We start from the raw sequence: 70,834 nt of genomic DNA on the forward strand, positions 1-70,834 counted from the left end.
TTTCTTTATTTTCAAAACCTTTTTCCAATTGAATTTCAACACAATTCCAAATGAGGTGTTAAAGCGGCTAAACCTAGCGAAATTTTGCAAACTTTTTCCACCCAATAAAACCTTATTGCATCTACAACAGCATGAATGCATTCAAACAATTATCCTAGGCCAAGTTAATTTTAGAAATTAATTTCCTATTGAGCTAAGTTGCAACACCTGAGTTAATTTCTAGGAAAATTTTAAATTATTGCAAATATTGAATGTTTGGTTGTTACAGTAGGTGAGCTCTTGACAACTACAGCGTAGGAATGCGGGGCAGATCCAGCAGTTGGAGGAGTTTTTGGGACCCTGAGTACACTGCTGAGACCGGATTTGGGGAGCGGGGGAGAGGGAGGGGGTATTGACGGGGTATCAGTTTGGATCTAGGAAGCGCACATCATAGGGTCAGGGGGTGGAGCTGTGTGATCCTGGTTAGGGCTAGGCACCAAGCGGGGGGAGGGGGAGCGTCTCAAAAGGGATGGGTTGTCACTTGGGTGGGAGGGGTCAGGTGGGACGTCGACGGTGAAGGGGGCAGCGGGGGCAACTTCAGCTCTCTCTCTCTCTCTCATGGTCCTCTCATAGGTAATTTTATGTGATCGAATATTGGTTTGGAGTCTCAAATTGAGTAGTTAGCATTTATATTGGAGCATCACAAGTCTACATTGTCAATTGGGGCACTACTTTGTTCAGTGTGGTGTCAGTAGTACAGAAAAATATCATGGACAAAAAGGGAGGGGCTCAGCAAGTACTTCCATTTACATATACGTTGCACATATACAAGCATAATCAATACACCTACAGTTCAAGGGTGCCATGGAACAAAGCTTGAATACATATTATCTAGTGGTATATCTTCAGCAATATGTAGATGACCTCAACAATGAAGATACTCAGCATTTCTTCTTCTTCGAGATGGCCATCGACAAGCATGTGCTAATACCATGGGATCCTGGTGGTTTCTATCAGAATGTCGATGGATTCACACCAGGTTCAAACATTCTTTTCGGCTTGAGGGTAAGTCGAATCTCAAGGAGAGAGGAATGTCACGGCTTGGGCCTACGGCTTGGGCTCCCGAAATGGACATATGGGCTGGACACCAAGGGCTGGCGCGGCCCACTCAGTTGGGAGCAGTATATGAAGCCATCACTCCAGCGAGGAGGGACATTGAAGAAAATATCAGACCAGAACATCTTCCTCCTCCTCCGGTCTTCTTCTTCCTCCCCGAGCTTGTCGGTGATATGGGAACCGGGGGTTCCCGAGTCCCGAGGCTAGGACAGCGCAGTGCCACATGGCGCCCTCCCTCGGGGACCATCTCCCCGAGGGCCTGAGAAGAGCCAAGTCTGGGAGGGGGTGCTCGGGGTCAAGAACTGTTGGTCCCCAAGTACCCAGAGTTCCCTGAGGACCCGAGAAAAGCCAAGTCCGGGATGGGGTGCTTGGGGCCAAGAACAGTTGGTCCCCGAGTACCCAGAGTTCCCCGAGGACTCGAGAAGGGCCAGGCCCAGGAGGGGGTGCTCGGGGCCAAGAACAGTTGGTCCCCGAGTACCCAGAGTTCCCCGAGGACCCGAGAAGAGCCAGATCCGAGAGGGGGGTGCTCGGAGCCAAGAACAATTGGTCCCTGAGCACCCAGAGTTCCCCGAGGACCCGAGAAGGGCCAGGCCTGGGAGGGGGTGCTCGGGACCAAGAACAGTTGGTCCCCGAGTACCCAGAGTTCCCCGAGGACCCGAGAAGCCCCTTGCCGGTGGACCCCGCAAGGACTCCATGATGAGGTGTCGATCGGTGGGAGGCCCGATGCTGCATTTAAGGGGGAGCGTGGCCGGTCACATCCAACCACTCTCCCCATGCCTGTCGTACTGAGTACGTCAGTCCCTACAACCGCCTGGCAGGAAGGCGTGGGAACAATTAATGCGGTAGGTCCCATCGCATGTCCCTTCGCAGGGCCTATAAAGGAAGACGGCTTAAAGATATCTTTGATGGGCTCGAGGCTTATCGCCCATCGCCCCGTTGCATCAGACCATGTCAGGCCTACTCTGACCGGACGAGCATGAGAGGGTACTCAGTGGCTGGCCGGTGGGCCCCCCTGCACCTGTTAAAGATGGGGCGTAAAGACCGACGGGACCGTTCGATGGACGCATTTTCAACCCTCTGTAACATCAACTGTAGACCCATAATGGTTGTTTACCATTTATTGTTTACAAGAACTTGTGCCCTCGTTCTGGGCACTTCCTGGAGGGCCTCCCCCGGTAGATAAAAGGGGGGAGCACTTCGTAGAAGGGGGACGAAGACTTAGAAGACAGGCTGAAGCCAACAAGCCAATAAGAGATTTCGAACAGCAGAAGCTCAAGATAGAAAGATAGGGCCCAAAATCTTGTAACACAGAGATCCAAAGAAAGTCATTTTAAGAGCATTAATAACACACTAGACACACAGGAGTATGGTATTACGCCTTCGTGCAACCTGAACCTGTCTAAATCCTTGAAGTATTTACTCCTACTAGCCGATGATCATTCGTCCCGCCTAAGTCTCATACACACGTATTAACCCTACGTACGAGGTAGATCCAGAATTAACCCCGGTCGAATCTCAAATAGGGTCCCTCAGAATCTCCGCTTACGGTGTTCATCCACCGACAGAGCTCCTTTTCTCTGATCCCATTCCCCTGTGCTGACTTGTATCTCTTCCCAATCTCATTCGTCTCTACCCTGTCTAGAAGTGTTGCCTCTTACCTCTGAACCTGAATCCACACTACATATCGAATTGGTCGCCTAATACTATCACAAAGTTGTGGATTTGGTGTGTCTGTAGGTGGATTTGTGTGATTGATGGGAGAGGGGTGACAATAAAGCTCTGCCTTCCCTCATAAAAGAAGTTAATCACTTGGAGAATTCATTTGTCACACAAACCCAAAAACTGTGGGCAATGATTGTCTCAGACAACAATGTTATTTTACCGTTCGATCATGATCAGCCAGTCCGTGCACAACGGGACTATAAACCGAAACACAATCAGCCTTCCATCACTCCTGAACTAGCACTATTAAATTTGCTCATGATCGTGTTGCTTTGACCCGAGCATATATACCGTGCTGCCGACGATACAGAGGATGCGCCAGACAGCGCGCACAAATCCGCCGTCAACTCACAGTCCCCTTCCCTCGCGGAGTTGCTGCTCGCCGAAAAAGCACTCGTATTAATAAAAATAGAGGCGCGCGCAGCTGCGCCTGCATGCACGCGCACGGGCGCACAGCTCACGCCTCGTGCTGCCCCGCACCTTGCTCGCAGATGCAGGCCCACCCACCTTGCTGACGTACGGGGTCCAGGCTTCCCATGGCCCGTGTGTCGGTGAGGCACGGCGGGGTGGTGGGGGGGGGGCAGGAGCGTGTCCACACGGCGCGCCTCGCCACCTTCCGTTGGCCGCAGCCAACGCGTGGCCGCACGCGCCAAGACGTGGATAGGTCAGCAGCCGTTTGATCTGGCGGGGATGAGCCCCCAGACCCCGCGATGGAACCGGAGGCCCTGTGACTATCAGTGTGTCAAAATCACCGAGCTAGATCCCCAGAAGCGAAAAACACAGTGCTTTTGTATATGGCCTACTCCTTATTGTTGAATTCAGTTATCATCCACTATGCTTCCTTTTGCGATTAAAAGGATGATGCAGAAACACACCACCACCACCACGCATCACAATTACGTATCCACAAGTGCACATTCTGTCATCTTTCTGCCACGTGAATAAAATTCTAACCTCATCTCTCTGCCACTACGATGGAAGTACTTCTTTCTTATGCTACTTGTATTTACGTGAACAACCACCGCCTACCCCACCCTCAGCAGCAGTGAAAGGCCTTTTTTTCCTGTGATGATATATGTTTATTCTATTTTTCTTCTTTTCAATCTAACTATTAGATTTCGTAAAAATCTTTCTAAACAGGATCATATAAAATTTGTTTTCTATCATCCATCTTTTGTGCAAAAAGGTTGCCCATGTTCAATAGGATCGAATCATCGAACACTTCCCAAGTTCAGGCAAGCGAAGCAAGCAAAGGCCAATAAAGGATCAGGGGACAGGGTAACGTGCACGCAATAAGAAATCCATCCAACCGGACGTGCGTAGCAGAGTGGCACAAGAATGCAAGATCAGACGACGAGCTCGCTGCCCTCCAGCAGTGAGAGGTCTTCGAGCTCAGCGCCGCAAACGGAAGCCAGACAAGGCACCCATACCACTCTTGTTTTTCGAGTTCTATTTTCCTGCTTGATTCTTTTTTTTTTTGCATTTTAGTTGCTTGATGATTCCGTTCTCGATCGATCACTTCATTTCACCAAGCATGTTCTTCTCACTTTGTTCTTGACTCTTTCATTTTACTTGGTGTTATAAAGGTGTTTCTCTTCTTTAGTTTTAATTTCCTCTTCTTTATGCAAAAGAAGCTTATTTGTCTTGTAAATTTATAGGTGAAGTATTTCTTTTACGTCGATCAGCATGCGTGCATACGAGGCTAGCTAGCTGACTGGTTTGAACCGGGCCGCGGTGCAGGGATGGAGAGCGATGAGGAGATCAGGAGGGTGCCGGAGTTCGGCCTGGATCAGGCCGGCCCGTCGACGTCAGGCACGTCGTTGGAGCGCGCCCAGTCGTCGTCCGCGGCACAGGCCGCCAGCGCGCGCCGCCGCTGCCGCAGCCCGGCCGACAAGGAGCACCGCCGCCTCAAAAGGTGTGTGTGGCCTTTCTACTCCTCTTCGTAGCTCGGGCATACTTACGAGTTACGAGCTGATGCTGCTGCCGCCTGTTGGTACGTCTACGTGGTACGTGCACATGAGCGCAGAGTAGATATAGCAGAGCCCAGAGCTTCGTGTCGGTGTGGTACTCAGAGTTTCCATAGCAGAGTAATATTCTCCTGTCATAAATATATGTTGTTTCAGATAGATAGACATATATAACTAAACTTTCTATACTTTGACCATAAGTATATTTTAAATATTTTGATTAGAAAAAGGGAAATCATATATTTATGCTTGTGTTGAAAGTACTTTCATAATATTATGTTTTTGGGGTGTTTATAAATTAATTAGAAAAAACAGTGGTCAGATATACACTTTATTTTGGAGGCTGTGTCATTGTGTTGATTACCGAAACGATATGTATTTGATCAGTAACGATATGTATTTGCGATCAGTAGAGAATGCGATACAAGTAATCAAGGTCTTAAATCTTGTAAAATTAATGAGGTTGAAAAATATTTCACATAATAGCTAGCATGATAGTTTCTGTTCTTCCAACAATTCAGCGGTTTGCAACAAGATGGTTGATAGTGGTGGGTATAATTTAGATTTAGCGATGGTATGGGAAGGAATCGTGAGAAGAAGTATCAGATTAGCGGATGTGCTTGTAGTCTAGCGGCCAAATTCTATAGGTGGAGGGAGCCGACGGGAGTTCGACTCTCGTTCCGCACTCTAAAAGATCTCCAAAATACACCGCGTAGTGAAGAGGCACCTGTAAAAAAAAGTATCAGAGTTATAGTCCACACCACAACGGGCTTGCTCGTTGCCATAAGCCCATCAACTATCCAGAATGGACAATTGGACAATGCACATGATCAGATGAGCAAATCTGTATATGTTGATGCTGACTCTCATCGACAATTCTAGGTTGCTACGAAACCGGGTGTCGGCTCAGCAGGCACGGGAGAGGAAGAAGGCGTACATGAGTGAGCTGGAGGTGAGGGTGAAGGACCTGGAGAAGAGGAACTCGGAGCTGGAGCAGAGGCTCTCCACGCTGCAGAACGAGAACCAAATGCTTAGACAGGTACACATCATATATATGTAGTCGCATTTCTCTTGTCTCCGTGCATGCCTGCAAAGTAATTCTCATGAATTAATAGAGACGCAAGCGTGCTTAAGTTCATAATAATATGATTAAATTTTACAAACTCATAACTATTTATACCTTTATAACGTAAAACCACAACTTCTAAAATCTATTTCATGAAACTATAACTACTTATGTCAACGCAAAACTATAATATTTTAGCCTGATTCTATCCGTCAGCTATAACTTTTTTGGCAAAAAAGTTATATTTTTACGTTAGAAAGGGTATAAATAGTTGCAGTTTTGTGAAATAGGTCTTAGAAGTTATAGTTATACATTACAAATGTATAAATAATTATGGGTTTATAAAATTTACTCTAATAATATGTAAAAAATCGATAGGCACAAATCAAGAAGAAGATCAATAATTTCAGAATTCGGATCATAATATCACAATAGTATACAATGCAAATCGACAAAGTACAGAATACTTTTTTTTTAGGAATGAAGTACTAGTAGGTAACCACTAAAAGAGGTACTTGTTTAATTGTATATCACTCCAAATCTCACCATCCAAAAGCTAACTTGCATAGATAGTTGTAGCTACAACTTGCATGGAGAATAACTTTCAGCATAGATACAATCCACTCCCCCCTCTATAATCCATCTCTTGAAGTCTTGTTATTTATTGACTGAAATGTGTGTGGCCAAAAACTTTTAAAAACTTTATTTTGGGCATTGGTGTACATGAAACTATTTGGAATTGTCGCATTAAAATGGTAATGGTAGATCTCTCATCTAGGTACGTCCAAATCATTATATCTTTAATAACTTTTGCCAGCATATAATTTGGAAAATATCCGGTGGATATCACATCTTGTAACATGTAAAGCAGGTGATGCTATACAAACATGTAAAATTTCAAGATCAAACATAAATTCATTCGGAAGGTACGGAGTTGACAAACGAAAACGTCGAAAATCAGGATGTATCCTGTCAAAATTGATGATCAACGCCGTACCAAAGATTGCTTCATCATTAATTCAAAATTAATGCTGAATACAAAAGAAAATGACGAGTTATGTTATGAAGATGCAACAACAATTCCAATGGTATTATAATTAACGTGAGATTGCTTGGTTGTTTTAATTTGATTTCCGCTCTGCAGGTACTGAAGAACACTGTAAACCGAAGAGGGCCAGTAGTGGCAGTGCCGGTGGAGACAGCAAATAGCTGACCTCCGGAAACTTCTATAGTTGGAAGAAAGCAGGGCAATACCTCTTGACGATTAAGGTTGAATTGGCTCCTTGCCTACTCTCCTGATTGATTGAGTTTGTTAATTTAGATGAAGTTCTTAGATCTAGAGAACGTTACGTGCTGCATATGTGCATGTCTTCAATCCGCTTTGGAACTTTTGTAGTTGTATGTACTAGTGTCGCTCTCTACGTACACCGTTGGCCGCCCTGCCAAAATGTAATGCGTAATCCCGGCCGTATATATGTAGATTGTACTTAATACGTATACGGCATGAATGCCATGGTCACCAAGTGCAATTAGGTTTCAGAAGTGGTATGTTTTCCTTTTATTTCTGTGTTATCTGCTCAACCGTGCAAATCATGTGAATTCCAACCTAAAACATTTTAGTTCGATTCAAGCATGAACAAAGTGAAAAAAATTCTATGCACCGGTGATGCAGATGCCTCCTCCTGCATCACCATATGTATGGCTACCACATATCTCCAATATAGATCTCAAAGCGGTGGAAGAGATACACTCGACGCTAATAATATAAGTCAACTAATGAGCATGAATGATAATTTTTATTTGTACCATATTTGTGACAGGTGGCTGCCATTCAAGTGGTACTGCAGGAACAGCGTCTGCAGAACAGCTCTTCAATCCTTCCTCCTAAGATCCAGGCTAACTTTTTCAAGCAATGGAATGACTGGTCTGCATAGATTTTTTTTTCGGGCTCCTGATTCCTAAAACAATCTCAACTTCATTCTTGTGCCATCATCATTGACCAGATCTTAGCTTAGGTTTACAGGAACAAGTAGATGCTGCTGCTCCTGATTCTTCAGCAGATACCGTTTCATCATCTGTCTGTTATGGCCACAGCTATGCTCTCGTAGCTACGACACAACAGTATCATCATTTGTCTTACCGTGTCGTTTGTTTCACTGAGACTACCTCGCAAACATCGCAGGATCCTTGTCGCTCCCGGCAAGATGCCTGGAACGGAATTATTTAGGATTGGGCCGGATCTGAGACGATGAAGACGAAGAGTGTGCAAGCCTGCACTGCAAGTCTGCAACCAAGAAAAACTTATTCAGATCGAGATAGTTTGTTTAGCTAGAAGAGAATCAAGGGATACTCTGAATTGTTCACATATTAGGATCAAGATGGACGAAGGGAGCCCAGAGATAGTGCCTGTAAACTCCCCAGCTTCAGACCCGGACCCGGAGCCTGAATCTTCAGAAAGGTGACTACCGGCATGTTCTTGTCCTCGCTCTTTTATCAATTCCACACCGTTTATTTAAAGGACACGGCTAAATTTCGGGCATGCATGTTACAGTAGTTTAGTATGCACGTTCGTATTTAGCAAAAATTAGTCTAAACACATACATTCATTTTTCATTTTTGAATAATTAACATCTAGTGTTTAGAGCTTAATTTTTTTATCTCACGGTCATTGTGTGACAAAAACCAAATACAATCTCGATGAAAATCCATCTATTCTTCCCTTTACACCCCTACCATACAAGAAAATTTATCAAAATATATAAGCAAAATCATATGATCCAAAAAGCAAAAATAAAACCGTGTGAAGGTAAATTATACCCATGTGTTCCCTACAAAGAAGAGGATAAGTATGAACACACGAAAAATAGAATTTCATCAAATACAAATGCTTATATTTTCTAAACCGTGTATCTAATCTCTGATCCGTTTGCATGTTTGTAGTCCTTATATTTTTATCAATAAAATGAGATCCATCTTAGTTATATTTTGATGTAATTTTTTAGACAGACACAAATTACCTATATTAAAATTGAAAAACTGCTAGACTAATCTAATTAAAATACTTAAGTGGTTTTCTAAAATTATCTATATTAGAACATTAAAAAAATATTCATTTATGCAACTCAGTTATTTACCCCGTTTCAATACATATCGGTTCATACTATCTTCACAACATCCACATCAGTACTTCACCTTATCAACTATCAGTTAGATAAGCAAGTTTTTTAAAAGTAATGTGCAAGTTTTCAAAAAATTGTAAGCAAATTATAATGCATTCAGAAGTATTTTTTTATATGAAGTTGATGTTAGAAAAAAATTCACTTTATCAACCATCAATCATATAAGCAAGTTTTTGTAAAATCATGAGCAAGTTTTTGTAAAATCGTAAGTAAATTATAATGCAATCAAAAGCACTTTTTTATATGAAGTTGATGTTAAAAAAATATCATCGAAATATACTCAACTGGGGTCTAGTTTGGAAGCTTTTATCGTACGAAACACGATGATGCAATCGGATTTTAATTTAGCTATGATTTTTTAAAGTTCTAAACTGGAGTTATATGTGAACGATATAGTAATTTTATCATCTTTCCCTTCTTTATGCATGCAACAGCACACCAACTAATAACATCCGGTGCTAAACAAACACGGATCAAAACGTGCATACCGCACAACTAGAACATACACACTCGGAATTTAGTCTTTAGGTTATTTAAATGCCGCTGCAAGTGAACAACAAATAGGTTTTAGTTTCATCCTGCTGATGAATCAGGTTTTGGTTTCTTTCGCAAGATTGGAACATGGGAATTTCACAATATTCCTGCAAAAGTATACATGAAACAAACGACCTGATTTGCAGCGGTGATGGTGATGGTGATGGCGCCCCTGAACCTCTCAGCAGGAAGCTGCCCATCCCGTCCGCCGAGCTCAACCTGTACCGCGCCGCCGTTATGATCCGCGCCGTCCTCGTCGCCGCCTTCTTCCGGTACCGCGTCACCCACCCGGTGTCCGACGCCCCGGGGCTATGGCAGGCCGCCGTCGCGTGCGAGCTCTGGCTCGCGTTCGCATGGCTGGTCGCGCAGCTCCCGAAGCTCTCCCCGACCAACCGTGCGACGCACCTCGACCGTCTGGCATCAAGGTACGAGAAGGACGGCGAGCCATCGCGGCTGGCTGGCGTGGACGTCCTCGTGACAGCGGCGGACGCGGGGAGGGAGCCGCCCCTGGCGACGGCGAACACGGTGCTGTCGGTGCTCGCGGCGGACTACCCCGCGGGGAAGCTGGCCTGCTACGTCTCCGACGACGGCGCGGACATGCTGGTTTTCGAGGCGCTGTTCGAGGCCGCGCGGTTCGCGCGGCGGTGGGTGCCCTTCTGCCGGCGGCACGGCGTGGAGCGGAGGGCCCCCGAGCTTTACTTCGCGCGCGGCGTGGACTACCTCAGGGACAGGGCCGCGCCGTCCTTCGTCAAGGAACGCCGCGCCATGAAGGTGACCCGTGATCGATTAGTCGGACGACCACCAGCGGTGGTCGATCAATGCATAGGCTGATCGTGGTTGATAGCATTGCAGAGGGAGTACGAGGAGTTCAAGGTGAGGATGAACTACCTCGCCGCGAAGGCGCGGAAGGTGCCGGAGGACGGATGGGCCATGTCGGACGGCACGCCGTGGCCGGGAAACAACCCAAGAGACCATCCTGCCATGATACAGGTCAATACTACGTTTGTTAGAAATTTCGCGGCAAAGTAGATGAAAACGATACGATTTTTACGTTGAGACAGTGAGTGACAAATCCTAAAATGACAATGAGAGAGGTGGCACAAATCCTAAATTTCCATTGGTTTATAACTTTGATCGAGTTGACCATGATCTCCAGGTTCTTCTGGGGCATCCCGGCGATCAGGACGCCGAGGGGCACGAGCTGCCCCGGCTCTTCTACGTGTCGCGGGAGAAGCGGCCGGGGTTCCAGCATCACAAGAAAGCCGGTGCACTGAACGCCCTGGTTCGTCCGCTTGATCCATCATTCTGCCTACAGCATGTTGATCTGCAATCTGTTCTTGACGTGCAATGTTTTTCTGCGTTGCTTTTTGGCCAGCTCCGGGTGTCTGCTCTGCTGACGAACGGCGCGTACGTGCTCAACCTGTGCTACGACCACTGCGTCACCAACAGCTGCGCTCTGAGGGAGTCGATGTGCTTCCTCATGGATCCTGAGGCCGGGAACAGGACGTGCTTCGTCCAGTTCCCTCTGCGCGTCGACGACGACAGCGACGACCGGCAGGCAAGCCGCCACTCCGTCTTCTTCGACGTAAGAGATCAAGCTCACTCACTCGAGGTCATGCGATGCTCTGGTTCAGCTGCTCTGAGTGAGTTGACTAACGAACGATCTTGCAATACAATGCTCTGGTTCAGATCGACATGAAGTGCTTGGACGGCATCCAGGGCCCGGTGTACGTCGGCTCCGGCTGCTGCTTCAACAGGAAGGCGCTGTACGGGTTCGATCCCGCGTTGGCTGAAGACGATGAGGACGAGACGACGACCCGTTGGAGCTCGTGGTGCTTCAGAAAGGTGAAGGAGCGCGCGCTGAGGAGGACCATGTCCACCGTGCCCCTGCTTGACTCGGAGGAATCCGACGAGCAGACCGGAGCAGACAATGCAAGAACAAGGCGGAGGCTGCGCTCCTACCGCGCCGCGCTGGAGCGGCACTTCGGCCATTCGCCGGCGTTCATCGCCTCGGCGTTCGCGGGGCAAGGGCGCTGCGGTGGCGGCGGCTCGGACCCCACGGACGTGGCTGCTGGATCCCTCCTCAGGGAGGCCATCCACGTCGTCAGCTGCTCGTACGAGGAGCGGACTAGGTGGGGCAAAGACGTTGGTTGGATATACGGCTCCGGCGGCGGCGACCTGGTCACGGGGTTTAGGATGCACGCGCGCGGGTGGGAATCGGCGTACTGCGCGCCGGCCCGGGCTGCGTTACGGAGCTTCTCACGTGCCAGCCCCACGGACCTCCTCGCCGGGGCGTCGCGTCGGGCGGTGGCGGCCATGGGGGTCCTGCTGAGCCGCCATTGCCCCGTCTGGGGCGGCGGGCGCTTGCGGATCCTGCTGCGGCTGGGCTACGTGAGCTGCGTCGCCTACCCGCTAGCATCCCTCCCGCTCACCGTCTACTGCGCGCTCCCCGCGGCCTGCCTCCTCACCGGCAAGTTCGTCTTCCCGGACGACGTGAGCTACTACGACGGGGTCCTTCTCATCCTGCTCCTGTCCTCGGTGGTGGCCACGGTCGTGCTGGAGCTGCGGTGGAGCGGCGTGCCTCTGAGGGCGTGGTGGCGGGACCAGAAGCTCTGGGTGGTGACCGGCACGTCGGCGTGCCTCGCCGCCGTGTTCCAGGGGGTGCTCCGGGCGTGCACCGGGATCGACGTCGGTTTCTCCACGGAGACGGTGATCAGTTCGTCCCTGGATGACGACGGCGGCGGTGATTCCTCGGACGCGCGGAAGTCCGTGCGGTGGTCGAACCTGATGGTGCCGCCGGCGAGCCTGCTGCTGGGCAACCTCGCCGGCGTGGTCGTGGCGGTGTCGTACGGGGTGGACCACGGGTACCAGTCGTGGGGCCCGATCATCGGGAAGCTGGCGCTCGCCGGGTGGGTGGTGGCTCACCTGCAGGGGTTCCTCAGGGGCCTCCTGGCGCGGCGGGACCGGGCGCCCACCATCGCCGTGCTCTGGTCGGTGCTCTTCGTCTCCGTGCTCTCGCTGCTCTGGGTCAACGTCGACTCCTTCTCGGCGCTGCCGGCGCGGCCCACGTCACAGCAGACGGTCTTGTGAGAAAAATTAAGATGCATCCCAAGCCGGGCCGTGCTGTTTCAGCGTTGTTCAGGGCTTCAGGCCCATGAACTTATGAACTCATATCCATGAGGCCCAATTTACCTTGTCTGTTGTCTGTCTACGGTGTACCCAAGATTAAACTTCCTCACCTGAACATGAAAACCGAATATTTATTTCTCTGAGCTTACAAAATCCAAACAACTGCCTCCCCAAAGTTTTTTTTTCGATGAATACCTGAGGTGTTTTTCAGGGTGCTTTTGTTGGAAAAGGTCCATTATAGTGTTTTTCAACTATGGTTTTGTACCGAAAATGAAAAACCATGTATTTCCCCTTGGGTATTATATTTTACGAAAACTGGAGCAGATAAACCCCTTAGATATATTTTTGTCACCAGTAATACATGATGTGGCGAATACTAAACATAAATACATACCAGATCCGTATGTTACTCGGAATAATCCCTTGTGTCACTAATAAGATGGAGAAAGTAAGAGCAGAGAGAAGGGATACAAATCCAAAACATGACCGTCAAAATTAGTGTTTTTGTCATCCGTAAAGCGTGATGTGGCGAATACTAAACATAAATACATACCAGATCCGTATGTTGCTCGGAATACGTAAAGAATAATCCCTTGTGTCACTAATAAGACAGAGAAAGTAAGAGAAGAGAGAAGGGAAAGAGATCCAAAAGATGACCGTCAAAATTGTGTTTTACCGATTAGTACCTTAGTTGTCAGCCACTTCATTTGCCACTGTAGTAAAACCATCTTCGCAATTACCACACTGGGTGTTATTTGTTTCGAGTTCATAAGTTTATGGACGTAGATACCCGATCACAGAGTTTGATATGTTAACTGACCAATGCACAAAAGTGCAAAGGGAACACTAGACATTTTATTTCGAAGAAGCTAAAATTATATGGTCTTGTTTTATAACTTCACAAGTGAAGGGGTTATAGATACCGGATTTTAGAGTTTCCGGGTTTGAATGGGAATAGATTGGTTTTACCAATTAGTACAGACAAAAAACCTGGACTTCGTCTTGTTTTAGAGTTGGCCGCGTTGGTTACTTCGGTTCTTGCTCCTCGGTGTAACTTGTCTGGACTTTGGAGGTAGTGCGTTAACCATTTTGCCCAAAACAAGAGTACTGATGAGGGCACCGACGTCGGTGTCTTGATTTTGCTCTCTCTTTCACGGTACCAACAAATAATACTAAACTCTTTCTCTAAATTTTACTTGAATAACAACAATAGTACTTAGTAGATTGAACTGAAACCAATCTATCTCAGCAAGAGCAAATATAACGGCGTGATGGTACTAGAACTTGTGCAACCTTTGAGATCAATCTTACACAAACAACAAAAGTAACTTGTAGAAGATGGATCAGCAGCTCGGTTTACAAGATTGAAGTAGATGCAAACAAAAAATAGGATTTATCCACCCGTGGTACAGAAAAGAACACGATCAGAGAATGAGAAACCAACAAGATTCTGCTGTGCGCCTATGAATTGATAATCTAATCACACACCAACGCAATTCACTAAAGATTGGCAACCTTCAGTAAAACATCAACGATGGGAGCGCCATCATTCAGCTTGTAGGAGGAACGTCCTCGATGAAGCACGCAAAACAAATCTGATCATCATACAAGGGATGATGCCCCAAATATAGGCACACAGGCCTCGACTTCAACTTGTACTCGAACACCAAAACCTAACTCGACCAAAAACAACTCACGCGGACAAGTTTGACTCATCCATGCATTAAGCGTACTCAACTAGAATTCGGACTCAACCATAACTCATACCATGAATAAAATAATATGGCTACCTTGCTAATACTCCTATTATGACTTCTCTAATTAAACTAGCCAGCTGATCTATTGACTCTAAACTTAAACTTGCAAAATAATTAAGTCGGCAGCTCAAATCGCATAGCACCAACCTGAATAAACTTTGTTGGCCTCTTTGCTTGGTTTTCCTCATTGTTCTTGCACTGAAAATTAATTCCTCGAAAAATATTTTTGCTCAGCGTAACATCAGAAGTAGCTAGGGTTTCACCTTCCCTCACCTTGGCATCCTCCATAGCAAAAGAAAATGCACCGAGTTGTATAAGAAATTTATTTAATGTATTGTATTACTTTTCACCGAATAAAGTAGAAATAATATGATGAGTTATAGGTTCATCATCCTTCCTCACTTGAAATAAAACCGTCCTCAGCTTTGAGGTAATATCAAGTGCTTTCTTCTTCTTTGCAGCAAGAAAGACCTCTGCCTTGATGAATGTTTCATGCATTGGTTTGAGCACATGGTGTACACCCCTGTGAACAAAAGAATAAGTATTGGAATAGCCCTCATGAGTAACATTGAGGTCATATTTTCATGGCCTCCCTAATAACAAGTGACAAACATTCATCGGCACCACATCATAGTCCACCTTATCATAATAATCACCAATGGACAATGCAACCCGCACCTTATGAGTAATTTTCAGCATACCATTTTGATTCATCCATTGCATATAATGCGGCGTAGGTAGCCTCCGCGTAGATAAGGATAATGCATGCACCAAATCTGAACTAACATCGTTGGTAAAACTTTCACCATTAATAATTAATTTGCACACCTTGTCTTGTACTTTGCACTCCGATTGGAACACATTACGGCGTTGTCCCCTCACTCCAACAAGTGTACCATCGCGCTGAATTTTATGGGCTAACAAAGATAAACCCGTCTTAGAAACATCAACATCATTATTATCATTATCTGTCGTATACAAATTAGGGTAGTTATCACAAGTATGACCATCATAAACAGACCTTTTTTTAGATTCTTCAGAAAGACTATCAGAAACATAGCATTCTTTTGTCATCAACACCTTATTTTTATTAGGACAATCCCTCATAAAATATCCTCTTCCTCCACAAGTATAACACAACTTTCCAGAATGAGAAGAAGATGCAGTAGAAGATTCAACTCTGGATTATGCTTTACTCATTGAACCAATGATAGATTTAGAAACCGCCACAGAGTGCTCGGTTTGAAGGAAACCGACTTAGTAGCAGCACCCCTATCATCGTCTTGCTAAAAAGAACGAGACCGACTAGCAACACAACGAGCTTTTAATTGTTGCTCCACCCTCTGAGTGACATGCACCAAACTTTGCATATCAGAATAATGTGCAGTTTCAACATGTTCCTCCACATCCCAATTCAAACCATTAATAAATTGAGATATAGTGGCATTCTCATCCTCTTGCACACCTGTACGGATCATCAAAAGTTTCATCTCCTTGTAATAAGCATCAACACTAAGATCACCTTGCTCAAGGCGTTACAAATGAGTATACAAGGTCCTAGTAAAATGTTCAGGTATAAAGTGACGATGCATAATATCCTTCATATAGTTCTAAGTGTGTGGACGACCTCCGGTACGACACAAAGAATTCCACTAAGTCAAAGCATACCCGGTGAACTCAATAGATGCAACACGTACCTTCTTCTCCTTTGAATAATTATGGCTATAAAAAATTTGATCACAGAGTATCTCCCACTCCAAATAGTCATTCGGCTCACCCAATCCCAAAAAAGAAGGCATAGAAAATTTTAACTTACCAAGCCCTTTATCTGGCGGAAAATGAAAAACACGACTAACCATATTGCTATCACAGTTAACATGACGAATATCAGCTGCAAGTCTCTCCATATGAGCATCATGTCGATGAAGAGGATGTCGTGGTCAACACTGATAATCAGCACCATCATATTGTAGCCCTGGACTCTCATCACCTCCATTATATGCATGGTGGTCAGGAGAATGACGACGCCGTTCAACATGTGCATCATGTCTTGGAGGGTGTAGATGACCAGCAAGCTCTGCAATAGTCTTCTTCAGATCAGCAAAACCATGATCTATGCGATTCTCTAAATACTGACAAGTAGCAGTCAATCCATCCCTGACTTTTGCGGACGAGTTAGGGTTATAGATAGAACATGACACTTGAGGTAAACCATCAACAACACCATGAGTTGAAGCTTCAACATCAATAGCTTTAGAATTCTCGGAATTCACCATCTTACAAATTCTGAATAAATAGAGGACAAGAAAAATTCAGAAGTACCGTGAGCAACCCAGACTCTGATACCACTTGATGAGGGCATCGACCCTGACGCCTTGATTTGGCCATCTCTTTCACAGTACCAACACACCAACACTAAACTCCTTCTCTGAATTTTACTCGAACAGCAGCAATAACACTTAGTAGATTGAACTGGAACCAATCTATCTCGGCAAGATCAAATATAATGGCATGATGGTACCAGAACTTGTGCAAGCTTTGAGGTCAATCTCACACAAACAACAGAAGTAACTTGTAGAAGATGGATCAGCAGCTCGGTTTACAAGGTTGAAGTAGATACAAACCAAAATTAGGATTTCTCCACCCGTGGTCCAGGAAAGAACACGAACAGAGAATGAGGAACCAACAAGATTCCACTGTGCACCCAGGAATTGACAACCTGATCACATACCAACACAATTCACTCAAGATTGGCAACCTTCAGTAAAACATCAGCGATAGGAGTGCCATCGTTCAACTTGTAGGAGGAATGTTCTCGATGAAACACGCAAAACAAATCTGATCCTCATACAAGGGACGACGCCCCAGATATAGGCACACAAGCCTGGACTTCGACTTGGACTGGAACACCATTTATTTGATGCATTGTATTCCTTTTTACCGAATAAAGTAGAAATAATATAAGGAGTAAAGAGCTCATCAACAACATTGGGTGTCGCTGGGTTCCACGTACATACCTGTCCTAGTACTATTTGGGTACTTTCTCGAAATAGAACTTAATAATTGAACATGCTCTAGGAAAACGTTTATCTTCATATAATGCATAATAATTCAGCACAATGGATTCATTTTTATTTAAACTATTTTACGAATTTACCGTGTTGTATTATTGTTCTCTATTTTGAAGAAAAGAAATCTAGCATTTGGGCTCTACGTTGGGAAACGGAAACAAGACAACACCATATAGGGCATAAACAGCACGGTGTTTCAGTGTGAAGACCTAGTTGAGGTAGAAGAGATGTTAATGGTTAGGAGTACCTCATTTGGCATTGAGGTTGATTACGGTTATCTGGTAGGTGGAACTCCTCATTACATGATACGTGTGAGAGAAACGATGGTCGTACGACAAAAATTGTCTAAACAAATTGATTAGACAAAAAAAAATCTGAGTTTTTTAATTATAAATTGTGAGGTTTTCTACTATTGTTTCTTTTACACGAGCTTCAAAGACAAATGTAATATAACACAAAACAACAACTAAAAACTGAACAAATAACCAGCTTAATGTTGATCTAGCTGTTAAGGCTTTTCTAAAGGACCTGTAGATTAATCGGAGCGGATTTGTTCCCTAGATAAGGGGGAAGCATGAAAAGATCATGAAAATGATGAGATAATATCCTGCTAGGCAGTAAACTAGGGTTGCAACTGGGGCAGTTCGGTGCGGCCTAAGTTGTGACCTGTGTGCCCTACTTGAGAAGATAGAGGTCATGGGTCGACCCAAACCTTTTTTCTCTACAAACCGCTTGTAATACTTTGGCATATTATTGTGTCCGGTTTCGGCATGTGCAGCCCAAGTGTTCCGGTATGGTGGTAGTTATACGCTTTTATGCTTCAAATATAGCAAATTTGGATCAATCCTTTTACACGAAGCGAGAACGAAAGTATAAGAGATGTGCTATATATATGCGGACCTGCCCATAGGGGGGATGGACTGTAAGGGAATTTTAGAGACAGAGTGTGACAGATGATATCAGAGCTAACTCTCGCTGCACGAGTGTATGCGTGTCGGCCCGTGAATGGGACATAGCATGACAATGGTACCAAGGGAAGATCATGTGTATTTATCTACCATGTACGCAGTAATATGTCAAGGGCATCAGCTCTGAAGGGGACAGAGTGTAATACCCTGACCATTAGTGTTTCTAAATTTGATCTGTGCTGCTCAAGTGTTCCGATGTGGTGGTGTTAGTACCACCTTGATAGTTTAGATAGGTTGGAAACAGCTTATAAACCTCCACACTCCAAACATAGTGCATCTATGTTAACCTTTACATGAAGCAATAACAAAAATATATATAGGACCGAAAATGACGACTAAAGGGGAGGTGAATTGATGTCTTACAAATTTCTTACGAAATAGATGGGCTACTCCTTATTCACCCAATACTCCTCAAAAACGCACAAATAGAAGTATAAACTTTAGATAGACAAAGCGAGAAAGAAAGTTACAAAGCAACATGACTCCACAGATGAAATATGAACTATAGGTTCTATTCAAGACTATTCCATATATCTTTGAATATAAAAATTTGAAACTTGAACGAAGAACAAAGCAAAAAGATAGTCACCAAAAGAAGCAACTCTACAAGTTGATGGTTTAGAGATAAGGGGATTCAAGACCATCTCAAATATATGAGTATATAAACATTTATGCCTCTAGCAATAAGAAGAACACCTTCCCAAGGTTAAAAAATCACAGCTCAAAGGCAAAAACGAAAATCAACGAGAAAAACACAACCGAAAAAATGGAAAACTTACAAACTTGCAAGAGAGCCAATAGAGAGAGACTAGAAGGAGGAGAATTCAAGCATATGCAAAAACATAAACTTCATTACTCAAAGAGGTCAGCCCTATTTTAGGCGGATTACAAGGATTTTTCTCATAAAAATTCTCACCTATTATATAGGCTAAGCACTCATCTTCATCTCCTCTATAACCTTAGCACTAGTCTCTTAAATGGGTGGCACAAAGAGCTCAAGTGGCTGGTTCTATCTCTTGCATAGCCATACCCCTCTATTTATAGGCATAGAAAACTTAATCCTTAAGTTTCCTAACTTGTTACTAAAATACCATCTCTTGTAGTATACTCCTACCTACCACCAAGAGTATTTTAGTCTATTTCTTGCTCCATCCATCGAATGGTCGCGTTGTCTTCATGACTTAGCTTTGCCTCGACACAAGCTTTACGATGGTGACACATACTCCTCCAGTCCTCCCACGGTTTTGAGGTCATACCGTGAAACTCTCTGCACACTTCTCAAAACGTGACTCGCCACTTACTTACACATTAAGCAAATACTCTAATGTCAACATGTGTACTTCATCTTACGATCCTAACTGCCGGCAAGTCTCTCCCGCTTCCGATCCCTCGGACCGACTTATCACTTGCACCGGCATCCTTTTCACTTACTTTGTTAACACGCCGTCTTCATCCTCAGTTTCATACTTTTCTTAACCTCCACGTGTACAGTTAGGATCATCTTTGACTCCGTCTGGCCTCCTTAATCGTCTGGCACTAAGCACTCACTTAGCCCTGATCATCCGCCGTCGACCGACAAGTTGCATTTGTCATCTGCACATAATGAGACAAGCAAACATGTATCTCCCAACACCATGTGAACTCCTCACATGTTAGTCCAAATCAAAGTCCCTGCATAAAGACCAAGTCACACAAAAAATGTGAACACCAGATGATCCGACGATCACACCAGTACAAGCACTGAATCATCCGATGCGTACACTCTCTAGCTCTGGAGTCTCTAAAAAAATGCTCCGGCGTTGCTCCGATGTTCAGTCATGCCCATCACCGAACCTTCCGGTGAGGACAACGCCAGTCAGGCCATTTTGCAGCATCTCTGTTAAATGATCCGGTGTTCAAAACCTCTAATACCGAACCTTCCGGTGAGTAGATCAGCTCTAGCACTAAAAACTTGCACTTCTGTTAAATGCTCTTCCAGATAGCACCAGACTATCTAGTAAGAACAATTTTCCTCTCACCAAATTATTCGGTGAGCACACTTTTTCTAGATTCTGAAACAGACAACTTCAACTTCAAATTTAGTCAATTTTTAAATATAAACAAGCTTATACAATCTTAAAATCATCTAACTAAATTAACACTTTATCAATCACTCATCACATACTAACCAAAATATATTTTAACTTAGTTTCTCAATAGAAAAGATATGTTATATATATATATATATATATATGAATCCGCTCTAAAAGTGAACTGACATGTAAGCGAAATTTAGAGAAAAGATGTTACACCGCTTAACCTATGGGGCACTGTAGGTTGTCCATTCCGTTGTGTGTCGTTGCTTTTCACTGAAACTACGAACACCTACGGTCTTTGGAGGTTCTATAATGGCGGTCATGCCTACCTACCGGCTGGTGGAGAGAGCGAGACATGTCGCTACTCCCTGGTTCAGGAACGAAGGCGGAGGATAAGCCCTCGCAAACGGTGAATTTTGCTTGGAAATATTGCGAGCGCGGAGACCATTGCCCCCGTAGACGGTGGCTCGGGCTTGGCGTCATTTCTAGCTCGGCGGTGACCAGTGAACTCGTCTCGGACTCCACGAAATACTTCACCTCGTGCCCAGCAACCATTCCCATCTCTATCGTCACCGCAGAAACCAAGTAAAAAGACCAAATTGACAATGAATTTAACATGCAGTGCGATCCTGATCCTGACCCTAGGGCTCGGCTCCCGCCATAGATGGGGCCCAAGCTCAGCCGCTTAGCATGGAAAAAGGCAACGAAGCAAGATAGGTCGACAATACAACTTCGAGCGGCGGTGAGCTGGAGCTTGCAGGAGGTAGGAAGATGGGAATCAGAAGTAGCGATAGGGTCGGTTTGACCCTAGGGGCGATGGGTCCATCCCCCAGTTAGGCCCTTTCGAAGTTGGGGTCAACCCGGTCCATTCCATTGCTGAAGTTTAGGGGCAGGTCACGAATTTCGTCGTACCACCCCGCTTGCCGCCCTACACTAAACTAGGTGAGTTCCCTCAACTTCTCAACGTTGGCAGCAGTAGGTAAGGAAGTGGGATCTATTTGAAATATGAGATTTTGTTTGGATCCATAAGAGGCGTTTATTCTATAGATTTGTACATTTCAAAAATAAAATGCACTATGCTTTTCATGTACCTAAGCTAAAAACGGAGGGACATTAAGGATGTATTTGATTAGAGGGATATTTCTGCTTGAGAGATGACCCTAATTTTTTAAGGTATTTGGTTAGAGAGATATCTTTGGATGAGAGATGATCATTCAATTTTTTAGTGTTTGGTTAAAAGGTAAGCTAAATATGATGGTTATCTAGAGGGGATAGTCTTCTCACATGTTGGATAAGCTCAACGGTCAAAAGCTGCTGGACGGAGCCATCCATATTCTGGATAAGTTTTATCCCTACTAATATGATATATTCTGATTGGTTAGAGTAAATGTACTTTTATATTAATATGCTTTAAATGATATTATCTACTTAATCGTTTATCTGATTTGCGATCCGATTGTACCGTTGTATTAATTGTAATTGCAATTAAATCAACAAAATAAGATCTCACATGATTATATTTTAATTAAAACTAAATATATGATAAGCGAGTCCAATAAACTTTTGATTAACCCCATCCAAGTTTTATCTGTCCAATCAAATAAGAAATTAGATGTACTATCTATACTACCAAATAAAAAATTTGATCATCTCATTCAACAAAATATAGATAATCATATCTCATTCACCTCATCCTCCCACTAAAATTGATATTATTCTACCCAAAAATGAAATTAAACCAATGGGACAAAAAAAAACTACACTTTTTTCGATGGCCAGTTGGCGACGCGTGCAAGTGCTCAGAGAAACTTCATCCTGATTCCAAATAAAAAATCTTAGCGTGATAGCACTTGGTAAAACCCCATTCTCCTTGGTTGCCAAGGAAAAAAAAAAGTTCCGCTGAGATCTGCTTGGATTGCAGGAATTTTATAGGAATTTTAGAGGATTTTAATCTTTAGGAATTTTTCCGATAAAGATCTTTAGAACAAATGAATAGACTTGTCAAAATTTTATAAAAATCCTATAAAATGGTTTCTTTCATAGAAATTTTGGAAGAATTGTAACATGAGGTCTAACCTTATAGAATTTTTTTTATCTATCTCTTTCATCTAATTTATGTATTTTTCCCGCGCTCTATTCAAATGATTATTTCTATAGTTTTCTTGTATTTTTCATTTCGTAGGATTCAAATACTAGAGTATTCCAATTATATATTTTTCCTGTTCCTTTGTTCTAAAATTGGGTAGTAGTGCAGCACAGTACCACCCCGTTGGCACGTGCCGCTCCATGCCGTACTTGCCGCATATCCGCCTTTGACGAGTAGAGGGCCGCAGGTAAGCATAGACGTTGCGCTCCAGGTGTCAGAAAAGCAGAGGCGGGCTCCACATCAACGCCCCGCGCGGGAAGCCCGAGCGCCGCGTCCACCGGAACCCCGTACACCGCCCCTGCGTCGCAGTCGCGCACCTTCGATCCCCATCCAACGGCCGAAAAAGCACACAACGCCATACACCGCGTGCATTCGCCGGCTTCAACTGCTTCTGAACAGTCGAATCCCAGCCACCCATCTGCCCACAGCCCGTGATCCAACAGTTTGCGTCTATGAAGGGCTCCTAGACCGGGCGCAGCGATCCCTCCAGCTACTCTCCCGCACACGCTTCCCACGAGACGAGGCTAGTCGACGTAACTGCTCTCTAATACTGTATTATCACTGACACGTGAACCACACGTCCGAGTCCACATGTCAGTGACCACATCCTCTAAACCCACGCGTCAGTGACGACGTTCTCTAACGTTCACGTCAGATAACCATTTCCGAGAACAGCACCACTCTCTTTTCACACACACACACGAACCCACATACAAATACGCACACCGACCTCTCCGCCTTCCGCTTGATCTCCTCCCCTCCCCTCCTCCTCCCAAAAGCGGAGTGGGGTTTTGTGGTGGTGGTGGTGGTGGTGGTAGCAGAAGACGTCACCAAATGGCGGCGTACGACCCGGCCGGCGGCGGGGGGTGGAGCAACGTCCCCAACTGCTCCCGCAAGGCGGCGCCGCCCGCCTCTGCTCAGCGCCGCGGCGGAGGCGACGACCGCGTGCCGGCGGTGGGCGAGGTCGCCGAGGGGGTGAAGGGGCTCGAGATCGGGGACGGGGAGAGGAGGCTGGACAAGTACGACATCCCGGTGGAGGTGAGCGGGGAGGGCGCGCCCGCGCCCGCGGACGGGTTCGAGGCGGCCGGGCTGGCGGGGGCCGTGCTCCGGAACGTGGCGCGGTGCGGGTACGAGAGCCCCACGCCCGTGCAGCGGTACGCGTTGCCGATCGTGGTGGCCGGGAGGGACCTCATGGCGTGCGCGCAGACCGGGTCCGGGAAGACGGCCGCGTTCTGCCTCCCCGTGGTGAGCGGTCTGGTGGCGGCGGCGGAGGCGGGAAGAAACGGAGACAGCCGACGGGACAGGGGGTCGTTTGATCGCACTGCGAGGCCGCGCGCGCTCGTCCTCGCGCCCACCAGAGAGCTTGCAGCGCAGGTAAAGGTTCCAGCTCTTGGCTTGCTCTCTTACAATGTCCGATGCCGTTTGTGTGGGGATCCGGTGCCGCGTGTTCCCTCGCTGTGTCGCTGCGCACACGAGCACGTTCGTGTGCAAGCGCCATGCCACCGCGCGACTCGTAGATCTTCATCGTGCGTGTGTTCCTGCCTGCCCGCGCACTCGAGCTGGAGTGTCGTAGATGTCGCAGTGGTGGGTTTTACACTTTTACCTTCGTTGTCGTGTTCCTGTTCTCGGTGTTGCGCTTATACGGGTGCCCCTTATGATGCGCGAGCTAGTTCCTTGTTCATGTCTGTCTGTGCTTCGTGCGCGTACTGTTTGGGCTCTCGAGCATGCTTGCCCATGTTACGTGCTGGTGTGCGACGACACGCCCAACGCGCTCGGTAGTGTGCGAGTTGGTGCCCCTCGCGAATAGGGGTTTGCATGGTCGCTCTCTGTTTGCTAGATATTTTGCTTCTGGTAGCCGCAGTGCTTGTTTGCCTCCCTTAATTGTTTATGGTAACTGTATTTATTGAATAATGATATTGCTATAACGTGTTTCTGGAAGAATTTTGTGATCCTTCCCTTTTTGGGGGATTTTAATTTGCCGCTTCTTGTGTTTGTGTTGCATAAGTATTTTCTGTGGATTTCATGGTGTTCTGTGTGCTTTTGCTGTCTTATGCAATGTGGGTTTGTTTTACAATTTTGCGTTCTTTCGCTTGTGCTGTGGAGTATTTTCCTTGATCATCTTATATTTTTAAAGCTGTTAGATTTGCAATTTCCTTTGCATCTTGCACAATGAGCTCATTTAGGAAATTGATCTCGGTGCGTTTTTTCCTTTATAGTTGCTGACTGTTGGGCAGATTGGGGTTAAATTGATTTGTGGAGGAGATTATATATCCTTTGAGAATTTCAAACGCTTCTTTGCCTCTGTCTTCATACTTTGTTTGTGATCAGGTAGCTGCCCCTGTCTCTTAGAGTTTTACTTGATGATATGAATCGGCAAACATGGATTAACATCTGATTTCAGTGGAAGACTAAGCTTTCATGTATGCATGCTTTGCTGCCGCCCTATGATATTGTAGCAAGATATCAGCTGTCTTGTTTTATTATCTATTGTAGCATGCTAGAAATATGTATTTTGCACAGTTAATACATGGTTGTATTAGTAGTTAAATTGCACAGGATTGGAGTTTCCTCTGTCTACAAGAAACTAGCTTCTAATTCCTCAGATGCATCAAAATTGATTTATGTAGTACATATGTTTCTGCTTCTTTTGTTAGTGCACACACCCTTTCATTTGAAATAGTTTTGAAACATAACAACATATTGTTTGCACTTCTCTGAACCAGTGGAATCAGTCGTCAGGATTTTATTGTATTTTCTGACTCTGATTTGAGGTATTATTGGCATTTCAACGTGCGGATCCAAATAAATGCCTTTGTAGTCACTATTCACACCAGTCAAGTTTTGTAATTCATGAAATGCTCCTGCGAAATGCTGAGTATGTCTCCAATTCCAAAATTGGTTTGTTGTTCCTTCAATCAGATCTTGTGTGCATTTGTTCTTGTTTCAGCTGGATCATTGGTGTGTGAGTTTAAACGTGAATGCATGCTCATGTTCCCTAGTTTAAGATTGTTTTCCATAACAGAGCTAATGTGCTTGTGGATTTCAACTTTTCAATGTCATGCTTGTTACTATACTAGTCCCATTGGTCATTTTTAATATAAATTTCTGTGAATGAGTAGCTCCATTATTATCTTGATATTTGGATCCGATTATGTGCTAGTTGGTCTTTCATTTGACATGTATGTTTGCCTTACCTATTGTATTGCTTTTTTATGACATTCCTTTTTTCAAGGGCATGAGGAGGTGAAGGAGTCTTGCTTGATTCATGTTTATTATTACCTGTGGTGAGACTTAGTTGTTTGTGGTTTCATATTTTAGATTAGTGAGGAGGCCAAGAAGTTTTCTTTCCAAACTGGACTCAGAGTTGTGGTGGCCTATGGTGGAACACCAATGCATAAGCAGGTGATTACTGCTTTCACGCTTGCTTTCTTTTTTCCCTCACAACCTTGTTTCATTTTCCATTTTTGCAGGCTAGTTTATCTGTCATGTGGCTCAGATTTTCAGAAGTGATTTTAAATGTTGGGGTAGAACAGAGTTCTGGAAAATTTAGCTTCCAATATCTTACAGAAGTCATTTTACCTGGAAATTCTTGGTGCCTTCCAATATCTTACAGAAGTCATTTTACCTGGAAATTCTTGGTGCAGTACTCAACACTTAGGATATAAGGCATTTGTGGCTAGAAAAGCGCAGTATAGCTTTCGTAAATGTTTATGTTGTTTGTCTTAAGTTTTTGCAATATTATCTGACCTATGTTTTTTCGTGCTTGCTGTTTTTAGCTGCGTGATTTAGAGAGGGGTGTTGATATTCTTGTTGCTACCCCTGGACGCCTTGTGGACATGGTTGAAAGATCAAGGATCTCTCTTGAGGCAATTAAGTATCTGGTAATGGATGAGGCTGACAGAATGCTGGATATGGGGTTTGAGCCTCAGATAAGGAAGATAGTTGATATGATGAATATGCCAAAAAAGTCTGTGAGACAAACTATGCTCTTCAGTGCAACCTTCCCACCAGAAATACAGGTAAAGAAAGCTGTATACTTACTATCTGTTTCTCATGTAAAGTAGCATGAACAATGTAACAACAGGATATTTTTCATGTTTCTACTATAACATGCAAACTTAGAACTTCCTATGGCATACCTTGTCATAACAATACTGGCAAGTGGATAGCACTTTATTTTTAACGGAAATGGATAGTACTTAGAATTTGTCCTGCACAAAGAACGTTATTCCTATGTTGTGATATTTTCTACATCTATTTGTTGTCTGTTAAATTGATATACATTTTACTATTATCCAACCTTTTTTTTTTTACTTTGATGCTTTTTTAGAGACTTGCTTCTGATTTCTTGGCAAATTACATATTTATCACTGTCGGAAGGGTTGGGTCAAGCACTGACCTGATTGAGCAGAAAATTGAGTTTGTCAATGACGGTGAGAAAAGAGACTTCCTGTTAGATCTTTTACACAAGCAATTTGTTGGTGTGGCTAACAGCAAGGTATACACTAGTTGTTGCTATCTTGGATTTAAATTGGATTGGTTTGCCATTCTTCTCATGTTAGCTTGCATGCTTGTCTTGCTGCAGCAACCTCTGACGTTGGTCTTTGTGGAGACAAAGCGGGAAGCTGACTCATTGAGGTATTGGCTATACTCAAAAGGTTTCCCTGCGACAGCGATCCATGGTGACCGAACGCAGCAGGTGAATACATTTGTCACAACTTTTTAGTAATTGTCTTACTGGTTCTTCAGTACGAATTTAACACTACATAAACCAAGAAATGTGTACACAATTTTAGTCTGAAATATCTGCAATGCTGGTTTTCTACCTCTTGTGGCCTCACTGACGCAGTTTCTGCTCGACCATCTGTTTTCAGTTTCAGTGATCGCATGCTTCAAACAGTATATCTGTTTCATGAACACGATGGATTCTTTTTCCCTGACAATTTCCTTACCTAGCTTCTTGCATGCATTTATATTAGCTTAGTGTTCATCTTTTGCCAGTAACTCTAGATCTACCTCTCTTCAATTCATCAATTGCCTTGTTAAATGATTAGTAGTGTTTTGTATTTGTCTTAACAATGTCGATTTTACTTGGCATGCCCTTCTTTGATCTCAATTTGTCCATGTTTCAAATGTTCTTTATTACCATGGTATAGTAGGGTACATGACACTTGGTACTTTCATAACAGCTGTTTAATCTGTTGCTACCAGTAAATGTTTTCGGCTTTGTTTTTGTTATTTTGCTATAGATTCATTTCTTTGTTCATCCCATTTTGAAGGAGAGGGAGAACGCCCTGAGATCCTTCAAGAGTGGTGCTACTCCTATCATGGTCGCCACTGATGTAGCTTCAAGGGGACTGGACGTCCCGAACGTGGCTCATGTGATCAACTACGATCTCCCTAAGAGCATCGAGGATTACGTCCACAGGATCGGAAGAACCGGGAGAGCTGGAAAGGCCGGGATCGCCACCGCCTTCTTCACCGGCTCTAACCACCCCCTGGCGAAGGGCCTGCTGGAGTTGCTGACCGAGGCGAAGTGGGCTGTGCCCAAATGGCTCGTGGAGTATGCGGGCAGGCCAGGCTACAGAGGATCAAGCTACGGCGGAAGAGGCCGAAGGTCTGGTGGTGGCGGTGGGTATGGAGGCAGAGACTATCGCCGCAGCAGTGACTACTCTGATGGTGGTGGTGGTGGTGGTGTCTACTCTGGTGGCGGTGGCGACTATTCTGGAGGTGGTGGAGGCTCCTCCGGTGACGGCGGCGGCGGCAGCTCCTTCCGAGCAGAAGCTCCTCCGCGGTACTACCCGTCGTACGCCATGGGCACCGCGGACATCATCGCCTCTGGCTGGGACTAGCCAGCGCGCGCACGTACCCTCAGTGCACATACAGTGTAGAACTATAATATATAGCCCTGCGTATGCTAGATACGTAGGAGCGCCTGAATTAGCTCTCGGTCTTCGCTGGTCCTTTTGCCTTGCCGGTCCTCGTGTTTGGTGGTTAAACTCGAAGGCTATATGCATTATTACTTTTAGTTCCTGATGCTGTTGGATATCGTCTCATGGATGTGCTGACGGGCAGATCCTGAGTCCTTGCTCGCGTGTGGTTTGCCTTAAGAACAAAGATGATATATCTGTCCGTTGGGAATAGATGTCTATCTGACGGACAGGCATATATTCACATTGTATATATTCATCAACATCAATGAAAGAATAACCTATTTTGAGTCTCTACTCTTGATTGTCTTTACAATTCGCACTCAACACGTTATCACGCAATCATTAACATTACGTGCAAACTGCCACATCGTGGCAAATGTCTCATGCCATGCTGGCGCAGTGCATATGTAAGCACTATTGAGAATTGATTGCAATGTAAAATAGATAATGAATAAATAGATTCAACCGTTATTATTCTTATTGATAAATATACATATTTATATATGATAAATAGTTATATCTGTTTGGGAGGCATCCCTCCTAAATGGGTATCTATTGCTGAAAGGACATGAATAACTACAGGCATGGATCACAATGGTTCGTAATACCCCTTTGATCAATGTTGTTATATGTATATATCATTCTGAGAACTCCTCTAAAAATTCTGTAGAAAAAATATGAGGAAAGTAAAGTGATATGTTGTTAAAACTCCTTTAAAATTCAGTGAAAAAATAAAGAGAAATGATACAACATATATTGATTATTGTCTCTTTGTTTACTCATATGAGAAAAACCTTTTAAAAAAGAAAAACCCATAATCGAGTTTAGAGAACAATAAATATGTCTTGTATGCCTCTTTTAAAAATCCCGGTAGGGAAAATAAGAGATATGACATAAGATCTTGTATATATATTGTCTTATTAAAAAAAATTATACGAAATTTTGTAAGTAAAACTCATAAATGGAAAATAGTACAATATGATGTATGAACAAGTTAAAATTTTAGGAGAAGATTCCTCCTAAACATTGCAAATCTTGAAGTCATCGTATACCAATACATGAACATAATTGGAATGTCGAAGTTGGTAAGGACTTTGTGAATAAATCTGTGAGGTTATCACATGATTCAATTTGCAAGATGTTTATCTCCCCACATTATTGTAAGACATGAGGATAAAATAATTTAGGGACAATATGCTTATTGATATTATTGAGAATCGATAGGATTGCAATATAATAGTAGAGAAAACAACAATTCAAACTATATCTTTATTGATCTTTCATTTGATATATATATATATATATATATATATATGTATATATACACATATATATATATACACACACACACATACACACACACAAGTGAGAAAGTGTTCATTTGGGAGGGATGCCTCCCGAACGGATGCCTGTTCATTCAAAGGGTATGGCAACCACCGGTGGTTGCCGGCAGAGATCAAATGATTTCTAACACTCTTCCTTGATCGATGCCGGTTCATGTGTATACATATTATCTTAGAAATCTCCTTCAAAAATTCTATGGAAAAAATATGAGGAGAATAATAGTGATATGCTGTTAAAACTCCTTTAAAACCTAGTGGAAAAATAAGAAGAAAATGATACAGAATATAATTATTATTGTCTCTTTGTTAACACATATGAGAAACCATTGTAAAAAGAAAAAACTCATAAGCGAGTTTAGAGAACAATAGATATGTCTTGTATACCTCCTTTAAAAACTCCGGTGGAAAAAATAGGAGATATGATATGTGATCTTGTGTAGATATTATCTCATTAAAAACCTTTTATGAGAAACTTTGTCAGTAAAACTCATAAGGGAAAATAGTACAATATGATATATGAACATGTTAAATTCAGAAAGAGACTCTCATGATCATTGCAAATCTTGAAGTCGTCGCATACCAATACCATGAACATATTCTTGGAATGTCAAAGTTGGTAAGGATTTTGTAAATAAATCTACGACGTTATCACAAGGTTTAATTTGCAAGATATTTATTTCCCCAATTTGTTGTAACTCATGAGGATAAAACAATTTAGGAGCAACATGCTTAGTGATATTGCTCTTTATATAACTTGTTTGTATCTGAGCAACACAAGTAGTATTATCTTCGTAGATAATAGTAGGTGATTCAATGGAACTAATACCATATAATTTTTTATGTGGTTGACCATTCTGCGAAGCCATACACATTATGTGATGTTTCAGAATGATATGTGAAAATACCCTTTGGAATATGTTTTGATTACTCCTATGAGGAGGCTATATCACCATAAAATCAATATGTGATCCCTCTATAGTTATATATTGATTTTTCTAATAGAAAAATCTAGATCTTTGGTGCCATAAAGATATATGAGGATATCCTCTTTGACTCCCACCTAATGATGTTATTAGAGCTACGCTATTTGTGCTAGCAAGTTACCTGCAAATGCAATATTAGTCCTATTGCGATTTGCAAGATACATAAGCGTTTTGATGACATTAGATATAGAACTTTAGGTTCAATATCTTTTCATCGTCAACCCAAGGTATGAATAGATCTTAATTCATATATAGAGATTGAATGACCATAAGTGTTTGATGGATATAATTGTTTAATACCATTTGAATATTGGTGGATTGATGGATATGCTTAAGTTATAGACTTAAGCGAAATTTAGTTTTTAATCAAATCATTCATCTCAAATTCCGTCTTAAGAAGATTACATACTTTGTCGTGTGTAGTTTGGAGATGATACAAAATCCAATTGAGATTTCATTATAAACACACATATGCAATCGTCGTATTTGGAGTAACCATTATACACACACACACACACACACACACACACATATAGTTGCGATTTGTATTTAGATTCAGAATACGAAGTCCATTAAGGACTTATATGTCCAAATCTACCCAATTCATTTGATCTGTCAATGATATTGAATACGAGAATGTAATTTTCACACATACCATGGGGTATATAGTATCGTAATTGATGCCGGGTCTTTGCGTGAACCCTTGTGCTACAAGCCTCGCTATTTCACCACCTTATGGAATAAAAATCTATTTTGCTTCCGTAGGGATAACATTTGGAGGTGTAGGTATTAATTTTACGAATACCTCTCTCTTTGTGAGCGAGGCTATCTCTGCTTGGATTGCATCCTTCCATAGAGTCCAGTCTGAGCATTTTGCACACTCTATCATGGTCTTGGGATCTGGATCATTTTGGAGGTTGTTTGCAATCGTAGTGGAGAAGTCGTCGACAATTGTAGTCTTTGATATTGATTGATTCTATGAAATCAATATAGTTTATGAAAATATTATCCTGTTTAACTCCGTGTATTTTCCAAAATAATGGACTTATGGTGTTCTAATGACCCAACGCATGAATTTGTTTACACATTTGTGCTAGGTGTTTGGATGATGAACATCCATAAGCATTTGGATAGTGAATATCCATAAGGTGTCTATCAACTTGATGTTGATTTACATTTATTGTCTTGGAGGGTGCTCTCCCCCTGTTTCCGAGAATACTTGCAAGAAGTTATGTCCCTTATGACCACAATTCTCCCCCTCTTATTTTGATTTGGGAGTTGAGTGGTTTTGTTACTCTTTCTGGCATATTAATAGCGGGAATCGGATTTGATGAAACCTTTATGACGAGTAAACGCATATAGCAGATTATTTATAATATGACGCAAATACATGATGTTCTGAATAAGGATTCAGATCTCTGGTACGTGGATATGAGGACTTGATGAGCCCATGGCTCCTTCGGATACGGTCAATACCACAAATAATCATTAAATCATACAAGGTTCAATTACAAGAGCATATGCATGATAATTAGACCACCAGGTAAACTCGTTTATCACTGTTCATGCTTTTTTAGATGGATTACTATTAAATTCTTGTAATGTTTTATTACTTAGGAACATAGGAGAAGCACCAACCTTACTCGAATGTCACTCCTCGAAGACCAAGTCTATTCAGACTCAATGAGCTCTAGTCATGGTCGCGGTCGTGGTCAAAGTCGTGGTCGAGTATCAAGACAACTCATTAGTAAAACAGGCATAACTCTCTCATACAAAATTCGTTTTAGGCGACCTTAGATATTTTGGAAAGCTTACGATGAGCACTTTCCAATAGATATGAGCTCGACTAAATATTCTTTTGGAAAGCGTAGCCATGAAGCCACCATCGGTCGAGAGCCATGCAGGCTGGGCACCATCATCCCGTGCACCACCGTTTGGGCTGGCCACACAAGGAGATGGTGTCTTGCGTCGCCGTTGTTGTGGGTCTCGGAGGAGGCAGTGTGGGGCAGCCCATTTGAGGAGTGCACAATGATGCTTGTAGTGAAGGCGTTGGTGTGGTCGTGGAGGACCACACCCTGGTCAGTGAGGACCAGACAGAGAAAGAATGATACGCCATTCTTCTGCAGCGCCATGATCAAGGTATGAACATCTGCGATCAGAAGATGCCTTGGTGCTTACCATGTGTCAAGGCCTTATAGCCTATGTTCTTGATTGCTTCTGGCCTATTAGTGGTTGTCCTCGTGCGCATCCATCTATACAGAGGCCTTCGTGCCTCTGTATTGATGTTGTTTCATTGATGGAGAATAGCGTGCATCGTGTGCTCCATGGCCGTGAAGACAAAAGTGTGTATCGACGAGTTTCCTATGGTGTTCATTGTGCTCTCGTCGGTGGTAGATTGGCCGATTAGCACAAAGAGCAATCGTGACTGATAACGTATTGAGAATTGATTGCAATGTAAAGTAGACAATGAGCAAACAGATTCATCAATTATTATTTTCATTGATAGATGTACATATTTATATATGATGAATAGCCATATCCGTTCGGAAGAGATACCTTCCTAACTGTGTCTATTGCTGAAAAGACATAAATAACAACCTGCATTGATCATAATGGTTCGTAATAAGCACCATCCGTTCCTTTTCCCTGGACCATCTTCATGATCCCCGTCTCTCATCCGCGAAAATAGAAAATTGAATGGAAACATAGCTAAACATGAGAAACAAAGAGCTATGTAGCAGGCTAAAAGCTGTAGCAAAGTTGTCCAATACAAAAATAATAATATATAAGACGAAGCCAACATCATTCAAAAAGAAAAATCAAACAACAATATTTAAAATAAGTGCATTGCATGTTGTCCAAAAGACGTGAAGCCACGGAGAAGCAATGCCCGCAGCGTTAACGTGGCGTTGCACGCGCGTAACTCGCATGGATAACTCTACTTGCAAGTACCCTCTGATTTTAAATACTTACTTTCGATTAAGATCCGATCAAATTTTTAAAATTTGAATCGTCAATAACTTTTAAAATATAGTTATAATATTTAAAAAAGATAATATTATGAAAGTATTTTTTAAAAATAAATCTATATGTATAATTTTTATGCTTACACAATAAATATTTATAAACTATTGATGATAAAAATTTTAAAAATTTAATCGAATCTTGATTAAAGCAGAAGTATTTAAAACCGAAGGGATATCAGATGACGTGAACGCCGAGATAAGCATGGCCTTAGGCTATCTCCAGCAGCTACCTTAAATTTTCATCCTCTAAACCACTATTACAGCATCTCCTATCACTATTATAGCATCCTTTATTTTTTCATCTCCAGTAGCTACCCTATTTTCTACCTTCTACTCATCTTTTTCTCTCTCCGGACATTGTTTTCTCCCTTCGGGTCCGCTGGCAGCCTCTTTTTAGCACTGTTGCTACAGTAGTTCCGCAAAGTTGCTGGAGCTGCTACAGTACGCCGCAAATCACTGTAGCAGCCGGATTTCAAAAATGCCGATTCTACTGGAGATGGCCTTACGTCGGATTGCGGTAGCAATTCCACTGCCTCGTCGTGCCCAGCTCAGCCCTCCCGGCCCAACAACTACCGCAATCCGCTAGGCCCACCTCCACGCCTCGTCCAACGGTCCGACGCCGGCTAGTCGCACGGACGCCACAGCTCCGCTCGGCACCGCGCGCTCCAGTTCCCCTTCCCACCGCCACCATGGAACGCGCCGGCGCTCGTCGGCCGGATGGAAACGAGACGGCACCCACGGCCGGGGCGCGAGCGCGACGGTCACCCAGAGCCCGGATCCCATGGGCCGGCCGAAGCTGGGCTTCCGCTCCTTACCCACTCGCAGGTACGATTCCAGGAGAGGCTAGCTTCGTTTCCTTCCTCTGCTTGAACTGAATCCCCGTGTTTCGTCGAGGAAAACCAGAACGCTCACTGGACCGACGACTGTTCATTTGGTTGCCAATCATTCTGGGGCGCCACGGACGGAGAAATCGAGTAGCTGGCCGAGCTGTTAGTTAATTTCATGCTATTTTCTGTTGCTGGATGAATCGACAAAGGTGGGAATCCCTCTTGAAATCAACTGATCCCCAAACCAAAACAGTATTACCGGATCAAGCGTAGGCTGGCACACACCAGAGTGGGCACCTGCTCAGGGTCTGAGGTGAAGAGGGGGTGGGAGGAGGAACCAGTGAATAGGCTGCGATTACATTTGTTTTTAGAACTAGGCAAGGGGTATAGCCTGTGATTACACTAGACAAAATAACCAGGCCTGTTGCCAAATCATTGAGCTCCACTCCGCGCTCAATGGTCATGCACCAGTCACATTAGAAGGTGTTCTTGGAGAAGTCATGTTATCAGTTTCTCATGTCGATAGCTTCCTCCCCCTCCCCAGGGGTGCTCATGGAATCAGCTAGTCAGATTCTGATTTCTGCCTGGCAACAAATTACCACTACATCCTCTCCCTAGTCACAATGGATACAAGAGTTCGTACGCATCTGGGACTTTTGGGTCGACAAGCACAATGCCTAACTTGGTGAATCTTTGATCCTGTTGGTCAGAAATGAGAATAAGATGCTTGGAGTCTTGATGTCTGCACAAATCAATCGTATTATGCCAATCTTCAGTCATTTTTTGTTAAACCTAGCATCATAGTATGTGGTTTTTCCACAAACCAAACAACTCATTGAGTCATCTTAAGATCATAAGGTTCATACCCTGGCATCAAGTATTCAAGTATAATAATATCTACTTGTAATGCAAGCATACCATGAACATACTGTGTGTTCGCCAATACTGAAGTATGAAGCTTCCACATTTCATTGCAGCTTATTACAACAGATGATAGCATAGCTTTTGGATAAATATTAGGATTTTAAGACTACATCGTAATCTGGCATATCCTAGTTAAATATGAAACGGGAAAAAGAACATAGGAGGAAAAGAAGTGATTTTATTGGCCAATGGTGTAGATATCTTCTATGGGCCCAAAATGAAGCATACACACCACATATTCATCAACTCTCTTAGTTGAGAGAATACTGCTGTATTATGCTACCGGCTTCATCAACTGAAAGAAGCATCTGCACCACATTCTCCATGGTGGGCCTTATGCTTCTGTCTTCTTGTACACATGAAACAGCCAACTTGATCATTGTTCTTGCCTGCGAGCCGTTAAAGTGGCCATTCAATCTGGGATCAATGAAGCCAGCGATCCATGACTGTTCACTGCCCTGTATCTTTGCATTATCTTCAAGCATCCTAACAATCCTTCTAATAGCCATTTCGACTGCCTCATCTGCATTTGCTACCCATTCTGAAACACGAGCTCCCTTGAGCAATTCTAGAAGCACCACTCCAAAGCTGTAGACATCAACTTTTGCTGTTATTGGAAGGCTAGAAACCCACTCAGGAGCTATGTAACCTCTAGTACCACATATCCGCGATGTACTTTTATTGGACCCGCCTCTGTTCAGGAGTTTTGCAAGGCCAAAGTCAGTGATCTTTGGCTCCAAGTTCTTATCCAACAGTATGTTCTCTGGCTTCACATCGCAGTGGATGACCCACTCTAAGCACTCGTGGTGAAGATACGCCAATCCTTTCGCCACCCCTAGAGCAATTTTAAATCTCTGCTTCCATTCAAGCAAGATGGGGGAACCGTCCGTACAAAATAGGATTTTATCCAATGAGCCGTTCTCCACAAATTCCGAGACCAGCATCCTGTGTGGACCGTCGGAACAGAATCCCCAAATCCTCACTAGATTCATATGGTAAATCCTGCGAATGACGCTTAGTTCATGCTGGAATTCTGCTTCACCTTGGTGTATGTCTGCCAGCTTTTTCACAGCTACTTCTCTCTTGTCTTCCAATACCCCTTTATATACAACACCAGATGCACCCTTACCAAGCTCATCCCTAAACTTTCTAGTAGCTCTCTGCAGCTCCCTATAAGTATACCTGCGGAAATGGTTGGTTATCATTTCATACCCAACCTCAGCTGGCAATACTCCTCTTAGTTGCTTACCCTCCCTTCTCAAAATAAACCACCATCCTACCACAGCAATTGTGACCTGCACTAGAAAAATTGCTGATAAGAACCCATATGCATACCAGTATTTTGGTCCACTGTGGCTTCTCTCAGTCGTATCCAAGAATTGTGTAGTCACATTTTTGCTTACTGCACCACATTCAGAACCATATTCAGGACCAAAAGGTTGTGAGTGGGGAATAGAGGATTGTAGGACTCTCACAGCCTCGGGCAGCTTGAGATAGATAGATCCCGGTAAAGCTGGGTGGGTTACACCACCAACAATGGCAGACTTTATGTAGCAGTCACCGTGTCCTTGCATGTATGAGAACCCCATGCAACTGCAGGCACTCGTGCATATGTTCTTGCAAGTATGGAGAGAAACAAAGTTCTGAACATCTTGATCATGCCCTAAGAAATCAGTATTCGGTAGCTTGACAAATCCCATCTTCTGCTTCCCATCACAACTAATTCGGTGCTTCGGCTTGCAGCCTTTTCTCCCATCGCTTGGGTCAATGGCCTCATAGCCAGGTGCACATGTACAAGCAGGCGCAGGTGTATACACACATATTCCATTCATGCCACACAAGCCACGCACATAGCAGAGCTGAGGGTATGCCATCCATGTGATCAGCCATGTTCCATTCTTTTGCATACTGTACAGCCTGAGGTTGCCATCATAATCTAGTGTTAGTCTCCTCATGATCCCAGGACCCGAATCAGCAGCTGAAAAGCTCAGATTGTCACTTCCAAGGAAATGCCCCGAGCTATCAAGAACTCCTATTGTGGTGCTATTAAACGAGTTTCTTTGTTTTGCCCGGATATTGATATCTGGATTGGGCCAATAGATGAAAGAGATATTCTTCTCATCGTCAAACAGTGTAAGTAAATGTTGATCATCAAAATGGAAGCTGTAGTGGTCAGGAACTACCAGCTTTGTAGCCGCAGTGATGTTCTGGTTGGGCAGCAAGGTATCTGTAGGAGAATCAAAGCTTTGCCACAGAATGACATCACCTTTGCCCTTCACGACGAGGTTCCCCGTGTCCAACAGCTGAGCTCGGTCGGCATCTGAAGAGCTCACGTTGTTGGTCCATACGGTCTGGCCATTGTAATCTTTCACAACCATGATCCCATGGATGTCTAACTCGACTCTGGATCCCCAGGTGTACACAGGGTGGAGATGGTTCGCGCTCCAGACTACGGTCTTTGGAGCCGAGTTGGAGAACCATATGGAGAAGATGGCTGCGTTGGATGAGATGTCGAAGCCACAGGTGAAAGTGCCATCTGGAGATCGGAGCACGTCGGAGCTGCTCTCTACGGAGAGCGAGGAGCCCGGCGTGAGGGAATTGCGGGCCGAGATGAGCGCAAGCAGGTGAATCAAGGTGAGGAACAGAGAGGTGCTATGTGCGTCCATAGTTCTTGCAGTATTTGAGCAGTGGAGCTGGCCTGCGGAATGACCAGGAGCACGCTGTTATAGGATCCTACTACCAATACACTGTGAACGGGAAATAGACTTCTCTGGTAGACGTAGTACCATGGCGTGGTACATTGTTCATCTCATAGAATTTTCTCCTTTCGGGTGCTGTGCTCTCACTTTTCAAGTGATGGATGCTCCTTGAGCTTTCTGAAGCGGCGCTGGATTTATTATAGAGTTAATTGAACAAAACACTAGGTTTTAGTTGCACTAAAACTTACTACATCTGTTCTTAATGGATATCGTGTTAAAATTTTGATTTTATTTTTAAATAGATGTCATTTTGAGTTTTTAAGATGGTGTTTTACTATAGTGCTCATATTAAAGGTTATTAGAAAGTTAAGTAGTGGATTGATGACTTATGTGATATTGATTGAATGTTGGTGAAATCGAGAGAGATAAATATATCATACATGAAAGAATTTATTGTAATCTTATTCTATGTGTCGAAGGTTAAAACGATATATATAAAAGAATAGAGATAATAGTGTTTTGTGTAATTCACCTTTTATTTTATGAACCAGTAAACCTTCATGAAAGTTGTTTTTGTCCTGTACTTCCGGAAAAGAATCTCGGTAGGCCTTGCAAAATGGGCCTCATGTTTGCACAATTGCACAAGATGAATTGACATTTTTCAGCTTGCTTAAATCTTAGAAGAAAAGAAGTAAAAATAAAATAAAAACACGGGTTTACATCCAACTGTGAATCGACAGCAAAGTTATCTTGAAGCTGACCATGACCATCCTTTTCAAAAAGTAAAGGTACCCGCTGATCTTTCAAGAGGATTGATGAGTTGACTGCACAAGTCGTATATTTCACAGATTGATCGTTCAGTTATCAATCAGCATGAGCTGGTGATTGTCTGAAGCCAGAAGCTTAAATGCCAACAGCAACCGGCAACAACGTGTTCTACCCTGATGTTACAGGTAGCAGCGTTTCTACTCGTGTACAGCTGTCAGAATGCGATGTTAGAACCAAGTGGGTGACCTCGTTGAATTCACACGATTGTAAGAACTATCAGGCTCAAGTGCCGAAACTAAACATTGCAATAAGTAAGTGCGAAATTTAAATGATATAAAAAGAATAAACTTGGTATGATGATTTTTTCATATAATATCATTAAGTTGTCTCTCATCACTAAGTTGAGGTTGCCTCTCATCATTAAAGTTCTCAATCAGATAACTTTAGGCTCTAGCCGTTAGAGCTCCCTACACTCTAGTGGGTCTCCTATTTGGCGCACTAGAATGTTCATTCACTACTCATAACGGGTTATCACATGTTAAACCCTATCACAGACGGATTTTATTTTCGTCTGTGCAAAGTGTCTATGTTTTTGCGCTTGTTACAGATGGGTATCACTCCGTCTTTAATATATGTGCACACAGACGAATCTGATTAACAACTACGTTTGTAATAAGGCTACACAACTATTAGTTTCACAAGTACCACAAACAAATTTACTGTAGGAAGTGTATCTATGTGTGTATTTTCACAGACATGTTTTTTTGCAGAACCGTTTGTGTCTCTTACATGGTTTCAATCAGGGATGGTAGAAATCGTCTGTGTTTGGCTTATGGTTTGAGATAGAGTTCGTAAGTAACCGTCTCTGTCATGTGACACAGATTGCGTTTCAGGTCAAATTTCATAGATATGTTACTTTAAGAATCGTCTGTGTGTAAATATTTCAGACGTGTTGGTGTAAAAACCGTCTGTGTGTCCCTAAACCGTCTGGCTTATGGTTTGAGACGGAGTTCGTAAGTAATTGTCTATATCATGTGACACAGACTATCTTTCAAGTAAAATTTCATAGACGTGTTACTTTAAGAACCATCTGTATGTGAATATTTCAAACGTATTGGTATAAAAACCGTCTATATGTCCCTAGACCCTCCCCTCCCTTGCATTATTTTTGCTCCCAGCCGGCCTTCTGGACATATTACAATCTCATAACATTATGAACCAGATATATATATATGCAATTAATATAACATACACATATGACAATCACAAAGCACAAAATTAAACAGAATTCATTATCAAAGTTACATAATATATAACACTCTTCCCTGCATGTACATAATTCATTAACAAATTATTTTCATAATGTAGCATACACATTAGATACCTCACCAATCTGAATGAAACTCCCCTTCTTGAGAAATTAAGAAAAGGGCGAGTCGTCCTCGGATTTTCGCAAGTGTTGCAGTTGGCACTATAATTGTTAGCAGTTTAAAAGTCTGTCAGTAGGGAAAGTATATAAGTAATGAGCATGTGTAGGTCAAGATTGATCTAAAAGTGATGATGTACGACATTTGGATCTTCATGGCTGCTCGTGTCAGTGATGCGTTGCATATGGTGGGCAACGTAGAAGCCACATGTGTTGCTCGGTGGTTGCTGGTAGCACCGGAAAGTATACTAATATATTTATGTAAAGTCAGTATGACACATAGTAACAATAAAAATATATTTAAAGATTTTACTATAGCGGGTATTTGAAGAAATGGTTCAATTTGGTTGCTCCTTTCGACTGTAGACCTCATTTGAGGCGGATGTATGCATTGAAAGCTCTATATGCATGCAAGAACAATATAAATTCTAGTGTTACAAGAAGAAAAGAACCTCAAATGAATTGAGTATAGTCTGAGAGAACTCACGTGTCGATAAGATTTTGTAGTGCAGCATAGTTACGTGGTTGTGCCTTTATGAAATTCATATACTACACCTTGTTGACATTAGGAATTATAACCACTAAAACACAATGACTATCCGGGTTATAGGGAAACATAAAATATTCCTTACCCTTGAAATATGATAATTGATATATAAGGTGTTTAGCGACCCCTGTCTTATCAGACCTAATGCTTTGTAGGTAGAGAAAACTAGGGTCAAGATATGCAATAGTTTATTTTGTCACCCTATTTTCTTGTATCATGTGCCTATATATACATAACAAATGAGTAATATGTAATATATATAGTAGTATGAGTCACTAAAAGGTGCGTTTGAAAGTCCTTATAATGTGAAGGCCCTCAAGAGTAACATGTCCAGTGCATCAAGGGTAAATAGGTCATAGAAATTATTGAAGCTAACAGGGAAGTAGCCTCTGTCGCTGTGGTAAAAATGGTTTTTAGCAAATTTGATGAAGTTTTTTGCCATTCTCCTCTTGCAATGGTCCATGTAATATTTATGGAGAATCATACATGTAAGACCTATCGATGTGAGTTCATTAGCGGAAAGGGTCGGTTCTTCATACTTGAATTTTGGGTTCATACTAGTGTCCATGATTGGCACACGAGGCTCTTTCTGGGCCACCTTTTTATGTTGAACATCATGCGGTTCTTCCTGGGCCACCTCTTGTTGTACAACAGGTTGAATGGCATCATGTTAGAGTTATGCATACATAACTAATCCTAGGGAAACAAATGCAAAAAAAATTCCTACAGTCTAAACCAAGATCTAAGATTATACAAATGATTTAAGTAGCCAACATTCAGTATCAAGTAACAAGCAATAACCAACACAGGAATATTTTCAACTAGCAAACCCTAGTGCCATAGTGGGGAGGAGGAGGAGGGGCCAAGCAATACCTAACGAGTGAAAAGAGGAATGGAGCGTTGCCTAAGGGGAGGAGGAGGAGGAGAAGCGCCGCAACAGTGCAGAGGATGATGACGAGGACGAGTGCCCGAGCACCATGCAGTGGAGAGGGGGAGGAGGAGGAGGTCCCGACCGCCATCAAAGTGGAGAGGACGAGGAAGGAGTGCCTGAGTGCCACCACAGTGGAGAGGACGAGGAAGGAGTGCCTGAGCGCCGCCACAGTGGAGAGGAGGAGTGCCCGAGCGGCACCGCCATGGAGAGGAGGAGAATGCGAAGCGCGAGCAAGATCTGTTTGAGTGAATGAACAATAGAATACACGTGTGGTTGGGTCAAAATACACAAAACAGATGGTTTTTCTTAATGTCCATCTGTGTCTTACTATATCACAAATGATGTTAATTGATGTCCGTCTGTGACCTGTCCCGTGCCCTGTGGACCCACACTACAAGTCACAAATGGATTCCTCTTAATGTCCGTCTATGCCTAAGGACACAGATTGTCAAGGAGAGCCAATACTCACAAACGGTATTTTCTTGATGTCCGTCTGTGCCTTATGAACACAGACGGTTTGTTGCTTGATGTACGTCTATGTCTTCTTACTATCATATGTGACTCCAGAATTGCCATATGTTGTCAGACATCATATAAATTTGAACACATACATCATATAAATTTGAACACAGGCATTTAAACACTGGAATTTCAACACAAACATTATAGAACTTAATTTCAACACAGATAGTACTTTAGCATTAACACATATTCACATCACTTCATCAATATATGGTTTGCAATTTACAAAATTGGTGTAATACCAGCAAAAGGGGGAGCTTCATCAAATTGATTGTACTCCTCATCGTTAATGATATTTTCAACTCCGACGATCCACCTTTTCCTATCGAGAACTATATGTCGGTTATTTTTGTGATGTATCATACACATAAAACACTTGGGTAACATATTTAGCAAGAACGAATGATTCTTCCTTATATCCGACACGTCGCAGGTCAATGGTAGTGATCACGTACTTGTCCACCTTCAAGACCTTTCGGCCCTAGATCCAACGGTGTCGAAACAAGGGTATCTTGAAAACTATATAGTCTAGCTCCCATATTTCCGTTATCTGCCTATAGTAAGTGCTCTTGTGCATATTGTTATCATAAGCATCTATGTGCAGACCACCGTTTTGATTTATATATTTCTCATCATGTTTTACTGTATAAAATGTGTACACATTAATGTCGTATCTTTGCCACATCACAATTGTAAACATCAATCCTTTTGCCAATTTCTTAAGTACCTGACTTATGCAAGAACTCGACTGAAATCTATCTTGTAACCAAGTGTTGAACCTTTTGTTATGCTCTCTAATTATTCATACATCGGTCCTTTTTAAATTGTCTCGAATGAGCAATGCATTGTGCTCCTCGATATATTTTTGACATTTCACCCATTTGTTGCAATACGAGGAAGTAAGTCTGAGCATAATACTTCTGGTCAAGAGTTATTGCCTTTTTTCCAATGGTCCATTTACCTGCCAGCCGACCCTCGTGCCGAGATATGGGGACACTGGTAGCACATGATGAATCAATTAATTCAACACACCAATCGACAATCTTCTCAGATGTATAGCCTTCAATTATGCAGCCCTCTGGTTGAGATCGGTTCCTTACATATGATTTCAGAATGCCCATGTATCTCTCATATGGATACATCTGATGTAGAAATACTGGACCGAGGTACTTTATCTCCTTTACAAGGTGCACAATGAAATGGACCATAATATCAAAGAAAGAAGATGAAAAATACATCTTAAGCTGGCATAAAGTCTTCACCACGTTTCTTTCTAAGGCATCTAGTGTTGTTGGATCGATGACCTTTTAGGCAACTGTATTAAAGAAAAAACACAGGCTTATGATTATCTCTCTGGCTGTGACTAGCAAAATATTCCTAATTGCAATAGGAAGTATTTGTGTCAACATCACGTGACAATCATGGGACTTCACGCCAATAAGTCTCAAATCTTTCATGGAAATAAGTTTTTTTTATGTTAGTGGAGTATATGAAAGGAACTTTCAAACCGTGCAGAAACTCAAAAAAATCTTGTTTCTCCTCCTTTGAAAGGTGCCAATATCCCACAGCTGCAGGGACGTGCACTCTATCTTTATCATCTTTTGGGGGATGAAGCTCATGCCGTATGTTCAAATCGACTAGGTCATTTTGTGCCTTCACACCATCATTTGTTTTCTCTGGGATATTGCACAAGGCACCAATTAGACTCTCACATATATTCTTTTCGATGTGCATGACATCAAGATAGTGCCACACTTCTAAGTGAGCCCAGCAAGGTAGCTCCTAAATTATCGATTTCTTTTTCCACATGACTTTTTCATCACTGTTAGATCATTTCTCTTTCCAAGAACAACACTGATGTTCTTCACCTGATCATGGACCTCTTGCCCGCTGAAATGCCTAGGAGTTATCGTATTCTCTCTCGTGCCATCGAATTCTTTCTTCATATTCCAATATGGATGTGACTTGGGCAGAAACCATCGATGGCGCATATACACTGTTTTTCTTGAGTTGTTTAGCCACATACTCTCGGTAACATCTAAGCTTTGGGGGAAGGTTTTACTTCCTTTTATAGTTTGCCCCGACAAATTACCAAGGGTCGGTAAATCATTGATTGTGCAAAACAACATTGCATGTAGACTAAAGTACTCTCGCTTGTACTCATCTCATACCTCGACACCTTCTGCCCGGAGTATTTTAAGGTCATCCACCACCGGTCTCAGGTACACATCGATGTCGTTGCCAGGTTACCTTGGCCCTTGGATTAAAATTGATATCATAAGGTACTTTTTCTTCTGACATAGCCAAGGACAAAGATTGTATATGCATAGAACTATTGGCCAAGTGCTATGTCTGCTGCTCATGTTACCAAAATGATTCATTCCATCCATGCTCAAAGCAAACCTAATGTTCTTTAGTTCTAAGGCAAACTCCAAGAATTTCATATTGATGTTTTGCAACTTGCACACAATCAACAGGGTGTTGTAGGTTTGAATCATTCTAACGGCCCTCTTTGTGCCAACAAAGCAATTTGGCCTCATTTTTGTTGGCAAACAAATGCTTCAACTAAGGTATTACAGGAAGATATCATATCACCATTGCAGGAGGTCCTTTGTTCCTACAGGTATCCTCCCATCGTTATGCCACTTGTATCGAGGGGTTTCACATACTGGGCACTCATGCAAGTCTGCATACCCTTCATGGTAAATAATATAGTCTTGCTTGCAAGCATTGATTTTTTTCACTTCCAATCCCAAAGGATAAATTATCTTCTTTGCTTCATACGTGGATGTGGGTAGCAGATTCCCATTGGGAAGCAATGCTGCTAACAGACATAACAAGGCAATGAAAATCTTATCAGAGCACCCATTGCTTGCCCTCAATTTCAAAAGTAAGAGTACCACATGCAGCAACATGTATTGCTCCGCACAACCTGGGTATAAAGGTTTCTTTGACTGCCGCACAAATTCTTGAAATCTAGCAAACTCTCTATCATTGTATTCATCATTGCCATCGGCATTGCGGACCATCTGCTCCAAATTTTCAAGAATATCATCACCTCGGTTCATGAAGTCATCAACAATCTCTTTGACGTCCCTGTCTGGAATAACTTCATACACATCACACTCAGGCGCTCCCACTTCATGCATATCACCATCAAGATCATTCACACCTTCTTCTACATGTGTAGTCCAACATGTATAGTTCGGTGTGAATCCACGTATAATCAAATGTGCATGTATATTTTGTGCATTCGGAAACTTTCTCTCATTTTCTGCAATTAATGCATGGACAAGACATAAATTTCTCATTCTTGTTCAACATATCTGTCTCGGCAACATACATGAACCCAGATATTCTATTAAGGAACTCATCACAAGTATGATTCTTTAGGTACATCCAACTTCGGCTGGCCATCTACAATTTTCAAAAGTCAACAGCTATTGAATTTTCAACCTAAAGAATTGTTTTAAGTGTAAATTTCAGAGGCAATATAATGATCCTAAACTAGAAAAGGACAATCAGATGTATTTTCAACAAAAGTTTGAACCCAAGCTCAAATAGTTTTAAGCTATGGTTCTGTCAACCTACCAATTCGGATCTAAAGAAAGTAAATTCTAACCTCTACAAATTCCAACAGAGTAAGTGCGCGCTGCAAAGGAAGCTTCAAACAAATCACCCCACAAAGGAAGCTCGTGCTGTAGAGTTGAATAGAAGCTCAAATATTTACCTAAAAAACTCACGCCAAAGGGTTAAGACCAATAATTCAGGGACACAGATGGTTATTACAATGAATCGTCTATATGTTCACCGTTGTGGCATTGTGAACACTACCGTTAAGACCAGACAGTTTATCATTTTCAACCGTCTGTGACTACCACAAAGACACAGATGGGTTTTAAAAGAAACTGTCTGTGATAAAGTTACAGGCGGGTTATCTTAAAACCCGTTTATGGATGTTGGCACACCCAGACAATGAGGATGTTATAAACTTGTCTGTCTTAGCAACCATCTGTGCTATTTTGTTACTGACGGGTCCTAATAAACCATCTGTGACACTCCATCTACTTTCACTATTTCTATGGTAGTGATTGACAGTTTCACTAAGTGGTTCACCGCTTTGGAACGGGCCACTCCTCCCTCTCGTTTGGAGGGTCTTGCAAGACATACCAACGCCAAACTATCTAGGTATAGGAAAAAACCAAGAGTAACAAGTGTGGATCGTTCATTTTGATCCAACTCTAGGCTAATCACTTAGCTAGATGCACACTAGGCCTAAAATAACACTAATCAACTCTTTAAACTTGTGCTAATTGCCTTGATCTTTAACTTTAAATCCAAGGTGATTCAAACCCTCTCCAATATGTTTATATGTATTGTGGTGGGGGTGAACAACCTCAAATAACCAATAAATTGGGAATATATAGAGAGCTAATCCCAAAAACTAGCTGTTGTAAAGGAAAAAGCAAAATTCCTAGTCACCGTAACATGCATCTAATCAATTAGTTGCATCATCCCACAGTCATAACCAGGGTTCAAAATTCATCGAAAACCGATCAAAATTCATGATATTCGGTTAATTCGGTCCGCACTGTATTCTGAATTTGACTGATTTTTGAATTTAAATTCAAAAAATTCAAAAAACTAAACATAAATCACAAAAAATTCTAAAAATACTAGAGAAAATTCTAAGACCTTCTATAAAAAAAATTCAAAAATAATGTTGTTTTCATCATATTTCATGGAGAGGAAGTTTGAAAAAAAAATGTTGAAATGGGCCGTATGAACAGGATTATTTGGCTCATCACGTTAAGGAAAAGCTTAACATGGAAACAAATATTTTTCTTGTGTAGGGCATATCTTAAGAGGATCTTTAAAATTTGTTTCACTTCATTTAGAGTTTTATTCATTTCTCCATGATTTTTATAAAGTTCACAAGCATAAAGTGAACATGTTAAGAAATAACATTGTAATTAACTTTTTCATATCTACCATTATTTTTCCTACATAAAGCATAGTATAAGTAAACTAATAAAAGTGGTTTCGCTAATTTTGGAAGTGTGATGGGTTAGTTATGAATTAATCTAGTTGCAACATATTTTCACTAATTTTGCATGATAAATAACTATTTCATGAGTTCATATATTTTTAAAAGCCATAGGATCATGTAAGAAGACTAACAAAATTGGTTTCATGATTTTTGTACTAGCAAAGAATTAACTATGCATTTAAATAGATTTATCAAATACATTTTCTCATAGAAAATATTAAATTTTTATGAGTATAAATACTTTTATCATGTAGATCATGTTACAAGGAAACCAACAAAATTTGTTTCACTTGATTTGAAACTTAGATGAATTAGTTATTGATCTTACAAGGTTGAGCTATTTTTTGGTCTTTTTGTTGAACTTCAATGAAATTCGATAAATGCACTCGGCAAATTAGGAAATTCGACCGGTTTTTGATGAATTCGTTCAAAATGTGGAAAATGCAGTCGGTAAATCAGAGAATTTGCTCGGTTTTCTTTTTGGAATTCAACCGGTTTTCGCTGATTTGATTCGGTCGATTTTTGTCTCTAATTTACAAATCTGACCGAGTGAATTTGTCTAAATTCTCGCCGAATTTTTGGGGTTTTCATGAATATCATAAAATCATTGGGCCCCAGTTTTTGGGTGCCAAACGGTTTTGTAAACCTTGGTCATAACCCATTGCATCTTGTTGTGTTCATGCTTGATAAGAGTATGAATTAGATCAATTGAAAGAACAAATTTGAAATAACACATATGTTCATTCTTATCTTGCTCTTAACTATTTCTTTATTTCTCATTGCCTATTATGGTCATGATGAGTATATAAGACTCTCCTTTAATCCATTGGCTATTTCGTCTCTCCCTTTGGTCCGAATCATACAAGTGCTCTTGATATACTAGTTGTTAGAATTTATTCACCATCACTTGTTTTGGTTTAAAAAATTCTCCCCATTTAGAATCAAATATAAAAAAACATTAAAAGCACAAGGGAGGGCTTCACAAATCATGAATATCTAAATGTGAAATACATATGGATCAAAATTCATGAAACCTTATGAAATAGACTAAACTCCCTCAATATTTGTGCATACATATACTGGAAGGCAAAGTATATACACAATTAAACATCTAAGTCAAGTGAGAGAATTTAAGCTATATTATGAAAGGTAGCTAGATAAATAAGACAAGATGGAAGAAAAAAAACTATTAACAATTTGTAAAGGAACAAACATAGTATACCTTCAGAGATTTCATCACTTCATTATGAGACTAAACAAAGATAAGTTTGCAAACATGTTCATCTCAAAATCACAAAACATATGATATACTCCCCTAAATATGTGCATACAAGTGATTGAATTATTTATGGGAGACATGCATGTTGTCATGAATGACAATTGAGGAGATTACCCTATATTATAGACTTATGACATATAAAGGATATGAATTAACACATGCATGTCAAGATCTAACCTAAAACTAATAAAACATATAGATTACTCATGAATGAGAGTTAAAACATAACAACATACCATATGAGTGAAACAACTAGGCATTGCATGAAATTTAAGTAAATATCAATTGTATAGACATAAGACAATGAATTAAACATGCTCATGCAATCCTAGACATATATAGGGAATAGTTAAAATATATGCAAGAATTTGAATCTAGTTACCCTATTTTACCTTCAAATTGAGGATTTAAACATACGATGATCAATAATTCCACCCATATGTTTGATTCTTGTACTTGGCTTCTTTTGTTTGAATCTCCTCTTCATCTTCACATTTGAGTCAAGTCTCCGAATCCTCCCGAGTCTCTTAGACTCTAAGTAGTATTAGGAATCCAAACCTTTTTGGAGCCCTTCATATTCTCAATGAAATCTTTGGGCATCCAAATAGTTTGGTTCCCATATCTTGCATGCCAACCTTGTAAGCCACCACCTTGCCATCTTTTTTCTCCTTGATGAGATAGTATGGGTCTTTGATTTTCTTCTCATTAATCTTGTTGGAGGTGGTAGTCTTCTTTTTCTTCTCCTTCTTCTTGAGTTGTTTGCATTGATAGGATTTCTCTAGCCTTCTTCATGACATAGATAGCAAGTCATATTGGCTCCCTCTGCAAGTTTTTCTTGGTGGACTCTTTACCTTGCCCTGAGTCAATCTCATGGATAGCTGACTCAAGCTCATGCTCATGTCCACCAATATCTTGAGGAGATCTGACATTGCATTGCTTCATTTTGTTCCAAGTCCTTTTTAAGCTTCTCTAATTATTGCTTAAGCTCATTGTTCTTACTTATAAGGTTAGTCTTCACATAAATATTTTTATTTCAAGTAGATAAGCATGATGCATCAATTAAATCATCACAAGAAGTAGAAATATTCATCTTAGAATTAACATGAAAAAAACAAAATGTATGGTTTTTTGGTCTTAGGTTGATGCTCAAGATCCTTAAATTTTGCATTAAGCTATTCATACTCCTTGTTAAGCAATTCATATATTCTAGGCATGAGCATTTTTAAGGATATTGGACCTCTTAGTTATTTTTGCTAGGCCTTTTGTTGTTAATTGATTATTTTAACAAGCTCATCGTAAGTAGAAGATTCGGAGTCATAATCATCATTACTTACATTGCTTTTATTTTATCTTTGGCCATGAAGCAAATGTTTGATGATGATGAAGGTGGTGGAGAAATTGATTCCTTGATGGTGAGTATGTTCAATCTCTTGCTAAAGATTGTTTGATCATCATCACTTGAGCTTGAGCTTGGTTCATCATCCTCCATATCCACCCACTTGCTAATGCATGTGAGTGCCTTTTTTCTTCCTGCCCTTTCTTTCTTCTTTTTTCTTTGAGCTTGTTCTTCTTCTTCTTGGCAAGATATGTGCAATACTTAATGCAATGCCCTCTTCCTTTACATCAAATACACTTACTCTTACTTCGTTCTTTTCTCATGTCTGTGAAGTCGACATCTTCAATTATTATTGGGATGCCTTTGGAGTTGATATTCTTCAAATTTTTGTCCAATTTCTTAATTATATCAAGAACTTTCAAATCAACTTCATCTTCACTTGAATCATCATCATCTTCTTCGCTTGAAGATGAGCCATGACTCTTTCTTCATTTTCATCTTCATCTTTTCTTGCTTGCTTGCAAGAGCGATACTCTTTTGGCTTGATGAAAATAACCTTCATTCATGTAAAGCTCATGTGCAGTGAGCTTTCCAAGCACCTTTGTGGGTATCACATCGCTTCACGGTTGGGAAAAATGGCGATGGTGGTGTCATATTTGGACCGAACGAGAACTCAAAGCATCTTTCTCACCACATCTTCGTCTTTCATTTGTATCAAGCCTATGCCATTGAGCTCATTGATAATAACATTTAACCGTGAGCACACATGTCATCAACATTTTCATGAGGAATCATGACAAAATTACTCAATTTAGACTTCACAACATGATATTTTTATTCACACACATCTTTTGAATCATCATAAATTTTAATGAGCATGATCCAAATATCATAAGCATTGGTGAGACTATAGTCACGATTAAAAACATCAATGCTACGAGATGTGAATAAAATGTTTATAGCTATAGAATTGAATTAACTCTTTTTTGTCAGCTTTTGTAGGATTGTTAAGGCTACGTAAGGGATTCATTTTGACACTTACCACTCTCCAAATATCTAAAAAAAATTTGCCTCTATATAGCAAGACAAGTGAGGAGCCCTACCAATGTCCATCCCCATCTCTGGACATCACTTTCTCACTAGGCGGTGATGCCTAAAACATCCAAATGTGAGTTGTAGGCTCTAATACCAATTGTAAGGACCGGTAACGGTGAATTCAGGATTCTAAAAACTATTCAACTCAATTTAAAAAAGATAAAACTAAATCAATTTCTATTTCAATGTGCTTCAGGTTTTTCTAGTGTGGTTACTCTATCATAATAAAGTTTTATACCATAGGTTTCAATTCTATAAACTACACATAGTAATTTTATGAAAAGTAAAGGTGGAAAGTAAACAGTGCAATAAGTAAGTGTGGAATGTAAATGAGATAGAGAACGCAAACTTGGCACAATGACTTTTCTCGTGGTATCATTGAGGTATCTCTCACCACTAGTCCATATTGGAGCCTTTCGCACGGGCCAAGCTCTTCGATTGGATAACTCCACGACTTTAACTGTTAGAGCTCCCCACACACTATTAGGTATCAAATTAGACACACTCAGATGCTCACCGCATCTTCACTAAGGTAGTGCTTCATCACTCTAGCACAGGCTACTTTTTTCACTCACAACGCTTATGGCCGCTCCACAAATTCAGTTGGAGGGTCTCGCAAGACACATCGCCGCCAAGCCATCTAGGTATAGGTAAACACCAAGAGTAACATGTGTGGATCACTCACTTAATCCAACTCTAGGCTAATCATCTAACTAGATGCACACTAAGTCTTAAATATCTCTAATGAACTCCTTAATCTTATGCTAATTACCTTGATCTTTAACTTCAATTCAAAGATGACTCAAACCCTCTCCAATATGTGTGTATGTATTATGTTGGAAGTGAGCAACATCCAGGGATGTCAATGGGGAATTCCCCGTCGGGGAATAGCTCCTCATCCCCGTCCCCACACGAAGGAAAATTCCCCGTCCCCGTTCCCACCCCCGCTCGCGGGGACTATTTTCTCCACATCCCTGTCCCTGCGTGGGGAATGGAGACTTGATGGGGAACCCGTCCCAGCCCACCTGGGCCGAGGCAACCCAATGGGCCGAGGGCATCCACTGGGCCGACTCGCACTTGGTTGCGCGCTAGCGCCCGTGTCGGTGTATCAGGAACCAGGGGTCCCTGAGTCCCGAGGCTAGGCCAGCCGTCCGCCACGTGTCACCATCCCGCGAGGTCCCTCCTGCGGGGTGAGGAAAGTCCAAGTTCCGGGAGAAGGTGCTCGGGGCCACAGTCTCTGGTCCCCGAGCACCCCAGTTCCCTGATGACCCGCAGAGTCTAAGTACCGGGAAGAAAGTGTTCGGGGAGGTGCCCGGTTACCCTCGAGCACCCTAGTCCCCCGATGATCAGAAGGGCTAAGTTCCGGGAAAGAGTGCTCGGGGACTGCGCGCAGCAGTCCCCGAGCGCATGGTTCCCCGAGGGCCAGTGCGAAAGTGCTCGGGAGAGAGTGCTCGGGGCTGCACGTGGCAGCCCCTGGGCTCTCGGTTCCCCGAAGGTTCGTACATGGATAAGCATTCTCGGGAGAGAGTGCTCGGGAAGGTGAACAATACCCCCGAGCACCCGGTGCTCCGAAGACAAAGATAGGCATTCCTGGGAGAGAGTGCTCGGGGAGGTGAACAGTACCCCCGAGTACTCGGTTCCCCGACGACCCAGAGAGGCCCCCGGGGGGCCCACCGATGAGGTGTCCGCCCGTCAGAGGTCCAAGGCCGCATTAAATGAGCGCGCGTGGCCTGACACATCCAACTGCTCCCACCGCAGCGTCAGTTCCTGCCATGCTCTGGCGGAGGGGCGTGGGGCTATTAATTGCACAGGTCCCGTCCCGTATTATCCATTGTGTCTCGGGATAACATCGCCAGAATCAAGGCATTCCGCCTGCCACCCTGCCGTGGCAGAGGAACAAGACAGGCCGGGCACGCCGGGTGGCTCTGTGGCTGCCCGGTGGGCCCTCTCAACGGCGCCCGTTGCCAGGGCGTTTATGGTGACAAGTGACCGGGCGTGCGCTGCGTTTTCCACCTCCCCGGTCACTTCGCCCAGAGGAAATGATGACGCATTTCTCAGTCGTGGTGTCTTGGAACTTGTGCCCCCTCCTTCCCGTTCGGGGCATGTCGCAGCCGGCGAGTGTATAAAAGAGTCGGCACCAAGGAAAGAAAGAGGGGGCGACCAACGAAGAAGAGACCGTAAGCATCGAGAAAAGAAGAACCAAACTGTAGTCTCTACTCAAGAACAAGGAGCCTCAAGCTCTTAGTTAGACACAACATTCTTGTAACCAGATACATCCTCGAGGGATCTCCCTCAGGACAGTTATTGCGTCCATACAGGAGTAGGGTATTACGCCCCCGTGCGGCCCGAACCTGTCTAAACTCCGGTGCATTTTATTTCCCTTTGCACTAGGTCGATCATCCCCCACCACCGACCGTTGCATTTACTTCCACTTCCATTTATTTCTCCGACGAACTTATTCAGGATCATCCCCCGGCCGAATCTCTAAAAATGGGTCTCTCGGGATCCCTGCGACAGGAGTTAATCCTCCTACAGCCCGCCTGGGCGGCGCATCTGGCTCCCGCCTGGGCCGGTCGCGCACGCCTGGGCCACCACCGCTGGGCCGAAATGGGTCTCCGCTAGGAAACGGGGATGAAGAATGCTTCCCCATACCCGTCCCCGCTAGACCCGATAGGGATATGATTTGTACCATTTATATCTCCGCGGGTGACGAAATCTCTCCATCCCTGTCCCCTAATAGGGGAATTCTCCATGGGGAATCGGGGATCGGGTCCCCATTGACATCCCTAGCAACATCAAATGATCAGTAGATGAGGTATATATATATATAGAGAGAGAGAGTCAACCCTAAAAACTAGCTATTGGGAAGGAATATGCAAAATTCATAGTCACCATTAGGGTCCTTGGTCTTCCAGACAACAACTCAGCAAGGGGGCAACAAAGCCGACTTCTTGTGCCATCCAAGCACATGTGGGCTCCTACCTTCTTATTGGGACACCCAAAAGCCTAAACAAATGGCAAAGCGTAACGCACATCTATTACAAACCTTGATTCTGATTAGCTACAATAGTACCACAACGCTTGGTCAGAGCTATGGGAGGGTAGAGTCAGCAATAAAAACAAGGTACATGCTCCACTGCAAAGCAGACATTTCTCAGCCTTTTGGCTAAGATCAATTGCAATATATTTTCTTATTAGTTTAATATCTTATATGTGAATCATGTGCCTATATTGATATTAAATTTATTTTTTATGAGGAAAGGGTCACTGGGCCTTTGTGGTTGCCTATGCTTTGCACTATAGCCCTGGCTTGGCGCATCCCAACCAAATCAAAATTAAGATCTTGATTGCTCTCTAGAAACATAATAATAGTGCAATATTGAAATTTTGGATGAATGGTGTATGCTAAGTTTCCTATATCGAGCATGGATGTTAAAATGCCTACGCCAAGAACTGCAAGAACGAAATAATGGTCTTAGCAATATAATATAAAAAGGGCAAGAAGCACGACAATTAATAAAAGAAATAATTGCAAGAACGAAATTGAGGCCTCAACAATATAATAAAAGAAATAATTGCAAGAATGGATGCCATGCTTTATTATTTTAGATCAATTCCCGATGCACAAAACCCTAGCTATGTGGTGTTGTCGTGCCCCTCCTACTTTTATTATATTGGTAAAACCCTAGTTTAATTATGAAATTTTTGTTTTAATTGTTCTTTTAATATGAATAAGTTTAATTCTACATTTATTATTATTAAATCAATATGATTATTTCCCTCATATTACGACACTACTGAGGCTTGCAAGATAGATTCCATTGCACCCTTAGGATAGACCTTCACGCTTTCCTATGAGAATAATATTAAATCTATGTCATTTTGGAGAAAAGATATTGCCACGCTCCTTTTAGTAATATTGGAGGAGCATGTTTACGGTACAACTTCATGGACATCACAGCTTATGTGTAGAACATGTACCAATTCATAACATAGAGATAGAGATACCAAGTTGCTAGTCCAACGAACAACTTAAATGTGTATAGACTTATGTTTGCTAGAAAATTATGTGGAGATCGTGCAACAAATTTAGTGAATGTTAAATAGCAACTTCCGATAAATAGCAACTTAAGTGTATATTTATAGCGAATTATGTGTAAACTTCATTAGCAAGTTTACATGTAATTCACTAATACTATTACACATAAATGTCTCTAAAATGTATGCAATATGAATCTTATTTTGTTAAGCTCGTCGTAAAGAACACAAATCTGCAAATAAAATAGCAAACTTAAGCACAATCCATACCACACATGATTCACCCAATACTCACGCCCACACGCACCCATATGTGTGCGTCCTAATACACGTTTAAATTAGATTTGAAGTCCTAACCTCATACAATACGGGCATATGTTTTACTACTGAACACATCCACATATGTATGTACTATTTCTATTCAGGATTTAATCCCAAGAAAATATAAACACCCATACTAAATTTGGGACTCAAACTCGGTGGTTCCGCTGTAAGAATCCTAACCCACTGAGCATCATATGCTTGCATTTCTAGTGTAAACCTATTCCATAAATAATCCATCAGACGAATTCTTCTATCTTGATACAAATATGCGTAGCTCTATTGCGTGTTAGAGAAAAATAATCCGTGAAAAATATCGAGGCACATTGTTGCAACAATGTGTAGGGCAACGTGTAAGTTGCAACGTCCGTGTCGGGCTGGCCCAACAAGGCAACAGCCAGGCCGCCGAACCGGCCCGCACGCGAGCCCGTGCGCGTGCCCGTTTCGAGCGAGAAACGGCAACCGCCCCCGCGCCGGACTCGGACTCGAGTTCAACCCGGACTCCCCGCCCCCCCCCCCCCCTCCTCCTCCCCTCCCATATAACCCAGCCGACCGGAACGGATAGGGCTTCCCCGTCTCGCCGCCGGTTCGTTGTTTGCTCTCTCCGCTGCCCGTGCGATTCTCGTGCTGCGCTTCGTAGCTTCCGAGCCAGTAGTCTCTTGCCGTATCGCGGCGGCGGCGGGTTTTGTGCGAGTTAGGGTTAGGGTTTCCGTGTTGCGAAGAGGGTAGCAGGAGGCGGCGGCGGCGGAAATGGAGGAGGTGACGGAGGGGGTGAACAACCTGGCGATTACGGAGCCGCACAAGAAGAACCGGATCCAGGTCTCCAACACCAAGAAGCCGCTATTCTTCTACGTGAACCTCGCCAAGGTGAGGATTCTTTTTATAATAATTATTATTATTCTGGTTGCTGCTTTTGCTCTTCGATTTGTTAGGGGGCTTTTGCCAGTTACTGAACCAACAGCGCGGACGCGGCCTCGTCTTTTTGACCGATTGGTGCCTGGATCTGCTTTGGGTTTTGGTCTAAAACCCTAGAAATCCGATTTCAACTGCTTTTTTAATTGGAAAATATAGCCGATATCTATTTAGCTCGTGATATTTTGTTTGGCCAATTACTTGAGACTCATCTGTTGTGATGATTGCAGAGGTACATGCAACAGCACGAGGATGTGGAGCTCTCGGCCCTCGGCATGGGTAAACTCTTTCGTCCTTCACGATGCTATCTACTGCTGTGTTTGGTGCTTTCAATTAGTAAACCTACTGTTGTGTTGCTGTTATGGAGACTTTATGCTTATGTTTAGTACCTGCATCTCTGAATTCAGAACCCTTTTTGTGTGTATCGCATGATTTAGTTTACTTGAGTTTTGCGCCTACTTAGTTGGAGTTTTGACTGCAAATTCTCATCTATTGTTTGTAATGTCATGTTTGCTGAGTGAACTTCCTTTTGTAGTAAGTTTATCTGCGGCATTCATGTTGTAATCCTTGTGTAAATTTTTATGAAAGGTCAGCAGAGGTTGCTTATGTAATGAGTAATGAGTAAAGAGTGCTGACCAATTTGTGGATCTGTGATGTTGTATATTATTGGGTTTATATATTCAAGTACACATGGTTAACTTTTAGCATAATTGTCGTGATGTCTTTTGCTGCTTTTCTGTTATGGTTTTGTTTCTAGGAAATTTCTGTTGTCCAAGTTACATAAATATAGCATCAATTCACTTTGTTGCCTCGCTCTTCACTGGGTACACTTTTTTCAATTATTTCCCTATCCGTTTGTTACAACATTGTAATGATCTTAGTATGTTACGCCTCTCCTACATTATACTTTGTTAGTTGCAATATTTTGATGAACCTCCTGTTATCATTTTCAGCCATTGCCACAGTGGTGACTGTTGCTGAAATTCTGAAAAATAATGGGCTTGCTGTTGAAAAGAGTAAGATTCTTGTGACCTATACATTTCTGTCATTCATCTCTGTATGTCCTTATCTAATCATTCAATCAAAATGGTTTGCAGAGATCATGACATCCACAGTTGATGTTAAAGATGATTCAAGGAGCCGCCCTATCCAGAAGGCCAAGGTAAGATATCTTCCCAATTTGACAATTTCCCATGTATGAAATAAATTAGCATTGCTCCATATTTAGTGGCACAGTGTTTTCTGATACGGTTACTGGCCAGATCGAGATAGTGCTGAGCAAGTCGGAGAAATTTGATGAGCTGATGGCAGCAGCTGCGGAGGAGAGGGAAGCTGCTGAGGCCGAGGAGCAGAGCTAAATATCTATTTAAAATTTTGCTGCTGTTCAATTAGTATCATGCTGCTAGGTTTTGGTTTTAATCTCTTGGCCAACAAGAGACAGATACTTCTGTAGTCAATCAAGAGCTCTGCTCATTTGATTCATTCTTAGTGGTAATAGTAACTTGTGCTCATGATAACAGGTCCTTCGAATTGTAATGGTAACTTTTGTTCATGATATATTGGTCCTTTCACTTAACGGGTTGCGTTGGGACCGTTTAGGAGCGGGTGAACAGTGTTTGCAGTAAACACTGTAACAATACTGTAGCGCGATTACTGGTTATGGATTACTGTGCTGTTTTGCTGTAGCGAGGGATCTGCTGCAGTACTGTTCTTTTACTGTAGCGTGAGGCTGTCACAGTTACGGTTTACAGATGACTTACAGGATCCGGTTCGGAGTTGGGACATTTTGGTGTGCTAGCTATGTAGGTGCCGTCTGAGTTGGGTCTTGGCTCGTTGAATCCGTGCCATGCGCAGCATTTGCTACAAGTGATTAAGGTTTTTGTTCTGAAACCAATGCCAAATTGACCAAGAATTAATGGTGAAAACAATAAACATAATTTGAAGGAACAGGACTGGATTGCAGAAAGAATTTCAACAACATTATAATTTGGGCAGAATTCGAAGCACAGGACTAGGAGCGATAACAAAAGTAGGCAGTGAGAACCAGACATGGCCATGACAAAACTGCTTCCGCGACATGCACTCAGGTGAGAATATTGTTTACGGATTTCAACACAAAGTTAACACCAAAACTTGATCTAACAAATATTTCAAACATCTTAGACCTAAATTTTCAGGTGTTGATAATCCAATTCTCAATGGAAAGAAAACTAGGGTATAATCCTCCACGGCTTTCTTCCAGGATATCACTCTTCCCCCCTTCACCAGGGGCACATGCTTCACTCGCTCTTCTCATCATCTTCGACCAGTATCTTCTTACAGGCCTCGTAGCACATGAACGAGATGCCTGCTGCAGGCATCAGCTTGATGCAGCTCGGTCCGAGCCCCTTGTACAGGCCGCCGATCCCTTCTTTCTCCATTATGCAGTAGAGAGCATGGAACACATTCTTGTAGACCTGCCTCCCGCCTACTGCTCCAACCTGCATTTGCTTGCGAGCCACCTCAAGCGGGAAGGTGGCAGTGCTCGAGATGGCACCAGCGGCTGAACCGATGAGGAGAGTTGCGATGTTGCTGATCTCCTCCTGCTTGAATGTCTTCCTGTAGAGCTTCTTCAGGGTGTCATAGGCATAGTAATTGGTCGCAGCATATGGTACCACTCCTATCAGACTTGGTGTCAGACCACGGTAGAGCTCTGATGGGCCTTCCTCTCGTAGAATCTTGACGAAAGCATGGAGGAAGTTGTCGTAGACATCTTTCTGCATAAACAAGGAATGAGGTGAGGTGCGGAAAGAAATATCAGTTCTCCAAGTTGTTGAGAAAGAGTTCTGTTCACCTCTATAGTCAATCTGGTCTTAATCAATTCCAAAGGATATGTGCACAAGGTTGAGCTGACTCCAGCAAGTGCTCCAGCAACAAGTGATGGAGGGAGGAAGGTCTTCGGTGACTCATCAGGCTTTGGGGTTAAGAATTTCTTGGCTGTATCAAAAGCAAACAGCTGCATTTGGACAAAAAGAGGTCAGCTAGATAAAGGTGTTGCTATATCTGTAGAGCAGTAGAGATGATGCTTGATCACTTGTTACAAAACCAATGTCTCCAAACATCTTGAAATTCATAAGCAGAAAAATTGGTCCTGAATCCCACAAACAAAGTCAGAATAACGAGTATCTTTCTGCAAATCCATAACCAAATAAATTTCTTTAGCAGTGCAGGCCGTAAAAAATGAAATCCAACAAGCAGACAGCAATTTTTTTGACCTCTCAGAAGTTCACAAGCAATTATACATGCTTGCCACCTACAGATTGCCTAACAAAGCCTACTGCATTTGACCAGAGAGGGAGCTCAAAATATCAAAAGAAATACAAGATCCAAAATATAGGAAGGAAAGTAGTTGCAACTCAGTTGATCATTCATAAACCAGCAAAGTAGACAAAACTGTTTAACCACAAACCACAGGGTCGACAACTTCAATTGCTAAAAATTATCAAGACCATTGGTAGCAATATTAGAACATATATCCTTGTAGAGGGATACAGACAATATCAAGGATGTAAGCATCATTTGTAACTAGATGAAGGGAAGTATTAAGTGAACCCTAACTATTTTCTAGAATATGTGTTTGCAAATTGCATGCAGCCTGGGCACTGCAACATAAAATTGACTTTACAATGGCACCGTCTCAGTATTGGTACAGCTTTTTCAACATGAAATTGGCAAGCCATCAGCGAAATGGAATTGTCTGTACAATAGTAGCTTGCATAATTCATCTTCTAATCATGCATCTAGAATTAGCACCCCCACTGAACTGTAAAAAAACAACACGATTTGTTCAAAATTTAAAGAAAAGTTGACACACAAGTGAATTGGTTAATCAGCAAAGAACATCTGCTAGCATCGCGGATACAACAACAGACAATAGTGACATCACATGATAATTTTTAGCAACAGGACCTCCTGGACATTGAAATGGTATCAAACAAACAAAAGGTACTAATTTACCTCAATCGCTTTGCTTGGCGCAACGCGGATAACATTGACAAAATTCCCACGAAACAGCCCTGTCCACCCCTCGGTGTTCATGATTGACTGGAACACCTCTGTCATCGAGTCCCCATTGCTCCCAACCATGAGATGAGTCCTAATCGTCTCCAGAGGCGCCACACAAGTCCTGGAGACGGCCCCTGCAATAGCTCCACTAACCAACCGCCTCAAATGTGGGTTCCCAATTTTGACCTTTAGCTTCAGCCCACGCTTCTTGGCCTTCTTCTTAGCCTTACCATCCACCAACTCTTCCTCCTCGACGGGCTCAGTATCAGTCCCCATAACTTGGTACCCAAATGCCTCGGAGACATACTTTATACAATGATCGGTGAACGGAATCTTAATATCCTTCTCCCCCCGACTAGGCGCCACCGCTGGCGCACCAGTCGACAGACCAACGCTAGCAAACAGCCTATCATGAGGGGCAGCAGAGCCTTGCAGGCTTAGAGAGAAGCTCTTGTCTTCATGCAAATCCCAAGGGAACCGGAGTTCCGGGAGCGCAATAGACCAGCCCTGCTTCTTCTCCGCGCCCAGCACACAGTTCTTGCTCTTTGCCGTCATTGCCACCATCATCGCCGCCATTGCTTAGAAAATAGTTTTGGCTAAACCTGCAGCAAACAGTGGGGTTCAGGCTTTCAGCTGCACTGAATTGACAGTCGCACCAAGGAGCATATTCTCAACCACCAATACCGAAGGTTTGACACCAGGAAACAAGAACATAACCTACCCTCTCCACTACTAAATTAGAGAGAAAAAAGTGGTCAAAAAGTTGCAATTTTGATGGACCAATCGGACATCACCACTAAATACTACGAGCTCGGGGAAGATGCAATGAACCTGCCTCTCCTCCGGCGACCTCCACCCAAACCAAATGAAACCGTCATAAAGAAGATCGCCAAACCCTTTCCCCAACCCGAGAACTCCGGATAAAGCAACTACGGCAGCGGCGGCGGCAGCGCGTCGAGCAGGAGAAGCTAAGTTAATACCTCGAACGTTGCAGCCGCCCCGTTAATCGAATCGTAGGCCTCGCCTATTCTCGTCGTCCCCGCGCGGAGCGGATGCGGGTTAACGGGGCGCCGGAGGAGGCGGCGGCTTCTTCCTCCCTCCCCCCTCTCGTGCTGCTCCGAACTCCAGAGGTGAGAGGAGAGGAGGTGCCGCCTTTTGTGAGGGAGAAGCGGAAACCCAATCCCCTTCGCTTTTGGGGGTTCCAGCACTGGAGTCCTCGACCAACTTGGGGGCATTTCCGGAAATTCGCGGAGGATTTTTAGGGCTTGCTTGGCAACTTCTCTGACTTGGCATGGAGAACACGTTTTCTAGCACGGAGAAAGACACGAACGGACGTGCAGAGACTACGCTTTGTGTACCGGCCAACAGCGGCGGATGCAGAGGAGCAGGGAGAGCCATAGGACTCATCAATCTCTCTTCTCCTATTTCTTTCTCTCCTTTTTCATCTTCATCTCCCTCATTCATAGCAAAAGCCCCCTATCGTCCAAAAAACACCTCTCCTGCCGATTGTAAAAACAACATCATTATGCATGATACGACAGGCACCACTGAAGAAGACCCACCCCGTGTATTGTGTGTGCCCAAAGTTGAAGCATTGCCCTGCATATATACGTGGAGCAGCCGGTATGTCCCAGTCCGATCCCGGCGACTGAATGTGACTGGCTCATCGACGCTGTCATCACTGCAATAGAAAAATTCATCACTATTAATTTAAAATTGATATTATTATTGATTTTTAACCGATAGTTATAATTATCATAAATCAATAATGATACTAAGTATTATTATCGGTTCTAGTCTTGAACCGGTAATAGTAATTCATCCATATATGTAAAAATATTTTACTGTAAACTCTTCAGCATAAGGATCAGTTTAAGTTTGAGATTAAACTTGAGACTGAGATCTCATGCCAAAATATTCGAGATAGAGTATTTATATGGTGAAATATCCATTCTACATCTTGTAATATCCGAGTGACAATAGTGTATCTAAATAAATAGTAAAAACACAATCATCTTAAAAAATATATTTTCTACCACTCATTTAGGTGTCCATATTACAACAATCTAGCTTGAACGAATAGCAATATTTAAATCTACATTCGCAGTGACAATAGTAAACTTAAACAAATAGCAAAAACATAATAATCTTCAACGTATTTGTGTTTTTTACCATTTATTTAGATCTATATATTGCCACAATTTTTAACGCTCACACAACATTCACTTCGGAGACGATGAGAGGAAATGAGGAGAAACGAGGGAGTGCAGCCATGAGTTGGCTCGGGAGAGGCCAGGCCCAAAGGGTACAGACAGCTATAGTGGAGATGGTGACCACTACTTCACTTCGACCGCTACTACCCCTCGGGAGCAACTTCTTGAGATTGGAAGCACGATGGGCTCGACAGATGGTGGTCACGAGGTGGTTCGGGCAGTCACGAGGTGGCTGCGGCTCGGGATACGACGACTAGCTCGGAGGACGCATGGAAGCCAGGCACAAGACGTAGAGGCAGACACAGTGGAGATGGTGACCATCGCCCCACTTCAATCGTCACTACCCCTCGAGAGCAGCTTTGGGAGATTGGAAGGGAAGTGAAATAAAAGACGGCTAAAGGAGATAAACTCTATTTATAGAAGAATTATCACTGCCAGTTTGAAATATAAACTGTCTTTATCAATTATTGCTCTGTCAGTTTGGAATATGAACTGCCAGTGATAAATATTATCACTGTTGGTTTGAAATACGAACCGGTAAAGATAAATATTATCACCGCTAGTTATTAAAGGCACGTCTTTTACGAACCAGTATTGATAATTTGAATATCAATATCAGTTCGTATCATTGCCGATTTGTAAAAAAAAACTAATAATAATAACTATTATTACTGTCGGTTCATATCACTGTCGATTTGTAAAAATATGAGTTAAAACTTCATCCAGCATACTACTCCTGGCCTTAAACATCTGGCTGCGATTTCAGCTTTCTATTGTGAAAATCCTAGATAAAACCATGCTTACCTGATTGTGCCGAGTGCAGTACTGGCTGTGATATCCATCCAAGCAAGAGCATTCTCCTGTACAGTAAACACAAAATAACAGTAAAATTTCAGATTATAAAACCAAACCAAACAAATGAATAATAATGTGTTATGACTCATGAACATGTACATACAGCAATATAAAGGGGTAAACTCCTATACAAATCAAGAGAGACAAACTATGCGAAGTAATAAGCCTAGATGCAAAAATGATGACGGCAACAACCAATCAGGTGGGGGCATTTTATTATATACGTGCTCCAAAAGATAGAAAATACCCTTGCGTCGTCTCCCCTTGAGACGACTCGAGGGCAACTCGTTCACCACCACCTAGCCCTCGCCGTCTGAGCTCCCCCCGGCCGTCGCTGCTGCCGCCACCGTCTCATCCGGTTGGCGATGGCAGCAGCGGCCATCCCTCTCCCACCCTAGCTCCCTCCTCCTCCCCCTCCCTTCCTCCCCTTGCCCTGGTAGTCACCGCATTTTGGAGCCATCCTCCAGCTCTTTCCTCCCCGCCTTGGCCAGATCTCGTTCATGGGTGGTCGGATCTGCCCCCTTGGCAGCTAGGTCCGCTCCATCGGGTGTGGGGTCTTCAGTTTGCATGGGTGTAGCCTCGTCAGCGGGCTTCGGGCCTTCTGTTCGAGGGGTGGAAGGGCGGTCCAGTGGGCTCGCCCAGGCTACTGCTGCTCCATGGGGTTCAGCGTTATGTGGCTACACGGTGGGGTACTCGGGTTGCGCTAGGGGCCGCCTTGCTACTACTGCCCCCTCCCCCTTCCCGTTCCTGGGCTTGGGATCCGCACAGTAGTCAATCTGCGCATTGTGGAAGTTCCTCTTGCCCTGTGGCCAGATCTGTGTCTACCGATGGTTGTTGCTCCTCCTCGGCGGCCTTCAAGGTGCAGCTCTAGCGGACTACCAGGCTTGACTAGTGGTTGCGCCAGTGAAGAAGTTGTCATTTCCTACCCCTTCTCTTCGTGCAGAGCTTTCTTGGGCAGCGTGGTAGGGTGCTCAAGTTGCCATCAGCGGTGGTCGCCCCTCCATCCACTGCTCTGGCTAGCGTTCGATGGCGTTTTGTGTTGCTCCTCCCCTTGCCTGGCCTCCTGCTCTTTTGTAGGTTGGGCTCGTGGAGAGCATCGTGATGCTAGGTTGGCTGTGGGTTGATGCTGTTGCATGGTGACGGTGTTGCGTCTGATGAAAGTGGCACCGTGATGGTTCCGGTTTCTGGCATTTCTGTTGCTCCTCCCCTTGCACGACCTCCTCCTCTTCTGCAAATTGTGTCTGTGGAGAGCTTCATGATGCTGGAATAGCCATGGGACAGCGCGGCTATGAGGTGGCGGCTTTGCTGCTGCTTTGATCGCGGCTCTTGCGCGGGCTGTTTGTGCGCATGGGTCGGGTTGTGGGAACCACTGAAGAAAGCCTTGCCTAGTTTTTGGCCGGTATCGATAACGGCGACGCCCTCATGCACAGTTCTCCTCCTTAGAGATGTTGTCTTGGCGTCTCCTCACTCCCCTCCCCTAGAACTTCTAGGTGAAAACTTGGTTCGGGCAACCGGACGGGCGACGGCGGTGACTCGATGTTGCGTCCTCCTTGGAGGCGTCGCTCTGGAAGTCCAGTTATCATGCCACGGTGGTCTTCGGCTTAGTGGCGGTTTTGTCGGGTTCGGTTTGAACTATCGGGCTCTTCTGTAGATTTTACCCCTACGTCCTCGATTCACATTGGCTCTTTATTTTTGATTGGCACTTCACAACAGTGTTTTATTCCAATGCGCACTCCCCCAAAGCTACGCGCTGCTGACTTGTGTGACAGAGAGGTGTGGTGTGGAAGCAGGGCTTCGCCGACCGAGTTGTGTGGGAGTCAATTGTTTGGTTGGTTAGCGTGTGAGTTGAGTTAGGTTAGACTTATCTGTTGTCTGGTTATACCATTTGGTGTGGGCGTCATTCTGTTTGAGTTGAAGTCGTATTGTCGTCTCGGGGTTGTCTACCAACTTTCTTTTGAACCGCGCAATTGTAAGGTTTTTTTGGCTCAGTTTCTCTTATAAACTGAGTCAATTCTCTTCTTCTATAAAAAATATCGGCAATGCTCTTACCGTCCTTTCGGGAAAAAAAAAACAACCAATCAGGCCAATCGGTCCCCTAAGGATTATAAAACATCATGTGAAAAGATAGCACCTAAGGTCCAGTATAAGTCCTTACAATTATTAATTCTTCAGAATGTGTACATTCAGCAAGCATGACAAGTGAAGTGTACACAAAATAGTTAGTAATAAACCAATCATCTTACCCAATGGATCTATACCTTTAGCATGCTCAAAATATATTTGCTTGAATTTCAACCTTAAGCTCTGTGCACTAGCAAAAGTATTTTAAAAATTTACTGTACATGTCAGTATATAGAGCAAAACTGTTGATGTATCATGACGGATCTAAAATGGAAAAAGGGTAACATTACTGACTAAACTAATTCAGTTAGCAAAATATTGACAACCCAAATGAAACGATACAAACAGACATCCCCTGTGACCTAAAACTTTGAAAGAGCAGGACAGCAGTTCAATTCAGCATAATGAATATACTATGGAATTTCAATGGGCACCTTGAAATATGAACAAAGATGTCATACATCAGGGCTGCATATCTCATCTCCTTCACATTATATACACAGCAAAGCGCATGCCTCAGTGTTGAAGATACCTTGCATGAACCCGAGTGCATGCCCCAATAGTAACTTACCCGATGCTTAAGATCATTCATTATGTATTGTACTGAAGTAGGTCAGGCTGTGTGGTTGTGTAGTGTAAGTTTTATTTTCGTTTTTTAGTTATCCTTTTGGGATATCGTTTTGTTTTAGCTGATCTTAGTATGGGTGTTTTTATATGGTCTTCTTATGGTAGGATATAGCTCAAATAATAAATATTCTTTTTCAGCGGTCAGCACTGTGATAGATGGTCAATTAATGTACAATCAAATTTCTAGGTAAGTAAGGCTAGCTGGTAGAGAAAGCAGTAACAAGTACTAAAACCCATATTCATTTAGCACGGAAACCATCATTCCTCATAAGAGATCAAGATTAATTCTGCGTATCTTGCAAAACCTTTTCTTTTGAGTGAGCGCAAAGGATTCTTTTACACATTCAGTAACTTTTTTAGCATACAGCACCAACCAACCCAAAGAATACCAATGTGAAAGGAAGAAGGGACCATGTCACCATAACATGCATTGGCAAGGCCACGTACGAAGTATAGATGCAATGGAGGTTCAGTTGAATGGATCAAAATATATGCTACCGGGATCCATAGTTTCATCTCTGTTCTCTTATTCCCAGGAACACAAAAAACTCACTATTACTAGTAATGACCTCCCTGCAAAGTGGAAAGAAGTAAAATTGATGACCACATGTTACGTATTGAAAGGGCCACATTCTGATGCCATGCAAAATGTTTTGTTTGTACCGAAGTGTACTATCCCCCTATATTGAGGTAACAACAGGTAGTGAAAAACAACTTTGTTCCTGAAGGCTTCCTTCCCCATCCAATAACTGGGAGTGCCACTTACATCGGTCGTCTTCAGAGATGTCATCCGCAGCCGATGGTGGATAGGGTTGCTGCCAAACTCCTAGTTTGATAGGCCAAGTTAATCTCTAAGCCAGGGCATGCCACCTTAGTAAAAAATCGGTGTTGCCATTGACCCCCTTGCACACACTCATTTCCATTGTTGTCCCACCATAGGTGATCAAGGAAATTGACAAAATTCGAAAAGCTTTCCTCTGGACCGGCGAGAAAGAAATGTCTAGGGGTCGCAGCACTCTCGCTTAGCCCAGGGTGTGCCTACCGGTGGTTTATGGTGGCCTGGGAATTCAGGACCTCCAGCTGGCCAGCCTGGCCCTACGTCTTGGATGGCTTTGGTGGCAGCGATGTGACCACTCCAAACTATGTGCCATTCTCCCTATATAGCATGAGCGGGAAGTTATCGCACTATTTGATGCTTTCACCAAATTTGAGGTTGGTAACGGGGAATCCACATTCTTCTGAACTGATGCATGGTTTGGGGGCCATTCCATTCACTTGTTGGCACCTAACCTTTTCGGTTGCGTCGCTCCATCCTCAAGAACTAGAATGGTAAAGGAGGCCTTACTCAACCGAAGGTGGATTCAGGACATCGCCTTCTTTCCGTTTCAGGTATAGTCCAATATTTGCAGCTCTGGTCACAACTTGGATCAATCAACTTGAGTAGCGAGGAAGACCGAGTGATCTGGAAATAGACTCATTACGGTGAGTACTTGGCTAGCTCGGCATATCACCTCATGTTTCAGGGTTCTGTCCGATTTGGAGGAGCCAGGCTGGTCTGGAGGGCATGGGCGTCGTCGAAGGTTAAATTCTTTGGTTGGCTAGTGCTTCATGGTCGTCTTTGGACTACGGCTCGGAGGAAACAACATGGACAATACACGCGTTGTTCGCAGCTAGCTGAATCCACTGACCACCTATTCCTACACTGCAACTTGGCGCGTGAAATTTGGTGGCATGTCATGGGCATCCATGCTCCTGAGGAGGATATCTCTATCCTAGTATGGTGGACTGACCTTCAGGGGAGGGTGGCCAGAGACCATCGCAAAGGACTAAACTCCCTAATTATCCTCACCTGCTGGCGTATTTGGTTATCGTGCAATGACATCATCTTTAATAGCCACCATAACTCTTCGGACTCCCTCATGGCCCTTATTTGGAAGGACACTGGACGCTGGTGTGATGCCGGAGCGAAGAAACTTTCCATCCTCTTGGAGCGGTTGCGTAGTTTCGGCTCGGTCCTCTAGACAATGCCGGCGTAGGACTTTTTCAGTTGGTATTTCTTGTATAAACTCGTAATAGGGTGTTCTGGAATCAGACCTGTCAATGATCGCTGTGTAAGACTCAATGTTCCTTATCTTCTTAATATAAAGATGTATAGCTCTTCTACGTATTAAAAAAATTATTCCTGAAGATCTGAACAATCATGAGGCAACTCAACCACAAAGAAAAAGACGATGAGCACCAATTATAGTAACAACTTCTCACAATAAAGACAAAAAAAATCATCCTGATCGATTTCCCGTTTTCTCTAGAGACACAAATAATTATAATTCCATAATGTGCTCACGATAGATATGGTTTCACAGGCCAAATATTATTCCACATCCCATCCATGGCAACAAGGCATGCTAGTGGAGCAACGGCATGCATGTGGTTTCAAACTAAAAAGAGAAAGATAAACTAAAAAATTTATCTAATTGTTGTTAAAGAACTGTGCAGCAGAAATAAGGCATGCACCAAACTACATGTAGAATCTTTCAGAAACCAGAAATTGGTAATATTTGCACTGTTGTGCCAGCAAGCCAATCCACAACAATTTATGGGAAATTAAAAAGAAGAAATTATAATTAGGTGGCACTCAGTAGCAAATATCTTCAAATTTATTTTTTTTTAATGAAGAAAATAACTTACAACCTCTACACCAACTAAGGATGCACATAGCCATTAAACTCACAAACATCTAAATAGGTGCGTACCAGGATTTAAACCCTGGTGACAACTAGGGATACACATAGCCATTAAACTCACAAGCATCTAAATAGGTGCGCACCAAGATTTGAACCCTGGTGAGTAGAGTCATGCACCCATGACTCCACCATCACACCAATAGTGCTTTTGCAAAAAAAAGAAATTTCTTCAAATTCATATATATGCAAAAAAGAAATCAAGGAACGAACAATCTCTCTCAAAATCATGTAGTTCACTGCTCACTTGAGACATTTTATCAAGCAGGTGGCAGGTAATATAGTAGCCTGATCACTGATAGAAACAACCATAATTTCCTGCTTTGGAATTTTCCATCAAACATAACACCTGAGGATAATTGGATATGCCTCTGGCAAACTTCTTGCTCTATAACTAAAATGAAAAAAAAATGCATGAAGGAAGTGCAAAACTGTAAGAGCAGCAAAGGCACACACCTGACATGGAACCGGCAATAATGCCTACTTCTTACAGTGTATCACCAAATCTGAAAAAAAAAAAATGAAAAGAAACCGTCGATTTAGAGTATCCCTAAATATCACTGTATTTGCAGTTTTTATAATAACCTTGCTCAGTTTGTTCAAATGGTTTCAGATTTAGTATGTCATCACGGTCAGGAAGGCAGGGTTCAGATAATATTTTTATATCAATTGAGAAGCGCAATTATTTCTGTCAACACATGATAACTTAGATGCATATCAGAGAACTCACAAGGAAATGATCATAGGGCTCAAAATGATCACATATCTTTCCTAGGTTGAACTGAAAGTACGGCATTTGGCAACTTTTAACATTGCACCTGCAATGTTCTAAAGGTGTGATTTGAACTTGAAACATAACAAATACAAACGTGAATGCAATTTGTGACGCCATAATCAAACATTGTCCCGTGGATCAGGCAGAAAAAATGGAGCCAAATTTAGCTTCAATTCACCTCCAGCTTTCTTGACTATGCTTCAACCTTCGCGCTCTCCAGGTTAATCAAAGCCTAAATCTTTGCCTCTTCCCTCTTCTGATACATAATTAATCAAATGGAGCACAAGACAAACACATAAAAATCGATCACACTTCATACGCTCGTGCCTAATCCTTTTCCACAACGCAATGTGCAACGCTGCAGTGCACAAACCTGATGCAACTGTTGGCCCTGTCCCACCGGCAGTCGGCGCTGCGCTGCCGCCGCCGCGCTGATCGCACGGTGGGCCACCACTAGCGCCGGAGCTGGCGCTCGCCTCGAAGTGCCGCAAGCTCCTGAGCACCCCCTCCTCCTTGGAGCTCCAGTTCACGAGCATGGCGTCGAACCACACGCCCAGATCCAGCTTGGCGAGGCGACAGTCCTCCATCTCCAACACTGGCGGAGCTACGTCGAGGCCACCAACGGATCGGAAGGTGGCGGTATTATTAGCGATCTGCGGGGAGAATGAGCTGACATGGTAGGGCGACTACTCAGTGGCGGACCAAGAATTTTATGTGAACTTTTAGATTCTTTAATATTATTATTTTATACGTAAATTTCCAAAATAACATGTAAATTATGAAAAATAT

The 70,834-nt window shown here is 42.9% G+C and overlaps 6 protein-coding genes and 1 pseudogene across 6 annotated transcripts; 5 read left to right on the top strand and 2 right to left on the bottom strand.

Moving 5' to 3' along the window:
• The first annotated feature begins 4,054 nt into the window (after window positions 1-4,054).
• Window positions 4,055-7,359, top strand: LOC133925942 (transcription factor HY5-like). The gene is made up of 3 exons (XM_062371682.1): window positions 4,055-4,732; window positions 5,667-5,823; window positions 6,995-7,359. The coding sequence occupies exons 1-3, from the start codon at window positions 4,560-4,562 to the stop codon at window positions 7,061-7,063; spliced, it is 399 nt and encodes a 132-aa protein (XP_062227666.1). The 5' UTR covers window positions 4,055-4,559; the 3' UTR covers window positions 7,064-7,359.
• A 781-nt stretch (window positions 7,360-8,140) lies between these two features.
• LOC133925943 (putative cellulose synthase A catalytic subunit 11 [UDP-forming]) lies at window positions 8,141-12,677 on the top strand. The gene is made up of 6 exons (XM_062371683.1): window positions 8,141-8,308; window positions 9,710-10,334; window positions 10,416-10,553; window positions 10,720-10,845; window positions 10,939-11,148; window positions 11,253-12,677. The coding sequence occupies exons 1-6, from the start codon at window positions 8,229-8,231 to the stop codon at window positions 12,651-12,653; spliced, it is 2,580 nt and encodes an 859-aa protein (XP_062227667.1). The 5' UTR covers window positions 8,141-8,228; the 3' UTR covers window positions 12,654-12,677.
• Window positions 12,678-23,488: 10,811 nt separating this feature from the next.
• LOC133925944 (DEAD-box ATP-dependent RNA helicase 52A-like) lies at window positions 23,489-28,915 on the top strand. The gene is made up of 6 exons (XM_062371684.1): window positions 23,489-24,083; window positions 26,028-26,111; window positions 26,486-26,728; window positions 27,040-27,207; window positions 27,295-27,408; window positions 27,989-28,915. Exons 1-6 carry the CDS (start codon window positions 23,544-23,546, stop codon window positions 28,559-28,561), a joined length of 1,722 nt encoding a protein of 573 aa, XP_062227668.1. The 5' UTR covers window positions 23,489-23,543; the 3' UTR covers window positions 28,562-28,915.
• Window positions 28,916-35,767: 6,852 nt separating this feature from the next.
• Window positions 35,768-38,511, bottom strand: LOC133926979 (putative receptor protein kinase ZmPK1). The gene has a single exon (XM_062373179.1). It carries the CDS (start codon window positions 38,409-38,411, stop codon window positions 35,997-35,999), a length of 2,415 nt encoding a protein of 804 aa, XP_062229163.1. The 5' UTR covers window positions 38,412-38,511; the 3' UTR covers window positions 35,768-35,996.
• Window positions 38,512-54,547: 16,036 nt separating this feature from the next.
• Window positions 54,548-54,726, top strand: LOC133927858 (U2 spliceosomal RNA; annotated as a pseudogene).
• A 1,561-nt stretch (window positions 54,727-56,287) lies between these two features.
• LOC133926981 (uncharacterized protein At2g34160-like) lies at window positions 56,288-58,221 on the top strand. The gene is made up of 5 exons (XM_062373182.1): window positions 56,288-56,624; window positions 56,900-56,948; window positions 57,623-57,685; window positions 57,767-57,831; window positions 57,932-58,221. Exons 1-5 carry the CDS (start codon window positions 56,508-56,510, stop codon window positions 58,025-58,027), a joined length of 390 nt encoding a protein of 129 aa, XP_062229166.1. The 5' UTR covers window positions 56,288-56,507; the 3' UTR covers window positions 58,028-58,221.
• A 504-nt stretch (window positions 58,222-58,725) lies between these two features.
• On the bottom strand, window positions 58,726-61,910 carry LOC133926980 (adenine nucleotide transporter BT1, chloroplastic/mitochondrial-like). The gene is made up of 4 exons (XM_062373180.1): window positions 61,694-61,910; window positions 60,666-61,315; window positions 59,503-59,664; window positions 58,726-59,425 (listed from the first exon to the last, which is right to left on the bottom strand). The coding sequence occupies exons 2-4, from the start codon at window positions 61,287-61,289 to the stop codon at window positions 58,949-58,951; spliced, it is 1,263 nt and encodes a 420-aa protein (XP_062229164.1). The 5' UTR covers window positions 61,290-61,315; window positions 61,694-61,910; the 3' UTR covers window positions 58,726-58,948.
• Window positions 61,911-70,834: the final 8,924 nt, after the last annotated feature.

The sequence above is a fragment of the Phragmites australis genome, chromosome 8 (assembly GCF_958298935.1).
Source record: "Phragmites australis chromosome 8, lpPhrAust1.1, whole genome shotgun sequence".
NCBI classification, from domain to species: Eukaryota; Viridiplantae; Streptophyta; class Magnoliopsida; order Poales; family Poaceae; genus Phragmites; species Phragmites australis.

What these genes read in the sequence shown, in the direction of transcription:
- LOC133925942 (XM_062371682.1), top strand. Translation starts at nt 4,560, where the DNA reads ATGGAGAGCGATGAGGAGATCAGGAGGGTGCCGGAGTTCGGCCTGGAT. An exon ending in GAGCACCGCCGCCTCAAAAG is followed by an intron (nt 4,733 to 5,666) that starts GTGTGTGTGGCC and finishes CGACAATTCTAG; the next exon opens with GTTGCTACGAAACCGGGTGT. An exon ending in AGAACCAAATGCTTAGACAG is followed by an intron (nt 5,824 to 6,994) that starts GTACACATCATA and finishes TCCGCTCTGCAG; the next exon opens with GTACTGAAGAACACTGTAAA.
- LOC133925943 (XM_062371683.1), top strand. Translation starts at nt 8,229, where the DNA reads ATGGACGAAGGGAGCCCAGAGATAGTGCCTGTAAACTCCCCAGCTTCA. An exon ending in GAGCCTGAATCTTCAGAAAG is followed by an intron (nt 8,309 to 9,709) that starts GTGACTACCGGC and finishes CCTGATTTGCAG; the next exon opens with CGGTGATGGTGATGGTGATG. An exon ending in AGGAACGCCGCGCCATGAAG is followed by an intron (nt 10,335 to 10,415) that starts GTGACCCGTGAT and finishes ATAGCATTGCAG; the next exon opens with AGGGAGTACGAGGAGTTCAA.
- LOC133925944 (XM_062371684.1), top strand. Translation starts at nt 23,544, where the DNA reads ATGGCGGCGTACGACCCGGCCGGCGGCGGGGGGTGGAGCAACGTCCCC. An exon ending in GAACACCAATGCATAAGCAG is followed by an intron (nt 26,112 to 26,485) that starts GTGATTACTGCT and finishes TGCTGTTTTTAG; the next exon opens with CTGCGTGATTTAGAGAGGGG. An exon ending in ATGGTGACCGAACGCAGCAG is followed by an intron (nt 27,409 to 27,988) that starts GTGAATACATTT and finishes CCCATTTTGAAG; the next exon opens with GAGAGGGAGAACGCCCTGAG.
- LOC133926979 (XM_062373179.1), bottom strand. Translation starts at nt 38,411, where the DNA reads ATGGACGCACATAGCACCTCTCTGTTCCTCACCTTGATTCACCTGCTT.
- LOC133926981 (XM_062373182.1), top strand. Translation starts at nt 56,508, where the DNA reads ATGGAGGAGGTGACGGAGGGGGTGAACAACCTGGCGATTACGGAGCCG. An exon ending in TCTACGTGAACCTCGCCAAG is followed by an intron (nt 56,625 to 56,899) that starts GTGAGGATTCTT and finishes TGATGATTGCAG; the next exon opens with AGGTACATGCAACAGCACGA. An exon ending in GCCCTATCCAGAAGGCCAAG is followed by an intron (nt 57,832 to 57,931) that starts GTAAGATATCTT and finishes GTTACTGGCCAG; the next exon opens with ATCGAGATAGTGCTGAGCAA.
- LOC133926980 (XM_062373180.1), bottom strand. Translation starts at nt 61,289, where the DNA reads ATGGCGGCGATGATGGTGGCAATGACGGCAAAGAGCAAGAACTGTGTG. An exon ending in CGCCAAGCAAAGCGATTGAG is followed by an intron (nt 59,665 to 60,665) that starts GTAAATTAGTAC and finishes GTCCAAATGCAG; the next exon opens with CTGTTTGCTTTTGATACAGC. An exon ending in AGACCAGATTGACTATAGAG is followed by an intron (nt 59,426 to 59,502) that starts GTGAACAGAACT and finishes TTGTTTATGCAG; the next exon opens with AAAGATGTCTACGACAACTT.